The 68175-nt window shown below is 35.8% G+C and overlaps 11 protein-coding genes across 14 annotated transcripts; 5 read left to right on the plus strand and 6 right to left on the minus strand.

Moving 5' to 3' along the window:
• Positions 1-6580: 6580 nt before the first annotated feature.
• Positions 6581-10523, minus strand: LOC106452094 (probable inactive DNA (cytosine-5)-methyltransferase DRM3). The gene is made up of 10 exons (XM_013894114.3): positions 10368-10523; positions 10060-10106; positions 9852-9983; positions 9648-9744; positions 9458-9555; positions 9282-9378; positions 8861-9012; positions 8591-8690; positions 8293-8384; positions 6581-8184 (listed from the first exon to the last, which is right to left on the minus strand). Exons 2-10 carry the CDS (start codon positions 10060-10062, stop codon positions 6847-6849), a joined length of 2109 nt encoding a protein of 702 aa, XP_013749568.2. The 5' UTR covers positions 10063-10106; positions 10368-10523; the 3' UTR covers positions 6581-6846.
• A 265-nt stretch (positions 10524-10788) lies between these two features.
• Positions 10789-11870, minus strand: LOC125606420. The gene is made up of 3 exons (XM_048775490.1): positions 11853-11870; positions 11293-11733; positions 10789-11136 (listed from the first exon to the last, which is right to left on the minus strand). The coding sequence occupies exons 1-3, from the start codon at positions 11868-11870 to the stop codon at positions 10789-10791; spliced, it is 807 nt and encodes a 268-aa protein (XP_048631447.1).
• A 2315-nt stretch (positions 11871-14185) lies between these two features.
• LOC106345332 (non-specific lipid transfer protein GPI-anchored 24) lies at positions 14186-19273 on the minus strand. Its single transcript, XM_013784547.3, has 3 exons — positions 14816-19273; positions 14684-14725; positions 14186-14492 (listed from the first exon to the last, which is right to left on the minus strand). Exons 1-3 carry the CDS (start codon positions 15042-15044, stop codon positions 14398-14400), a joined length of 366 nt encoding a protein of 121 aa, XP_013640001.2. The 5' UTR covers positions 15045-19273; the 3' UTR covers positions 14186-14397.
• Positions 19274-21677: 2404 nt separating this feature from the next.
• On the minus strand, positions 21678-28246 carry LOC106452097 (importin beta-like SAD2 homolog). Its single transcript, XM_013894119.3, has 21 exons — positions 28020-28246; positions 27467-27639; positions 27196-27363; positions 26759-26869; positions 26567-26644; positions 26232-26428; positions 26101-26161; positions 25886-25960; positions 25725-25802; positions 25559-25621; positions 25380-25463; positions 25123-25301; positions 24807-24846; positions 24582-24725; positions 24319-24438; positions 24014-24229; positions 23597-23758; positions 22749-23424; positions 22368-22573; positions 22072-22210; positions 21678-21990 (listed from the first exon to the last, which is right to left on the minus strand). Exons 1-21 carry the CDS (start codon positions 28180-28182, stop codon positions 21848-21850), a joined length of 3276 nt encoding a protein of 1091 aa, XP_013749573.2. The 5' UTR covers positions 28183-28246; the 3' UTR covers positions 21678-21847.
• Positions 28247-28914: 668 nt separating this feature from the next.
• LOC125606421 (uncharacterized protein At1g43920, Chloroplastic-like) lies at positions 28915-29394 on the plus strand. The gene is made up of 2 exons (XM_048775491.1): positions 28915-29040; positions 29119-29394. The coding sequence occupies exons 1-2, from the start codon at positions 28915-28917 to the stop codon at positions 29392-29394; spliced, it is 402 nt and encodes a 133-aa protein (XP_048631448.1).
• A 460-nt stretch (positions 29395-29854) lies between these two features.
• Positions 29855-32465, minus strand: LOC125606422. The gene is made up of 4 exons (XM_048775492.1): positions 32461-32465; positions 31403-32347; positions 30991-31330; positions 29855-30901 (listed from the first exon to the last, which is right to left on the minus strand). The coding sequence occupies exons 1-4, from the start codon at positions 32463-32465 to the stop codon at positions 29855-29857; spliced, it is 2337 nt and encodes a 778-aa protein (XP_048631449.1).
• Positions 32466-35556: 3091 nt separating this feature from the next.
• LOC106345333 lies at positions 35557-37048 on the plus strand. The gene is made up of 3 exons (XM_013784548.3): positions 35557-36202; positions 36380-36694; positions 36870-37048. The coding sequence occupies exons 1-3, from the start codon at positions 35707-35709 to the stop codon at positions 36968-36970; spliced, it is 912 nt and encodes a 303-aa protein (XP_013640002.2). The 5' UTR covers positions 35557-35706; the 3' UTR covers positions 36971-37048.
• A 3574-nt stretch (positions 37049-40622) lies between these two features.
• BNAA05G22790D lies at positions 40623-42041 on the plus strand. Its single transcript, XM_013784549.3, has 3 exons — positions 40623-41216; positions 41393-41680; positions 41858-42041. Exons 1-3 carry the CDS (start codon positions 40718-40720, stop codon positions 41953-41955), a joined length of 885 nt encoding a protein of 294 aa, XP_013640003.2. The 5' UTR covers positions 40623-40717; the 3' UTR covers positions 41956-42041.
• Positions 42042-42557: 516 nt separating this feature from the next.
• On the plus strand, positions 42558-52902 carry LOC125606419 (kinesin-like protein KIN-12C). 3 transcript variants are annotated; one of them, XM_048775488.1, is made up of 34 exons: positions 42558-43181; positions 43262-43417; positions 43571-43654; positions 43741-43860; positions 43937-44050; positions 44150-44242; positions 44323-44483; positions 44555-44629; positions 44918-45005; positions 45082-45140; positions 45234-45297; positions 45379-45444; positions 45526-45654; positions 45724-45828; positions 45952-46187; positions 46268-46337; positions 46410-46454; positions 46551-46609; positions 46942-47008; positions 47091-47147; positions 47276-48653; positions 48769-48845; positions 48974-50197; positions 50285-50392; positions 50489-50640; positions 50732-50804; positions 50917-50991; positions 51251-51493; positions 51568-51666; positions 51733-51807; positions 51896-51954; positions 52111-52222; positions 52304-52399; positions 52508-52902. In XM_048775488.1, exons 1-34 carry the CDS (start codon positions 42708-42710, stop codon positions 52673-52675), a joined length of 6261 nt encoding a protein of 2086 aa, XP_048631445.1. In that variant the 5' UTR covers positions 42558-42707; the 3' UTR covers positions 52676-52902. The 3 variants fall into 3 exon arrangements, with proteins under 3 accessions (XP_048631445.1, XP_048631446.1, XP_048631444.1); XM_048775489.1 differs by having other exon boundaries at positions 42559-43181; positions 45526-45630; positions 46410-46463; XM_048775487.1 differs by having other exon boundaries at positions 42560-43181; positions 46410-46463.
• A 5800-nt stretch (positions 52903-58702) lies between these two features.
• On the plus strand, positions 58703-61612 carry LOC125606414 (receptor-like cytoplasmic kinase 1). Of its 2 annotated transcripts, none has more exons than XM_048775482.1 (8): positions 58703-58975; positions 59404-59509; positions 59592-59842; positions 59921-60047; positions 60138-60411; positions 60634-60766; positions 60912-60998; positions 61238-61612. In XM_048775482.1, exons 2-8 carry the CDS (start codon positions 59428-59430, stop codon positions 61376-61378), a joined length of 1095 nt encoding a protein of 364 aa, XP_048631439.1. In that variant the 5' UTR covers positions 58703-58975; positions 59404-59427; the 3' UTR covers positions 61379-61612. The 2 variants fall into 2 exon arrangements, with proteins under 2 accessions (XP_048631439.1, XP_048631440.1); XM_048775483.1 differs by having other exon boundaries at positions 59424-59509.
• Positions 61613-62007: 395 nt separating this feature from the next.
• LOC125575641 (probable receptor-like protein kinase At3g17420) lies at positions 62008-64997 on the minus strand. The gene is made up of 7 exons (XM_048775481.1): positions 64753-64997; positions 63468-64084; positions 63164-63391; positions 62911-63081; positions 62708-62837; positions 62420-62635; positions 62008-62325 (listed from the first exon to the last, which is right to left on the minus strand). The coding sequence occupies exons 2-7, from the start codon at positions 63998-64000 to the stop codon at positions 62248-62250; spliced, it is 1356 nt and encodes a 451-aa protein (XP_048631438.1). The 5' UTR covers positions 64001-64084; positions 64753-64997; the 3' UTR covers positions 62008-62247.
• Positions 64998-68175: the final 3178 nt, after the last annotated feature.

Here is a 68175-nt window from a genome sequence, read left to right on the forward strand (position 1 = left end):
AATGTTAAAGTGTTCTGCTCATATCTCGTTGGCATCACGTAAACGTGTTTGTCCTAAATTGTAAAGGTTGTTCCAGATGCGACCAGCACGTGAGACTTGCTGGTGGTTCTTTCCTGGAAGTTTCTTCTCATATTCAAAGTCGTCTAATGCAGAGCTCTCATGGCGGCAAAGGTGGTGACACTCACATGCTTATATTCTTGCTCGAGAAGACTAATACACTAAGTCGTTGCATTTACACATGAGCAGAACACGTTTACGTGATAAAACAATATCTTTGAAAAATATTAGGTCCTACTTCTATATAGTGGATACCCAAAAACCGTGGAACCTAACATTTACGTGATAAATCATTAACTTCAAAAAATATTAGCTCATACTCTATAAACTAAAAAATGTACCACCAATATTGTGATCATCATGTAGGTGAAATTATGATATACATACATTTTGCTACACTAGTGATGTAAAACGGTCAGGTTGTTCCGAGCTGCGATATTTTGTGTAACATCTTTGTAAGTTGTTTCACGTTTACGAAAAACTGGCTGACCAATGTTAAAGTGTTCTGCTCATATCTCGTTGGCATCACGTAAACGTGTTCGTCCTAAATTGTAAAGGTTGTTCCAGATGCGACCAGCACGTGAGACTTGCTGGTTGTTCGTTACTGGAAGTTTCTTCTCATCTTCAAGGTCGTCTAATGCAGAACTCTCATGGCGGCGAAGGTGGTGACACCGCATGCTTATATTGCTTGCTCGAGAAGACTAACACACTAAGCCGAGACGATTTACAGTGATTCAATCTCATCGAAACATCACTTCATCGAGCAGTAATAAAACCGAGTACCTCACATTTATCTAGAAATAGATTTTTAACGTCCTCTTTCAGCAATGAGAGGTGGCTCTCAAGAACGTAAGTGATCTTCTAAATGCATGAAGGCAAGTATGGAGAAAAGGGTTATTTCATTAACAATTGGCTTCGTACTAAAGTTTCATCGTTTTGTCGTCTTTACGGATCTGTCGACTTAATGGCAATAGATCAGATGGGTTACCTTTTTTAACAGAAACATATAGAAGAATAATGATGATTTATTGATGCTATGATTATATTGAGAGGATTGAGAAATCTACTAATCGAACTTGAAGATGAAGGTTTATCACGTAAAAGTGTTTGTCGAGAAAAGTTTAGATGATATGAAGTTCTTTAAAAAAAATGTTAGTGTGAACACATTAAATTTACATTTTTGGCGAGAAACGTTCTCTTCGTGACACGGTCAAAATGAGCTACAGCTCATGAGCTGGTTCAGCTCGGCTTGTTTTTTTCATGAGCATGATCTCTATATTTTAAGCTCATTTAATAAATGAGTTAATGTTCGAGCTTAAATTAGATCACGAGTTATATAAACGATCTTTAATGAACACGAGATGGCTCACGAGCTTGTTCATTTTTATACTTACAATTATATAATATATATATATATATTATATTTGGATAACTTCTGTTTTTTATGTAAAAAATATAATTTCTATATTAATCATATTTATCTTCTAAAATTAAAATGTCAAACCAAATCTTCTTAAAAGATAACTTCTATATTAATCATATTTATCTTCTAAAATTAAAACGTAAAACATACATATAAGTAATATGGAAATTAAACTTTTAAAATTTATTTATAATTTTTTCGAAGAAAGAAAAAGAAACTATAATGTTTAGGAATTATAAAAATCTTCTATATAAACCCATATTAACCCTATCATCTCTCTCACAAACTTTGTTGATCCCAAAATTGACATACGTCTCTCTCGCTTTTGCTTATCGCAATTCAGAACTCACGGTAAATTATGATTAATAGTTTTGGATCATTGGTTTTGCTTTAATTTAATTTATATTAGGTGTATTTTTGTCATGTGTTGGTTTTTATTTAGTATTTAATATTTATGTTTTGAATTTTTTAATATTTAAATTTTGAACAATATTATAGAAGTTATTTTATCACTATTTTATTTTATAATTATTTTTATTTAGATCACGAGTTAGCTCATTTAGCTCATGATCTAGATGATCTGAGTTCGAGTTTACATATTGAAGCTCATAAAATAAATGAGCTGAGCTAGCTCATGAAAGAGCCGAGCTCACTATGAGTTGAGCTGAGCGAGTTAACTCATTTTGACACCCCTAGTGGCACCTAATCGTTTTACTAAATATAAGCTTCTCGTGAAACCACGTCACCTTCCTCGCCAATAAAATTTTAAGGTAAATTTTAAAAGTGCTTATCTTTTAATATATAGAAGATAGACTTTATTAATGGATAATAAAATTAAAATATCGAAAATTGAAAAGTAACCTTTTAATTGCTTCAATAATATATCTTGTTATTTCAAAAAGGCTTTATAATTTAGTGTATAAAAGAGCTACAATTTAGTACAAAATATACCAGTTAAGACAAAAAATGAAAAGAGGCTTCATATTAATTTAACAATAAATAACCTTAGAGTACATAAAATGCTTCAGACTAAATAAAATAGATAAACGAAAACACATAAGCAAAATAATATAAAGCCAACACCAACAAAACTTATAAGAATAACAGAAAAAAGCCTATTTTCCTTGTAGACAAGCACCCTATAACTCTTCAGCCACTTTTTTCAGTCTTCACTTTCTTGATCGAATCCGAAGGTCCATGTTTGTTAGCAGTACTCTGATAAAAGGCTGCCTCTAAACTTTCGATTGTGGATCCTTCACGTTTAGCAGGAGTCTTCACATTAGATTCAGAGTCAACAGAAGAACTACCAGTTAGCATCATAGAACCCTGAACAACACGAATTGTTATTTAAAATAAAACACTTTGGCACATTCAAACATAGTTAGTAGAGATCAATCAATATATTACCTCTAGGTCCTCAGACCCATTAGAAAAATCTGGGTAGAACTTGTTTGAATGTCCCTAAACATTTCAAGTTAAAAGTCTTTAAGATATCCAAAAACACTATATAAAGACTCGGGTAGTTTTTCAAAAGACATGTACCTTAGGATAAGGGGACACGTCAAACTCGTTTATCATATATGGGCTGGTGATAATCTTCTGCACCCTGAATGTGTTGTCATCGTACTGATAATTAACCTTATCTATAATGATCTTAAACAAATATGTTTTACCAACTAAATTCTTGAGAGCGGTGCGTAAAACATTGGGTTCCAGGATCTACAAAAAACGACAATCAAGTAGTTGTACGTAAGGTTACAGAGAACATATAAACAAAACAAACATTACAAACCAAATTGAAGTAGAGGCCATACTTCACTTGTGATATGTGTCGTTGGATGAAAGCAAGGTTGATGGAGCAATTGCAGCACAATATTATCTAACACCAACAATTTTGTGTGGCTTGTATTATCTAGTACTACCAAATGCAACTTGTACCTAGCATAAATAAAAATACAATTAAATATATATAACAAAAATACAATTGTTGATATGCAAGAAAAATGAACTGGGTTGTATATTAGTACCTTAGCTTCAGCTTAGGATTGAGCATCTTGCACTTAGTACAATAGAGCATACAACGAACATCCAGTTCATAGGTTCCTCCGGGATGAACGTTATTATGCAACATATCTAGTTTTGTACCACACACTTTGCAACTAATATAGTACCAACCCATATCATTATCAATCGCAGCTATGGTGCACCTTACAAAACACCTCTCAACCTATCAAAATAATCCTCCTATTTATAAAAATAAGAAAACTTAATGTATGCTTAGGTGATGAAATTATTGAAGTTACTGAAACCTTTCTCGTCTCCAAAATATCAGATATTGTTTTCTGTGGCGTTTGAACGAAGTAGTCTTCTTCCTCTGACATCATTGATACCATCGAAAATGGTTTAGACTGCACAATTGCTAAAGATATATTTTCCTTTGGTAACCTAAATATAAAAATAATGAAATTTGTAAAATCAGTACTGATATAAGGTTGAACTAAAATACAACTCGATGATTTTCCAAAAATATACAAACTTACAATTTGGCAAAAGTTTCTACCTCTTGAATATATGGATTAAGGGAGATAGCGGACACATTGTATGCATTGCATACGCTTCGCTCATCTTTTAAGAAGAACATGTTTTCCATGTATAAGAATATCATATTTATAAAGATCACTCAAAATAAGTAACCTCATGAAAATAAAGAAGTTTACCTTTCCATACTTTGATCTTCCCAAACTTCATAACACAAATTAGAGTTCGATCAGAAAGAAGTTGAATTGCATTGCTTAGTTCTAGTGCAACATTTCCCCATACAACCAATGGAAGCCTAACATCTCTGAGGATCAAAATTTAAAAGGATATGGTGGTAAGTATGTGAAAATAAAATATATAATGGTAGATCCTTACAAAATAAAAACGAAACTATATCAAATTGTATAACTCACTCTTCATTTTTTAACTCTAATGAAATCTTTTCTGTGTCCTTCCCATTGAGAGACACGATTTCAAGATGAGTAACCTCTACAATCTGACCAATAATATCTACAAAATAAGATTAAAAAGTCAGTATAATATTTTTGACCACGTTAAACACTCTGTACATATATTTTATTTACACTCACCGATCAAATATTCAGGGCTCAGACTACCATCTAAGATTTCACGAAAATTGACAGGGGTGAACCCAGTCAATCTGTATGGCAAATCGTCACAATATTTAACCCGAGTGGTGGCTTGGAACCAAATTTTGTAAGGATGCTTGGTTAATCGATAGGACCCACATGATTGAGAAAGTGAAAAATTGATGAATATCTTCGAGTCACCTTCTTCGAGGAATGATTCAAAGATCGGAACCACATCCTCATTAACAGTTGCATGAATCGTATCACCCTGCGGCACATATAAGTAAAACCATATAAATACCTATCTATTTGAGTATCAAACGCATAATAACCAGTGTTATAAAATACACTATACACTGGTCGGACGGTGAACTACCGTATAGTGCTTAATTGTATATACGGATGTTTATGCGAGGTATATACGGTCAATATTTTATAAAGAAAAATAGAATTTTTAGTAATTATAGTGATAAATCTAAAATATATATCATAAATTTGTATAGTTCTAAATATTTTCTAATTTAAATAAAGAGTAAAATTTCAAATATATACTAAGATCTTTTATTGTAGAACCTGGATGTAAAACAAAGAATTTCATTATAAAACAAATATTCTGGACAATAAAATACAACATCTAAACTTTTATATTCTGCAATGGTAAAAAGATGGGTGAAAAAAGGAGAGACTTTATACACACGTTCCTACAAAATATGATCACGAACCTAAAGTAAAGTAATTGTCTTAACTGGTCTTTTATTTCAAGTTAAAGCTTCCAAAACATGTCACAACGTCTAAATTAACCGAACTATAAAATTCGGTACGCCAAGGTTACGTATACCGTATAGTCAGTGCATGTATGGCCGTATAACACGTATTTTAGAACAGTGATAATAACAATAATTCGTATTTCAGACCATCATCAGAAAAACAACTTACATTTGAATCAAGGAACACCATCTGAATACTCTCAATGTCGCCTGCGAAGTATTGTTTCCATAGACGAATGATCTTGACCTTAATTTTCCACGTAGTTTTTATAGGATTCAAGTCGATAACGTTGTCAAAAGTTCCAGCCATCTTAATGTGGAGTCTACTCTATGTTTTTGTTTTGGGATGGAGAGTAAGAGAGGCGGCGGTTGATATATATTTGCTATCCTCTTAACATTAGGTTAGAATCTTTCAGCTTTGTAAATTAGGAAGAACCTAGTAATGGTAAGATAAAATATCCTACCATATATTATATAAGATTATCTACATAGAGTTTTGACAGAATTTTAGACAGGATTACTTATTGAAAACTTGGGGGCCAAGAATTATAACCAAGTTTCTACAACCAACGAGTCTGCTAAAAGTCTCGATCTTCACCCACTCCTCATCAGATGGTTTGTCATACTCATCGTAAACCTCATCTTTGGAGAACGCATCCTCAAGTTTCATATCCACGGCTTGTTGCAGATGAGCCAACCAAACATTCCAGTTAGCAAACGAACACTTTCCCCATCCAACCAACATACGCAAATCCTCCAGCAGCGACTCGCTTAACTCGTTGAACATATCATCAACCATTAACCTGAAAAGATCAGCGCAGCAGTAGACAAGAAAAACCGGCGGCGCAATCGAGCTAACTCTCCTCAAACCACCCAACGTCTCTTCATCAAAGCCTTCGTCGTTAGGAAGCAAAAGAGTAGAGACCTTCCCCTCAATATCAAACCCCTGAACAGCCTTCCTAAAAGCGTAATCCACAGTCTTGTTGCAGACTCTCATCGTTATGCTCTCTCTCTCTCTCTCTCTCTCTGGTTTATTGTAAGGCTAATAAAGGTGCTAGTTAGCTTCACTGATTCATAACATTGATGATCTTGGTTTGGAGTCAATCAGACAATGATTTATAACTGAGAGAACAATGCTAATCCAATATCTGAGAATGAATCCAACCAATATTGAGCCAAGAAAATAAATATAGAGCTCACACAAAGGTGCTTAATATGATACATAACTAAAATAAATAAGATACAACAACATTCGGTTTCTTGATTTAGTGCTTACCTTTCCAGGAAACCGCATAGCAAGACGAAGACAAAAAAAAAGCCCACAACAGGTTTATGGAGCATAGAGAGGGATGCAATAAAGCATCAGTTTCAAAACACAGTTGTCTAGATGATACAATACCATGGATACTACTAACTTTGCGATGAGACAAGTCTCAACTCTCCATGTTGTTGAGGACGTAAAGGCACTTGCTCAGCTTGACGCCATGACATGTATGACACGTTTTGTGACTCGAACAAACTCATTAAACAACGAGTAATCAAAATCACGAGCTTCGTTACTCCCGGTTTCTTTCGACAGATCAGGTGGTATTGGTGGGTTCTGACAAATGACAAAGTCGAACCCACCGAATCTCTCCACCAAAGCCTCAAGCTTATTTGTACTTAAGCTCCTAATCGCTTCAATCTGCACAAGCTCTCCGGTTTGTCCTGAACTCTGCCACCATCTTTTCAGTATGTTACGGCTCAGTCCACAGTGCTCAACAGAGACCACGTTTTTGAGATGGATTCCAAGTCGGTTTAACGTGATCTCCGCACCACCTATCCCGCTAAAGAGCGATAAAACTGTTAACCCTTCAGGAAACAAAGACTTGAGGACAGAGAGATGGTAACCTAACGTGTCTGTTTGGAAACAGAACTCGAACAGCTTCAACCTCTCAGCGTATCTCGCACCACCGATCTTGGTGTGGTTTGTTGGATATCCCATGATGCACTCTAGATGCTCAGGCTCCACAGGTGAGAGGATGTTGGGAGCGATCCAGATAAGATTAGAGGTGTGACAATGCCGGAGTATTATAGTCTGGTCTTGTTGAGATGGCTTTCCCTTGCATTCAGCTAGACGACGTCCAAGTCTTTCACAAAGAGTAGTTGCATAATCTATATCAGAACATGCAACGCTACTCAGATGCTTTCTCACATCCCATTGTGGCCACCAACTCTTCATGTGTGGCATTGCGTCCTGTATGGTTAACAGTGGCTTTGGGAGGATGTTGAACCTGTTTTCAACGGGAAGATTGTGCACGTACCCTTCTGTCCTGCGGAGAGCTGAACACAACCGAGTATCTACATGCTCAGGGTGGATTCCGAACAAGTAACCCGAGATCTTAGAACACCACCTTGGAGAGATTTCACTTAAGTTACCATAGAAGAAATAAGGTCGTGTTGCTACATCTGGGCTAAGCGTTTGGGATAAACGTGGCTGCATCGCACTTGAAAATCCATACGTATTATCTTTATCATCTTGCATCCAAGGGGTTTCCATATATTCGGGTCTTGGCCTTTTCCCTCTGTCATCGAAGTCAGAAAATTCGTCTAGAAAGGCATTGTCATCTTCATCTTTTAGTCTTTTACCCCTTGAGGTCTCTCCCACATTGGCAGTGGTGGAGAAAGGAAGAGGGTCAGTACTAGTATCTGGTTTTATATCAGCAGCGCCACTTGAGGAACCTCTACCGCTGTCTACTTTCTCTGCACCAACACCAAGAAATCTCCAACTCTTTGAAAGACATGTAGCTGCAGGAGCCGCTGAAACTTTCTACAGTCAGACCAAATATCATTGCGTGAGAGAAAAGAATGAGATGGTTTTTTATAGTGTGATTCAAGAGAGATACACAATCAGTTTAAAAACATTGAAAGTACACACCTTTTCTATTTCTTCAAGGTCATTAGGAATGAGACGAGGAGCTTCACCAGTAACAATTGTCTCAGCGAGGTCAGAAATCTGACCTTCCGTACCTGAAGAGGTGCAAATAGATTTAAGTATAATATGGGTGGATACAACATAAATTTTAGTTTTTTCATTACACCCTTTGATTATTATGATCATTCCTAACAATATAAACCAGGGCCCTTGTCTATATAGTGGCAGGCAATCATGTCACTGTTTCTCACATACACATTCCAAACACTGGATGAACACGTAAAGAGAATAAGTTACGGACCTATCTTCTCAATTGCTATTGAGATTTCATGGTTAGAGAATCCCATTTCCAGTAGATGCAAAGTTTTGTCCATTGTTTCAAACAATACTTCATTGGGAACCTATATAAAATATAAAACATAGGTTAGAAGGTAGTAATGACGGACATAAGCACATAAAAATATACAAAATGAGCCTAAAAGAAAGGAAGATAGATATAAGAAACAAGTTAAAGTATAGAAGAAAGCCTTAGCAAGAAAATTCAACAACTAATTTCAAAGACATTACAGACCTCAGGTCCTCTGGCAGCAACTGGAATGACATCTTCATCTTCTTCATTGATTTCAGTGTCATCAAGCGATTCATCAGACTCTTCTGCAAACTTTTCCGCTAGTTGAGCAGCAACAATGAAGTCCACCATCACATCAATTTGAGCGTCTTTTCCTAATCACACAGAAAAGAAAATCATGAAGAAAGGAATTGGCTTTCACCCTTAACATTATTTTAAAACAGTTTCTTATATGTTTCTGTTTTTTGCCTACTCAACATGTCATACAATGAAAAAGTTCCAATATCTCACACATGTAATCTATAAGAACACACAATTGTTTTCTTGCAATAGTAAGAAACTTGTACCATTCTGCAATGTACACAAGGTGTAATAAAAAAAAAAAGAATTGAATGGAAAGCGAAAGTCATTGTGGATATAATACCAAGTCTGTCTAGTGCAAAATCAACTAGATTTTCCGGGAACTTCATTCCTAGTAACGCCATCCTTTTACCATCGACTTCATATTCAGTATCAGGCTCCTATCAAAGAAAAGAGAGACTATTAAGAAATAAATCTGAATTAAATACAAGACATGACATCACACGTTACACAATTTACCGGTTTGGGTTCCATAAGCCCATGAAAGCTGGGTTCAGGATGTTCGGTTACAGAACTCTTAGTGAGAATCTCTAATAACAACTCAAGATCATCTTCACCTGGATGTTAGAAAGGAAACGTCAGTAGTATTAACTATTAGCCTTCATAAGATCAAAAAAAAAAAAATTAGTTGTAGGATTTTTCTTAGTACCATTTTCATCAATAGCTTTCTGAACAAGAGTAGGGCAAAACCCCATCTCAATCAGCAAGGACTTCACATTACTTCCAGAAGAGCTAGCAGCATTGTCCTGCACATCAAGTATGGAAACAATAAGAACCTTCCTGAACCGCTACAAGGGATGCTTTAAGGATTCAAGATGGCATATAAACTCTTAAGTTGTTTGTGTCAACATACACCAAACTGCTGAGGATAAGAAGTGTCACAGGGCAAGTCGAAATCTATAGTCTCCGGCTTTGGAAACACCATATGTTCATTCCTTTCATGACCAGAGGAACCTCCACCTCCTTCTCCTCTTCGAAAATTACCCTGCAAGATTCCCAAAACTTATGAAAGAGTGATACATATTCCAAAAGATACATTCCAAAGTTGTCAAATTATATACCATTTAGAGAAAGATCCACAAACTCCACAGCAATATCACATGAAAGCCTGCAAAATGTACCCAAAATTACACATAAAAAGTAATAATAATAAATGGAAAAAAGCTCTAATTGATGATTCTACCATAAACAGCAAAGAATGTATGAATCATTTGATAAGAATCTAAACATCTTGCATCCCCTTAAAGTAGAAATCCTCGAACTAAGAGAAGATTTGCGTCCACGAGTTCAATTCAATTTCACTACAAAATAATCTAGCGATTGCGTTCAAAGGGGAGATTATGTAAAGAGTGTGTGGATGTAACCCTACTTGATCAGGAAGGTGCATGCCTGTTGCGGTGGTCCGAGTCCAGTCCGGCGGAGGGAAAAGCCTAAGAAACTAATCGCACTGTAAAGCGGCGCGTGGTCTTCACTGCCGGCTATTGTAAAAAACTGGAAAAGTTCTTTACTGATTCACTTTTAATGAATGATCGAGCGCGTGAGAAAACGAACGGTACAGATCATTGAGAGTTTTAGGATTTTGATTATATTTTTCTTTTAGATTTAAAAAAAATGAAAAATAACAGTCTTCCAGTAAATATTTTTTTTTTTTTTTTTTTGATAAAATGTGAATATTATACCAAAATTGGAACAAGAGTTGATTTACAAGGGCTTTAACAGCAATAAGTTACATATGGCTCGAAAAAAATAAAAAACCAAGATGGAACTATGAAGCTTATGAATCAGGTGATCTAGGTGAACCTAAACCATTGAGACAGCAATCCTTGGCAACGCTTATGGGGTAAGCGAGCCAGGAGGGTGTCTCTGATGGCCCTGTCGACCTTACTAAACAGGGTAGAGGTCGAATCATGGGGGCCTTGGTGTAGTCTGTTGTTCCTTTCTCTCCACAGGTGGAAGACAACCAGCTGAGCAGTGAGTTTCTTTAATGTTGCTGAGAGGCCTGGAGTAGCCGTGAGCATCCAGGTTATAAGAGAAGGCCAGGTGTCAAGACAGAGGGCCTGTTGTCCAAGGCGAGTCAGAACGATGTCCCAGAGCTGTGTAGCAACACTACATCGCAAGAAAACGTGGTCCCTCGTTTCCTGTCCAAGTCCACACAAACAGAAGGTAGCATAATCACACACACCCCAGGTTACTAACCGTTCTCTTACCGGGAGTCGATTTAAGTTTGCCACCCAAAAGTGAAAAGCGTGTTTGGGAACTGCATGTTTGAACCAAACGGCCTTCTCCCAATATACCTGAGGCGCTGAGAATCTGATAGATTCCCATGTTTTGGTGATAGAGAAGACAGGGGCTCTGTGACCAGATGGTCCCCAACAATAAGAGTCTGCACTATCTTCATTGGTAGGTGGATCGATCTCCAGCAAAGTTGCTCTCAGGGAAGCAAGGGATGGTGTTCTACAACGAGGCGATGGGGTGATCCAAGCCCCGCGTCTAACACCTTCGCTTACCGTGGCTGTGATAGGAATTCCAAGCCGACAGGGGCCAGCCTCACCAACAAGATCAATAAGAGGTCCAGAGGGTAACCAATCATCAAACCAGTAGCTAGCGTTTCTCCCATTCCCAACGTTGCAGCCAATCAAGTGACGAGCTAGAGGGCGGAGGGAGATCAGAGCTTTCCAAATCCAAGAGTGACTTGGTTGAGGTTCTGCGTTCCAGTAAATATTCTCTCCTATTAACTTTTTAAAAGCAATTAAATTTGTTTAAAAAGAAAAGTTTCTTTGGATGTAAAATTTAATAATAGATTTATTTCCATTGTTTAGAAGTTTTTTTCATTCAAAAAATTAATTGATATAACCAAGGTGTTCAAATACATTACAATGCTATAAATTCTAGTGAACCGGCAACCAATAAATTTATCTCGGTAAGTTGCATTTTATAATAAAGACTAAGTGTTTTGCCCATATTTATGGATTTAATAATTTTTACAGAAATTTGTAAATAGATATATTGTCAGTTCAAAAATCATTACAATAAATAATTTTTATGCTTTTGAAATATTTAATAATTAATTAAATATTAATTTAATATACAATAAAGTATTTAATTTTAGTAAAATATCTTTTATTACATAAAATAGACTTGAAAACATTCATATATACATAAAACTGTATACATGGATGTATATTTATTTTAAAAATATTATGATGTAAATATTTTTGGATAACATAATATATAATCTTCTTAGATGATGATTATCAAATTAATGAAATTCTGTTTGAATTTATGGGTAATTATATATTAACAAATCTAATCTAATTATTTATTAAGGATAATAAGAACTTTAAACACTCCAACTTTTAACGTGAGAGCGAAAAATCATTTTGTAAATAATAATATAAATATTTTTGAATTATTTGCCAACTTGTTTAAAAATTATCACAATAAGTGTTTGTGATTGTCATAACAAAATTATCTTAAAAGATAGATGCTTCATTATATCTTGTGTGATATATACATATATTAAAACAGAGTCGGTTTAATATTACTAAACCAAATATAATATAATCATATTAACTATGATATTTTTGTTAAAATTTTTAATTATTCACAAAATAATTATAAATTATCAGCTAAATCACCAGCAAGTTCACTTTATAAATAATAATATAGACTAGGTGTTTTGTCCGCACATGCGGGCATAATTATCTTACGAATACTTATTTTATTTTTTTATTAATCCAAAAATCGGCATAATAAAACTCTAATTGGTGAACATGTTGAGGCATAATTATCTTACAAATACTTATTTTATTTTTTGTTAATCCAAAAATCCGCATAATAAAACTCTAATTGGTGAACATGTTGAAGGAGAAAAATTATGGTGAATTCTTTATTTCTCAAAATTTATATCAGTTATGTTGAAAGTTTAGTCAAATTATTGAAAGATATATCCCACTTTTTTCATCTAAATTTCCCATGGAGGAATGAATTTATAAGCAAGAAATTTCCATATGCAATTTTGATAAGAAACAAATTAAACAAAAAATCATATTTTTTTTTTATTTTTTCAATTCCTCAAATGAAATTTTACTTTTTATTTTTTTCATTTTTCATTCTTCTAGTGGTCAACAACTGAAACCATAGTGTTTCACGGATTAAACTTAAACTGGTTTAGAGTAAAAGCAATAAAATTTGTTTTGAACTCAGTCACAAGTTAAGTTAAGTTATTCTTTATGATTTTAAATAGTTAAATCAAACATTAAATTATTTATATATGTAAAAAACGTTCATCAAACTATGTACTTATTATTTTGTTAAAAGTTTTAAAACATTCATATATTAAAAATAGTTTAGAAAATATCTTTATATAAATATTTTTGTTTGACTAATATTTAATTATAATTTTTTTTATATCTTAATTTTTAACTTTATAATAAAAATATTGTTTTCAGATAGCAACATAATGTATATAAGAGTTCTCTTAATTTTTAAATATATTTTAACAATTTTATTATATTAGTTTATAATTAATTATTTAATATAACATATAAATTTTATTATTAAAATAAAATTCGTGTTTATTATATATAAAATTCATTACAGATTTTGTGAAAATTAATAAATACTCAGTTAAAAACTAATAATAAATCAATGACCTATATAAAATCTTAAAACCTAATAAAATATGACAAATAAGAAAATAAGAATTTTAATATAACATATAGATTTAAATATTATTTAATCAAAATCGTGTTTAATTATATATAAAATTCATTACAGATATTTTTAAAATTAATAAATTAGTGATTCATCTAAAAATTATTAATACATCATTGACTAAACTAAAACCTAATAAAAACATGACAAATAAACAAAATTGACTAAAATCATGGAAAACATGACAAATAAGCAAAATCAGAATAAAGAAATCTAATTACATATTTTATAGTTATATTATTTAAATTAATAAATTATGGACTCAACTAAAAACTATAAATAAATTAATGACTCAGCTTAAACCTAAGTAAGACATGACAAATAAGCAAAATTACCTAAAATCATGGAAATCATGACAAATAAGCTAAATCACTTCATAAATAATATAGTATAGATAGATAGATTCTATGTATATTGGGTTTTTTATTTAATTAATTCGATCAAGGTTAACAGTAAAATGAAAATGTAGGCTAGTAAATATATTTTTAAAATTATGAATTGGAAACAAAATACATCAAAGGTTTGACAACAGCGACAATATCGAATCCCGGCACACAATTTCAAAATCCGATTGAGAAAAAAATATAAGAAGATTACATACAAGGGGCATCAAGTAGAAGTTTCATTGTAGAACCAAACAACTTCTTACATAGATATAAAATAATCAGATAAAAATATCATTATCAATAAAACATCATAGAGATCGTTATTAAGGCGATCCCGACCAATCCAGTTCCCGCGAGATTGCTTGCCGCATCCTTCTCACCTTTAGGCGGTCCTACAAGTTTAAATCTCATTTAACTAACAATAAACTGATAAAGAAAAGTTTCGGATGTTCAAAAAAAAAGTTTCGATCTAATCCAATTTTATTTGATCAAAACTTTGGCTAACATTCCCCTAAAGTTATGTACTTTATTTCACATTAACGATTTTGTTGTAGCCCAAGAGGAAAAAAGAATTTGTTTTCACCTGGCACCGGTGGAACCCCATGCGGCAACGGAGCTTTAGCGGCTATAAGAAAAAAAGAGGATAAATATCAAATAATCCATATATTTGTAATTACTGTATCTAAAATTTCCAAAAATATATAAAATAAGTTACCAGAACACATAGAAGGTCCAGCATCGATGCCACAACTCTTAGGAATGAGAAGAGCATTTTCCACGGTGAGATTGAAGCCGGCCAATACCTGCGGGTTTGTGAGGATGGCGCAGAGGCACTTCAACTGCGTCTTCACTGCCTTGTCTAGGCTCGTGCAGCATTCTTCTGATGATTTTGCTCCTACTTTAAGTGCCGCTGCACATAGACCTAAGTTAGCCTCACAAACCATACCTGCGTTTGGAGGAGGGGCCTTCGCTCCTTGCCCATTAACTACTGTCGCTGCAATTAGCAATGCAGATAGGAGGAGAAGGGTCGTGGTTGTTGTTGTTTGTGTAACACCCCAAAACTCAAGCCCAAAAAGTTTTTGTGTTTTAAAAGGGAAGGCCCGTTCTGCAGCCCATTAGGATTAAAACCCTAGGGTTTCCTTGCCTTTTCCTATAAATACAAGCCTCTATCTCCCTTGTCTCTCATCAGAAATTCCAGAGCGAAGCTCTGCAGAAAAATCCCGGAGACAGGAAGCCCTAGCCGTCGACGATCTCTCTCTCTCTCCCCGCGCTGCCTCTCCCTCTTTTCTCTCTCCTCACCGCATCTCTCTCCCCTCTCTCTCTCCTCGCCGTGAGCAGCCGCGAGTGGTGGTGGTGGCCGCTTGGTGTTGTAGATCTCAGATCCCGTTTCTCTCACCTCTTATTTTTAGATCCAGATCCAGATCTAGGCTAAGGTGAGGTGTTCTATTCCAGATCTTGTTCATGTTCTTTTATACCGTTGAATGAGGAATTAGGATGGTTTAGATCCTGTTTGATGTTAGGTTGATAGATCATACTGCATAAGAACGCTCGTACTGATTAAGGACAGTAAATGGATTGTTTGTGTCGATTGAATGATGAATGAGTGATTGGTTGATGAACTATTCTTGATTGTGTTTGAAAGCTAGGGTGCTTAGAAGGAATTAAAAGTAGGTTAATAGTAAACGCTAACCGGTTGATTTAGATGAATGATAGGACATCCGTGAAATGGTTGTTTATTGAGTTGAATGTGACACCGAGAACGGGTGGCGTCTAGAAATGAAAGAAAGGAAAGAGTCTAAAGAAAAAGGAAATGAATAAAGAAAAAGGAAATGATAAGAAAAAGGAAAGAAAATGAATGATTAGAAAAGTACCCGGGAAGGGTGGAATAAGTTATCCAAGAAGGGTGGATTAAAGTACCCGGAGAAGGGTGGAAAGAAATGAAACGCGGCGGCCGTAGCGTTCAAAAACGGCGGAGATGCGGGGCCATAGCATCGGATAAAAATGGCAGGGTAAGAATAGAGGCGCCGGTAAGATTGAGTCACGCCGAGTCTTGGCGGGAAGGGGTCGTAATACACTGCAAAGGTGGTCCGAACCCGAGGAACTGGGCGGCGGGCCTACCAGGGCAGGCGACTTCACAGGAAGCAGCAAGAAAAGGGGAGGAATGGTCCGCTTGAGCTGTGTAGGTCCTAAAGTCCTAGGATGATGGGAGGTCTTAAATAATAAACCGTATTCTATGATTGAGTGATGACTGAGTTCATTACAGTGCTTGATTGTGAAATGAAACTTAATAACTAGCTGATAGGTTGCATCGACTGAGTGTAGTGACTAGACGGTTCTCGTTTCGCATTGAGCCGTATAGAGGCTCATGGGGGAGACTGGTCTAGAATCGCCTCACTGAGTATTAGTACTCACCCCTCCTTTCCCTCTCCCTTTTTGCAGAACTATAAGTGGAAATGTCAACGGTAAGGAAGGAAATGCAACTGAAACTCATGGGACCAGAAACGGGACACACGGAGATGTCGGGAAAATAGACATGTGTGTCCTAAACCCCGCGCCCTGGAACCCCGGATGGAAATGAGGAGGGGCGGGTGTTTCAATTGGTATCAGAGCCAGGTTAAGGTCCCTTAATACTAACTTAAGGGATCAGCGTTTCCGCCATTGTTCATTTTTCCTTTATGGTTCTGTTGGACCCGTTGTAGTCAGTGTTGAAAGAGAATTCGAACAGCTCAGAGTCTTCGTCCGAGATCAGAACAACAAAAATTCCTCGAACCGCGGTGTGGAAGAGTTTTAGAGGCCCAGGAAGGGATTAACAAGGAATTCTAGGACAAGTGCATAGAGGGGTCAGTTGCCTAGCACGACATGCTAAGGAGGAACGGAAGATCGGACATACTAGCTTGAGATGATACGTCTAGCCGACATCACCACCCACGCCGGCCCGGGAAGGTTAGGGGACGAGGATCAGACACAAGGTCGAGGTGTGCGCCGCTTCACGGAAGAGACATCTCTACAGGAAATAGCGATGCATCGCTCTGACATTACAGTCAAGCTCGTTTCCTATATATAAAAAAAATGGAAAAAGGCGCCAAGTACTGAGCAAGGGAGAAATGCTAGTGTGGACTCTTCCAACATCAGCAAGGTCAAAACTGAAGGCGGCATGGAGGCTGGGAAAAAGGAGCGGGCACGACATGGAGTAGCACTCCGATTTGGGAAGATGACCCTAGAGTAATTGGCTAAGCAGATGAAAACTATAAGGGAAAACAAAGGGTCTCAACTCTAATGTCAAGGATTCAAGTCCTTAAAGATAGGCATGGTGAGAGCTTTATTGGTAATAAACTACACAATGACTAAGGATGAAGTAGCTAGAGGAAGGAGCTTCTCGAAGTCGCAACGAGGAGGACCAACTCCGGTTTACAGGGAGTAAACTAAGTATCATCTTACGGTAAAATGGTTGATGGTAATAAGGATCATTGTGGGGTAAGAAGGATCGTCTTGGGGTAAAAAGGATGATGGAGTATCACCATGTAACAAAAAAGTTAATGCTAACAAGGACTAGGAGGGAATGAAGTTCGTGGAGCAGCCGAACGTCCACATCCGGAGACAACCGTGAGTCGTCAAGTGCTGATGCCCCAGTTCCAGAGATCAGCAGAGTGTAGGCGGATGTACCAAGGCCATGTGATCTTCCAGTTCACGCCTGAAGTCGAAATGACGCTGCCCAAGATGGGCTGTTGGCACCCAAGGAAGTCAGGATTGATCGGGAAGGTCTTGGACCGTTTAGGATGGAAGACAGTGTGCCAACGAGGAAACGTGCACGTCCGAGGAAGATTCCTAGTATTGAAGCAGACCGCCTAAGGAGCGTAATCGGGGTATGTCGGTGTGAAAAACTGATGCAGGCTAATCAAGGAACACACTCAGTTTGGGAGTACATCGAGGAATTCTTGGAGACAACCAAAAGATGCAAGCCAAAGTCAGCGGAGGATTGGTGCCGAGGGATTAAGGCAGGGCTCCGCGAGGAAATTCAGGGCAAGCTGCTTGGTGTGTTGGAACCATGGGAATTCGTTCTGATGAACTAGATAGCCGGTCAGGCAGTGGAGGCAGAAAGGGCACTTACCATTAGGGTCGTCGCCATCTCGAGCTCTAAGGAAGAAGTGGAAGTGGAAGAGGATCTGCGGAAGAGATTGATTATGGATGAAAGAACCTCGGGAGAATGTACCGAGCCGTGCAAGTGTGAGATCCTTGTTCAGATAGTGCATAAGCCTCGCCTGGTCCAAAAGTACACTAAGGAGTTCTTAGACATGGCCGAGAAATGCAAGTCGAAGCCTGCGGAGGGGTAGTGCCGGGTTATAAGGCGAGACTCCGTAGGAACATTCGAGGAGAGCTGAATGGAGCCATGAAATCTATGGAATTTGCCTTAGTGGTGAGGATGATAGGGAAGGCGATGGCAGCAAAGGTGTGGTTGTTAAACATGTTATTTATGTCACAAGTGCTGAACCGAAAGAGGATCCATCGGAAGATTAACAATAGGGGGATTATCTGGAACCGTCAGCTAGAGGTGTCCAAGTGTTTGGTTATGATTCAAGGCAGAAACGCACTTCTTCACTTTGTAGAGACTAGATAAGATTTTGGAAACATCCCGTATGAGTAGGAATTATGTTCTTCCTTATTTATTTGGGAGATTTCGAAAGAAGATCCTTAAGAAAATATTGTGTGCCTCCCTTGAATGTGTTTGAACTCACCTCGGGTTTTGGGATGTTAGTGTTCAAAGCCTGAAGATTGGAATTCGGGGCGAATTCCGATTAACAGGGGGAGAATTGTAACACCCCAAAACTCAAGCCCAAAAAGTTTTTGTGTTTTAAAAGGGAAGGCCCGTTCTGCAGCCCATTAGGATTAAAACCCTAGGGTTTCCTTGCCTTTTCCTATAAATACAAGCCTCTACCTCCCTTGTCTCTCATCAGAAATTCCAGAGCGAAGCTCTGCAGAAAAATCCCGGAGACAGGAAGCCCTAGCCGTCGACGATCTCTCTCTCTCTCCCCGCGCTGCCTCTCCCTCTTTTCTCTCTCCTCACCGCATCTCTCTCCCCTCTCTCTCTCCTCGCCGTGAGCAGCCGCGAGTGGTGGTGGTGGCCGCTTGGTGTTGTAGATCTCAGATCTCGTTTCTCTCACCTCTTATTTTTAGATCCAGATCCAGATCTAGGCTAAGGTGAGGTGTTCTATTCCAGATCTTGTTCATGTTCTTTTATACCGTTGAATGAGGAATTAGGATGGTTTAGATCCTGTTGATGTTAGGTTGATAGATCATACTGCATAAGAACGCTCGTACTGATTAAGGACAGTAAATGGATTGTTTGTGTCGATTGAATGATGAATGAGTGATTGGTTGATGAACTATTCTTGATTGTGTTTGAAAGCTAGGGTGCTTAGAAGGAATTAAAAGTAGGTTAATAGTAAACGCTAACCGGTTGATTTAGATGAATGATAGGACATCCGTGAAATGGTTGTTTATTGAATTGAATGTGACACCGAGAACGGGTGGCGTCTAGAAATGAAAGAAAGGAAAGAGTCTAAAGAAAAAGGAAATGAATAAAGAAAAAGAAAATGATAAGAAAAAGGAAAGAAAATGAATGATTAGAAAAGTACCCGGGAAGGGTGGAATAAGTTACCCAAGAAGGGTGGATTAAAGTACCCGGAGAAGGGTGGAAAGAAATGAAACGCGGCGGCCGTAGCGTTCAAAAACGGCGGAGATGCGGGGCCATAGCATCGGATAAAAATGGCAGGGTAAGAATAGAGGCGCCGGTAAGATTGAGTCACGCCGAGTCTTGGCGGGAAGGGGTCGTAATACACTGCAAAGGCGGTCCGAACCCGAGGAACTGGGCGGCGGGCCTACCAGGGCAGGCGACTTCACAGGAAGCAGCAAGAAAAGGGAGGAATGGTCCGCTTGAGCTGTGTAGGTCCTAAAGTCCTAGGATGATGGGAGGTCTTAAATAATAAACCGTATTCTATGATTGAGTGATGACTGAGTTCATTACAGTGCTTGATTGTGAAATGAAACTTAATAACTAGCTGATAGGTTGCATCGACTGAGTGTAGTGACTAGACGGTTCTCGTTTCGCATTGAGCCGTATAGAGGCTCATGGGGGAGACTGGTCTAGAATCGCCTCACTGAGTATTAGTACTCACCCCTCCTTTCCCTCTCCCTTTTTGCAGAACTATAAGTGGAAATGTCAACGGTAAGGAAGGAAATGCAACTGAAACTCATGGGACCAGAAACGGGACACACGGAGATGTCGGGAAAATAGACATGTGTGTCCTAAACCCCGCGCCCTGGAACCCCGGATGGAAATGGGGAGGGGCGGGTGTTTCAGTTTGGGACATTGTTAATGTCAGGGGATATAACTTTACAAAAAGAAAATTGACAGTATAGGATATTTTCAATCTTTTTGGCTTTTTGTTCGGTGTCCCCTTTGTATTTATAGAAAACTATGTGAATTTTTAATTAAAATTTTGTTGCAGAATATATATATATATATATGGTATATTTGGAAAACTCGGAATAATAAATTCTTTAGAGGAATTGACAGAAATCTTTTGTAGTTAGTCCGATATGTAGAAATTGAATGTCAAACCTGATTTAACGCAAATGAGATGTTCATTCCCGGAGCATAGTAGCGAGGAAGTCCATGACATAAGCATGAATAACATATGTATGGTCGATGGATTATGGACTGTCACATCACAGTTCAATGGTTGTGTCTGGATCCTGGAAGGATAGCCTTGGAAAGATTCAGCTCATTAGAACGCGAAACTTAAATAAGCGAGAGACTGCTTTATATTTGGAATTAGAAACATTGTGATGAACAATGGAGAATATGCTAATATTCGTCATGTCAGCACTTTGGAACAAACTGCAAGGATTTGATCACCATGATAAAAAAAAAAGCTTCACGCTTGGCCAAGTTTTGCAACAAAATTAGAGGCTATTTAGACGTTGCAGATATGTTTTCTAGACTTCAAGATATTTCATATCCCAACGATACAAAACAAAATTTCAGATCCTTTAGCTAAGTCTGCGAGACTTTTTTATAGGACTCTTTGTTACATTGGTTATTTTATTCTGGTTTCATTACCTAGACCATTTCAAATTTAAATAATAAAATAATTATTTGTTGCAAAATATATATATTGTATGTGCGCGCAGGCATGTGTGATTTGTACAGCTTTTAGTTAATTTAAAATCGGTTTATTAGTGTTGACAGAAACAAATGAAAATACTTAAATGCATTTCTCGCAAAATCTGAAAATTGTCCAGCAAGAATCGCACTGGCATGAGAAGTAGTCACTAATCATTAATCAACTATTTTCCCTCTGTGCTGCGTTTGTATTTTGTAAATGCTGTGCACAAATCTTATCTACAATTTTATCCCCCAAAAAAACTATTTTAGCAACTTTATTTAAACTTTTGATCAAAAAAAAAAAAGCAACTTTATTTAAACCAACACATATTTAATTTGAAGATTATATATACTTATTACCTGGCTACAACTGTAACAACTCTAAAGCCAAGGAATGGTTATAGGTAAAGAATACTTCAAATATTTTATTTTTGTTAATTATATCATATTTAAACGAAAATCCAGATCAAGATTTCTGAAACACACGATTACAATTTTAAATTAAACGTTGGTTCAGAAATCACAAAACACAAAACCACATCAACACAAGAGAGAAAAGTGCAGTTTAATGTTCAGTGTCACTCAAGTGAAGAAACCGGTATATGCAGGAAAAGCATTTAGAAAGGTCGAGATCACTTCAGAGGGTACGAGTTTGACTACTTTCTGGTGATGCCTCTCCATTAACGATAAAACCAGTTTCTGCGTATCGATTTCATCCAGATGACCTGCAAAATCAGTACATCACGAAAAAAAATTAGAAGTCTCGTAGGTGGTTGTTTCTTATCTTGTCGTGAAGTGCAACTTACCCAAATCAATCTCACGCTCATTATCTTCTTCATCTGCTTCTTCAATAACTTCACTATCTTCCAATTCTGCTGCAGCTTTAGCATACCTCTCTAGAAATTCTTCCTCTGTTTCTTCACATTCATCATCACTCTCAGAATCCTGTTCAGATACACAAACATGGATTAGCTTATTTGGAAAAAAAGAAACAAGTCACTAGAAGACCAATGTTGTTTCTTGAAAACAGCAAATTGTTTCATCATCTGAGGCTTTAGTTTTTAATGTAACTTAATAAAGATTATTGGCAATCAAATCAAACCTCGTCATTTGAATCATTATCATCAGATTCTTCCTCTTCTTCTTCAGGTTCTCCATCATCTTCATCATCGTCTGTTTCTTCAGCTATTTCCTCTAGCCTCCGAGAAGCCTCCATCAATGAAACAAAGCACTTCCTTACCAAATCATCAGTTGCGTTCCCTTGCCTTACATCTAAAAGCAGCTCAATCACCTTTACTAACGTCAACACTGAAAAGCAGCATTATATTAGTCTTGTCCATGCATTTATGACTACCAATAGCTAGTATATACAAACAAAACCTTTAAAGATAATGTTCACCAGTTTGCTTAAAGCAGTGGTGAACCATGAGTTTGTTACTTTCTGAATCATTAGCATATAAATGAAAGATTATCTTCAACTCACCATATAGTTTTACTTCGGACGCTATTGATGGAGGACTGGCATCAAGCGTAAGCGAATATGAAAAGGCCAATGAGGATACCCATAACTCGAAACCTCCAGAAACCACTTTCTCTAAAACGCATTCCACAACATCAGGATGGGAGATATAGCAAGATGATATCGCCAGCAAAAGAGGCCTCCACAACGAACAAGGTTTCTCACGCAACTGTAGGAAATGAGAAAAGGCTGCTTCACTGAAGACCACCGCCAACGATTTCCTTACCCCTTCGATGTCAGACGAGTAGTCTGGTACATGTAATAACGTGTGGACACAAGAACAAGCCCTCCTTGTGGCGGACGGATACTCAAGTATGGCTTTACTGACAAACGAACCAATGGATTCCACAACAGATCGTGGACGGACTGGCATGGCTGGAGGGGAAGGCATATCTCTGTAAAGGAAACTTCTAAAGCCATATTTGGTGCTTATACTCACAACTTCTTCTATGCAGTCAAAAACGGACAAATCCTCCGACTCTTCCCAACCATCCCAGCTAGCAAGAAGATCAGCCCAAACAACGAGCAAATCAGCTAATCTGAGCTCCACAGCTACATTGCAATTAGTAGAAGCAAGCGCAATGAACCACAACATCTTCGAGAAATGGTCTATGCAAGAAGTAGGAGGCACATCTGTTGCCTGAACAATGCAAAGATAAAAGACAGAGCAGTAGTGCGCATTAGAACAGGAATCCATTGTTCCATTCAGGCGCACATGCTTGGTTTTAGTTTCTACAATTCCATGTACAAAAAAAAGCAGTGGTGTTTGAAGATTTCTAAAAGAAATAAAGAGTAAGAAATAATTTAACTACCAGCCATGCGTGCTGTAAAAGTGCTGACAAAGCTTTGCTGATGGTACCTTGACCGGTTAGCCATATTTCAGTGGCTTCATTTTCCTCCTCATCCGTTTCAGGCTTAGAGATTTCATAAGTCTGAGACATTGCTGCTAGTGTCTCAAGGCCACCCACAGTAGCCTTATTTGAGAAAAAAAAAATAAGAAACAAACAATTGAACGGTGACTTGCTGTATCCACTAAAAAATAGTCCAAATTCAACAAGAACTCCACAAATATCTGGGCTTGCGTCCAGGATTTCATGTGCATGTGATGTAAGCTTTTGCAGTAATTTAACTTAAATCAATAGAAATATATTCCTGTACTTTCGTTATGTTTTAAACCTTTAAATTTTTCAGCTAAAATGTTAAGAAAACAGGAATTGAATTAAACATACCTGAGACCACTGATCTTCACTAGGGTCGATAAAATTCAGCATATTACTAACAAGAGAAGATACAATGTACGGAATATGCATAGCGATATCTTGACTTCCTGACTCGACCACAGATTTTAGAAGCTGAAACAAAATGCTATCTTCTTCGTCTTCTTTGCCAATCCTACCAATAATAATCTGAAGAAGCGGCAACCATTCAGGTGGTGTGTACTCATTCTGAATTGATCAAACATTTTCTTTGAGTTAGATTTGACAAGTCATCAGTTAAGCTATGAGCGCAATTGTTAATATAAGTGCTGAGTTACTTCGAGTAGTGAACATATTCCCCCAGCAGCTGAAACACGCGCTGGGTAACAAGAGATCTCTTCCTGATCTGGCATTGCTAATGCCTTCAGCAGGGACGAAAAAACATCCACATTCATATCCTGAGAGCATAAAGCAACTAATCAATTATGAGATCACTATAAATGACATGTTGCAAATTTTAGAAAGTGCATACAGAGAATATTAGATTCAGGCAAATGGTTTTACTCAAAGAAATATAAAGAAGAAAGAATATAATTAACACCTCAGGTAGGCAGGACGCAAGCTCTCCAAGTACCCAATTCGCAGATGCAACCAAGTAAGGTGAGCAATCAGATGTAGAATAAATCGGTAGCACGCGGGTACGGACTAAAGATGTCACATACTCAGGATTTTGTTCTTGGATAAACTGTAAAAAGCGAAGCATCATAATTCTGTACAATATCTGCGAATGCAAAGCTTCAAAACAAAGAGAACCAATTTTTCTCACCTCTTGCAGGCCACCATATGCCATTAGAACACCAAAATAGCTGACATGTCGAAAGTAGCAACAAAGTCAGCTAAATCACAAAGTGAAAGGCAATGAAACAGGAAAGTATTAAAGTGGAAGAGGAAAGTCTGAGAAGTTTAGCACAGAACATAAGAGAATATTAATATATTTTCAATATACTGAACAAATATCTACGACATGTTGATCTTGAGCTTGAGAAACATGGCATGGAACACTAACTTGCAAAACGTGATCTCTTAAATTTCTACTAGAAGAACATATATCTAAGAAGTCATGAAAATGTATAGGAACTCACGCTGCTGAAGTACTAGCATCCAGTATGTTGCTCTTTGAAGGCACAGAAAACTTTGACAAAAATGGAAGCACCAGTAGATCTCCCATGGAACGTCTTTGGTTATTTATTCTGTTCTTTTCACCTTTCTTCCGCTTACTTGCAGCTGAGGAAGTTTTATTTGTAGTAGATACTGGTGGTCCCTATGATAATGGCATCAAATTCTGTAAGAAGATATGAACAAATAGCTGAAAATAGGTTATTGACTAACCATTCTTCACCTTTGACATGGCAATAACACCAAGCAAGTTCATAGCACTTTTCCTGGCTGTAAACAAGTCCTCCCTCCACCCAGAAATTTCTTCCTGCCAAACGACAGTGATATTATTCTAATCATATAAAAGTATCCATAAACATAAAAGTATTCCATGTAGAGAGAAAGAGAGATAAGTTGACATACTAGTTCAGAAGGAAGGTTCTTCCTTATGAATTCATCTGCATCTTCTTCCCACTCAGATATGTCCTATGTGTAAAAACATCCCAGAAAGAAGAGTTAAGTTTCTGAATTAAGAGCCCTGGTAGTGACCAATGCTTGCAACACATATTACAACTTGAAAAAAGCGTACCCTTTCATTTAGCGCCAGGGCTGGAAAAATTGCGGAGTCCAACAAAAGAGAAAAATGGGGTGATAGTAATCTCCATCCCTGTTTTCAAGGTACCAAATATTTGCTGTCAAGGACATTTGATAACTTTATTAAGATTGGCAGTAAACATTCTAACAACTTACAGGGCCAATTTCCATGACGCGTGAAATTACATCGAAGGCAAGTGATATGATTCTCTCAGCTAGGCTTCCGAGCTTCTGCACATGATGGTAGAAACTCAGAGCATTAGATTGAGAAAATAGTAACTTTTAGGTGAGAAGTAACAATTTTGATGGAAACTTCTCAGGCACCAAAAACCCAATTTTGAAGAGCTCAAAAAATTATATCTACTACATACACTGATGTTTGAGCTATGTTTGACAATCTTCATTGAGCACTTTACTATCTCCGGCACCAACCTGCATAATAAAGATATATTAGGCGTGGGACGTAAGCACTGGCTAAGAGGTTTTTAAGGTGTTTGCTTACTTGTCAGAGTATTTTCTATGTCTGCTGACAAGTGTGCCAAAGAGGAGCAAACTTCTCTTTCCAGTTTTCAACCTTAGCAAGTATCCATCAGAAGGAGTAACACTCCAGTCAAAACTCAAGGAGTCCAGAATTCTGATCATATCTCCACAGAAGGAACCGAGCAGATGTGACAAAGTAGACGGCATATGGGACTTCACCTACAATACAAATTACCCTTAACAAAACAACCACGGTGGATAGTACGATATGAACAATGACAAGGTGATATGACAAGTTTTAATCCATGAAAATTTTCAATCTCCCAGAATGCAATACAAACTGAATATGTGACTTACTGAAAAGTAAAGGCATTTGCTAATGATGTGGAGTGTCTTTTCCATTTCCAGTTCACCCCATTCATGTGTAGTCAAAGCCTGCTTCAGAATCATACAAATTATGAATGCTCACTGAGATCCAAAGTAAAATATATCTTACATAAAGATGTGAGCAGATGAAGAACATGAAAACACAAAGGGAAAAGAAAGAACCTTGTCAACGAGACGGTGGAATACTGCCACCAATGGCACAAGAACTTCGTTTGAGATACTCTCCAGCTGTTGTGGCACTGGTTCCTTAACAAGTTTTGGCTGCAAGAAGTACTGCAAGCAAACACACAGAAATATACCACGTTTATTTAAAACACCAGGATCACTGGAACCAGGTTCACACTACAAGACTACCACTTCAAATACAAACATTTTCAGATTTGTTTGAATTGGTTATAATACTACTAGAATATATTCAGCCGGAAGTAACAAAAGTTCACAACCACAATAATGAACAACCAACCATAATATGATGGCGAAGAGATAAGCTAGAGGAGAGCTTATGGGGAGAGAGAGAATAGGACATGCAAGTTTAAAGCTGCGGCTTCGTTAATATATTATTTAAAAAAAATTCAAACTAAACTGAATGCAACAAATACCTGAAAAGGTTTTACAACAGTGAGCAACACCATCAGAGCATTCACAGTACTCCAGCTAGACTCTGAACAGCTTATTAAACTACTCTTCTCGATAGCAGAACGCAGCTCCAGCACAAGTTCAGGCCACGCATCTTTCTTCACAAATTCTGACACAACAACAATGTGGAACTGGCCACAAACAAAGTAAAATAAAAATGTGCACAAATGAAGAAAGAAGCGAAAACAATATTAGCAACATCTAGACGAAGACAAGCTAGTTGAATTTGCCTACCAGTTCAAGTAAAACTTTGAGAAGTGCAGGCTCAGCATGAAGCAAAGCTCGAAGGAGCTGATCCTTAAACTCCTTGCTGACTTCTGAGATGATCCCTTCACTCCCAGTGTTCCTTCTGGTGAAATTCTTCAGATATGTTGCAGCAGCAACTCTCTGACTCGGATTTTCACCTCCTGAGAATCGAAAAAAAACATGCACTAGCACACATTTAACTGCTGTGGATACTTAAAAGCTGGCTATAACCAAAAGACTCAGCTGAATTAACATAGTGTTTAAGGATTCAATTATATTGTAGAAACTAGCATTGGGCATATTATCTGTTAAATTCGATTCAGTTCGTTGTTATTTGTTTCTATTCAATCCGAAAATTTGGCAAATAGTATTCTGAAAAGGCCAATATTGATTCGATCCATATATTTATAGAGATATTGTTTGCATCTCGTAAATAGATCTACCAAATAAGGATTTGGTGAAGTCGCAAGTCAAACAACGTAACACTAATTGTTTCCATCGATTCGAGTAAATCAAAATTCTAACCAACAGAAGAAGTTACCGGAAGCGATGGAGAGAAGGCGATAAGGGAAGTGAGGGAGCTCCGTAGAGAGTCGATCCAGAGCCTTCGTCGCCTCGTGGACGGAAAAGCCATCTATGGAACTAAGCGTCTGGTCAAGAAGCCGAACAATCTGAACTGAGTCGTCGTCGTCGGCGACTAACATTTTTTTTTTTTGCCCTTTTTTTTCCCTGTCAAGTGAAACCCGCCATAGCTTTTTTATTTTATTATTCACTGATAAGATTTAATTGGGAAAACACACGAGAAGCGGGAAGTAATTTAGGTATCAGCTAGTGGCGGGAAATAATTTAGAAATCAGCTTGAAAGCAGAAGAAGAGAAGATTAGAATTTAAATTACAGAATTACCATCGTTTGTTTCTCCTATTCAGGGCATCTCCAACCCTACTCCATTTTTTAGGGAAAAGTGCCTATTCCAACCTGAACAATATGGATCGTGCCGAATACCACCCAGACAATAGCATAGTGCCGAATACGACCCAAACATGACCAAAACTCAAAAAACCCACCCGAACTCATAAACGTTACTCAATAAAGGACCTTGACTAACACACGGTTAGTCAACCGTGAAATATATAGCTTAACCGTTACGGTGACATACAAAGGTTTCGATGGAGTTAACTTAACGACGTCGTTTTGCTTATTAACACAAAACTTTGTCGTTTTGGCTCAGGCTCTGACTCACAACATCTCTCTTCTTCCCCAATTCTCTCGACAGAAAACAAAGAACCCTAAAACTCAACAGACACGAAGAACTCACGAGTGTGCGAAGGTAAGTTATAATCTGGTGAATTTCTGCTTATAATTGGTTGATTTTATGTTATTTTGCATTGATGAGCTCGAATGTTCTCTGGGTATGTAGTAATTTTCGATTGGAGAAATGGGAGATCGAGGAAGAGGTATTCCTAAGATATGTAGATGTGGAGAAGCTGTGGTAATGAGGACAGCAAATACTGCTAGAAATCCTGGACGATTGTTTCATTCTTGTCCTCATGGGAGAGAAGGGGTGAGTTACAAAAATAAAGGTCATAGATTGTTTATATTTGGTTCAGTACTTAGCTAGGTTTATTTTGCAATTTGACAGGACTGGTTTCACACGTTTAAATGGACTGATGTTAGTGTTTATGAGGAGATGGAAGATATGATTGAAAAAGTGGAAACCATTGAAGGTGATTCAATGATGTTTCAAAAGAGACTTAATAAATGTGAAAACGAGATTGAGAATCTGGAAATGGATACCCGTGTGTGCGAAGCTGTGGTTGAGAAGGAGATCCAAGAATGCAAAATGCAGCTCCGGAGCTTGAAGAACATTCTCAGATTTGTGTTAGTGATCATTCTGTTTTTCAAGTTTATCTTTTAAGTATGAGTATTGTGTTGTGTTTGTAGTTGTAGTAAGACTTATTGGTGTGTCTCAATGGTGTTTGTAAGTGTAGTAAAACTAATGATGTATTTGTAGTTTTCTTGTAAAACTGATGATTCTCGTGTTCCCTTTTAATGGTGTTTATGCTTGAACCTAAGAAACTTTTAATTATATCACAACTCTGATACGAAGTCGAAAACCAAGCATTTGGATTATAAATTTGTCATTACAATATTCATAAAAAACAACAAATGACAACGACCTATGGCTAATGCTTCACTCCACCACAGAAACAACTAAACGAAGCTGCCAAAACCCAAGTTCAAAAAGCTCCATGCCTCCGTCACAAACCAAAAGTTGAGCTTCATGACTCCACCACAAACCACCTAAATATTTTTTTTTAAGTAAATACAAAAAATCAAGTTGCAGAATTAAATCGAGAGTCAATACCTGACACTACCTAGTCTTGTGTTGCTTGACTTGGCCCCTCTCCAAAATCCAAATTTCTTGTATCTTGCGCATCTTCGCTTGTCCTTGTTGCTCTCTTCCTTGGTGGCCTATGCATTGGCACACCTATGTTTGAACACTTTGTGACATTGTGGCCAGCAACCCCACATCTACCACAATGCATAGTCCTTTTCTCTCTACTAACCTTCCTTTTCTTAGTTGGTGATTCATTCTTTCCCTTCTTCCTCTTTGGTTTTGGCTTTCTCCCCTTTCTGCTCTCAGTTTGATCCACCAAGCTTGGGGGTGGAATAACCAAATGACCATTTTTGTTCCAGAAACACATGCCATTAACCGGTCTTATTGAGTCACTATAAATCTGTTGTTGCCTAGAGTTGAGGAACCAAGCTGAGATGTAGTCTTCGTAGTTGAGCTTCTTCTCTGCGATGATGCGTAAGGCATGGCGGCAAGGTATTCCACTCAAATCCCATCTGCGACATGCGCAAGTCCTTAACCTCAGATTGACACTATGTGACACACTAGACTCACGGACCTCCCATCGCCCATCACCACCTGGAATAATCTTACAGAACTTTAGTTTCTCCTGCTCATACTTGATTACCTCCATTACTCGAGAAGGATAACGACTTGTAGTATTTGCTGCTATCTTATTTCTCAGGTCAATGCGTATCATTGATGATCTTCTTATAGTCTCCAACATCTCCACCATAGGCATATATCTTGCTGGATCAATAGCGTTGTTGAATGACTCAGATATATTGTTGTGCACATCCACACATGATGATTTTGGAGAGCAGAAGGCAAGGCTACAGTTCTTCGGATTTTTTTCCATGATGGCCGCGAATAGACGCATATCATAGCGTTGAACAGCTTCAAGACTAGCTTCATACTGGCGAGTAGTGCAGCTCTCAGCTACTGCCCAAAACAGATTCTTCATCTCATGTTGACTTGGAAAGGCCTTCTTCAAGTTTCCATATATATGGCGCGCGCACATCCTATGTTCTACATGAGGTAATATCCTTTCAACCGCATTCAACAACCCCTGAATATTGATTCAAAATCCATACCAATTAGAAATCAAACTAAATTATTATACTTAAGAAACCAGCAACATTAAAATTATGCACATACCTTTTGTCTATCAGATATGACAGTATAACCTTGGCCCGCTTGTAGATTAAAATCTTGTTGCAGCTTTGATATAAACCATATCCAGTTGTCCTCATTCTCCACATCAACAACAGCCCAAGCAATAGGATACATACCATTATTGGCGTCTCTTCCCACCGCAGCCAACAACTGTCCTTTCAGTGTGGATTTCATAAAACACCCATCAAGTCCGAAGATAGGACGACACCACATTGACCATAAGGTTCGGATGGTAGCAAAACACACGTAGAACCTTTGGAAGACTTCTGATCCTTCATCATTTATCACAGTGTCTAGCTCCACAGTTGATCCAGGGTTACTTCTGCAATATTAGCAAAGATTAGTCAAAAAAAAAAACTCTAGAAAATCCAATATTCAACAATGATTCACTTACTCAAGGATTGCTAACCGATAATCTTTCAGCCTTGAGAACTGTTCTTCATAGTCACGGTTTATTATATCAATGGCTTTTGCCTTGGCCTTTTTACACTTGTCGATTGTTGTAATTAAATTGAACCTCTGCTCAATTTGTCGTTGTATAGCCATTGGTTTCATGTCTGGATCAGTCCTAATATCATCCAAGAACAGCTTCGTGATCACGGGAGCTTTTAGAATCCTGCTATGTCCATCCTTCTGACAGCTATGTTCTTCAAAATATGTCTTCACCATCCACTTTCCAAGTCGCTCTTCATAAGAACAATATATCCTCCATGGACAGCCCCCTTCAGTCGCACACACAGCTGAAGACTTGAGTTTCTCCCATTTGTTAAGTTTGATATTCCGTCCTTCCTTGAGCGCATACTCTACCAATGCATCTTTGAACTCCTCTACAGTGTCAAAAAGTTGTCTTAGCTCCAGATGACCGCTACCTCTTCTGAATCTCACAAAGCTCTCCTCTTCTTCTTCTTCACCATCAGAGTTCGGTGGCGTGTTATGGTAGTCAAAATCTTCTTCTTCATCAACAAAACCAGCCACATTCCTTTCAACCCGAATATCTTCATCAAATGCAACTTCTTGCTCCTCATCACGCGGATGCTCTATTGTGTTCACTAGAAACACATTCACAACGCCTGTCCATCTGCCTGCAGCACACATCCTTCTAAAACTAGGATCCTCATTACCCAGTATCTTTCGATCTTTATGATCTTCAAATGGTAGCTTATACCATAAACTTTGTCCATACAATCCATGCCTAAACTCAGTTCCAAGCATAACATAAAGATCCTCTGGTTTTCCTTCGAGAGTTTTAACCTCGCCACCAATATAACCAACATCTCCTGCCAGATTCTTAACCCAGTACCCACCATATTTCACATTGAATGTGACAATCTCCCACTCACTGCAAACACAATTATTAAGTTTTAGCTCTTTCAGTCATTTTAACGAACAGTTGGTGTGCAATAAAATCAAGATTTATATTCATCATAATCAAGTTCATATACATGAAAATACCTCATTATTGCCTCTGCTACTGTCTCACGATTGATGAGTGATTTCGATTTGAAGTTTCTAACACTCGTTTCTCTTACAATCACTCTAACCAATAGACACTCATGAGTTCTTCGTGTATGTTGAATTTTAGGGTTCTTCGTTTTCTGTCTAGAGAATTGGGGAAGAAGAGAGACGTTGTGAATCACAACCTGAGCTAAAACGACATATTTTGTGTTAATAAGCAAAACGACGTCGTTAAGTTAAACCCATGGAAACTTTTGTATGTCACCGTAACGGTTAAGGTATATATTTCACGGTTAACTAACCGTGTGTTAGTCAAGGTCCTTTATTGAGTAACGTTTATGAGTTCGGGTGGGTTTTTTGAGTTTTGGTTATGTTTGGGTCGTATTCGGCACTATTCTATTGTCCGGGTGGTATTCGGCACGATCCATATTGTTCAGGTTGGAATAGGCACTTTTCCCCCATTTTTTACTCTAAACTTAATTATAGAGTAAAATCTTCTCCAACCTCACTCTATATTTAACTCCAAAATAGAGTAATAGCTAGGGTTACTCCGTTTATGGATAATCTTACCCATTACTCCATTTTGGAGTTAAACTTTTTATATTTATGAAATGATCCTTTTAATTTTTAATATTTTTATTTCATACTTAAAATAACATAATTTTATAAAAAAATATAATACTCCACAAAAGATTACTACTTTATAGTTTATAGAAAATATGCATAAACTCATAAAAGTCAAAACTAAGAATAAAAAATATAAAATAAATATAATATAATATAAATAAGTAATTTAATAATTAATTCGGTAAATTGTTTTCGAAACTACCAAAAACGGTGAAGTATTATTGAAACGGAATAGATCAGTTTTTTTAATTTTGTGGGTCAAAATTTTGATTGATAACATTTGTACTTGTTGAACTTGATATATGCACAAACAAACAATTGGACCCAATACATAATTCAAATTACAAAAAAACTTTATTTTTTCTTTATGTTCTTTTAATGCATAAAAATATTTTTGAATTAGAAAAGTTGCATATGATAAAATTTGCACGAATTGAAATTGGAAGATAATCTCTAGTTGTATTTTTAATGATAAATATTTAATTTAAATAAAATGTATTATTATAGAAATTTTGTAAACATAAAATAGTTGGGTTAATTGTTAATTTTTTTATAAGTTGAAGGTACTCATAACAATTATTTACTAAATGAAAAAAGAATCATTTTGTTTGGAGTAAAAAATGGAGTAATACATTGGAATAAAATCTAACTTCATTTTGGAGTTACATCATTTTGGAGTAAAATTTGAAATAATACATTGGAGATGCTCTTAAACCCTCGTCTTTGGTTAGCCTTTACCACTGTAACTAGTGTGGCTATTGTACATTTGAGCAGGGCAGTAGAAATGAAAAGGTCATCACTCATCAGCTCTTGTGCCTTGAGGTGATTTTTTTGGATTTCTGTTGGTCAAAAATTTAGTAAAATGCCGTCCAAACACCAATAAATTTGGGTTGATCAAATTTATATTTAAAAAAGCTAAGGCAAGACTTTTTCATTTACTTCCTCAAACTGCAGTTAGTTGTGTTAGGGTATTTCCAGCTAGGACACTAAATTTATTGTTGAAATTACGTTAAATTTGGTGTTTTAGTGTCATATTTTTTTTGTCATTTTCAACCATGACAACAAATATTACACCAAAGTAATATTATATATATTATTTGACATTTTCTGTTTTATTAGTTTTAATATTTTTTTATTTGTAATTGATAAATAATTGTTTTACAACACTTAGATATTATGTTTGTTAATTTTTTTGCAATTTCCTGTTTATAAAATAATTTACATTTATATTTTCAATTTAACAATATTATACTTTTATTTATTTATTTTATATAAAATATGACATTAAAATTTACTGACTATTAAGTATAAAAAACACATAAGAGTGTTACATCAAATTTAGTAAGAAATATATTTTTAAAAATACTAATTAAAATTTTATATTATTAAAAATAAAATATAAAAGTTCTATAATATTTTTTGACAATATAAAATATCATTTAGTATTTCTTACTTTAAAAGAAAATAAAAATATTTTAAATATAAAAAGAAATTCAAAAATACTAATTATACAATATATTTTTGTTTAGTTACCAATTTGAACTACTTAATAATAATAATTGAATTATATTATTAAATCAAACACATAAATATATATAAATATATGTATTAAATATTTGGTGTGATGAATAAAGTGTTACACCAAATATTTATGTCATCACATAGCTTTTACATTTTCTCACGACGTGAGATAAGTTACTTAAGGTTCCGATGGTAATTTTTCTGAGGCCTTTACTAAGGGGGTGACTGGTTTTCCCGCTACCACCCGCAAACGCAGCTTTTGCGGTTGGTAGCGGTTGTCGGCGGTTTGCAACAATCACTCAAATCGCTCTAAACCGCTTCAAACCGCTTCGAATCTCATAAATTCAAAAGCTGGCTCCAGCTAGCGTTTGCGGTTGCGGGCGGTTGCGGGAGGGTAAAAAAAAAAATTTTTTTTTAAAGCAATATATATACAAAAGTAAAAATATTTAATAAAAATTTTAAAATTGAAATTATGAAAATATTAAAATATATCTATTATATTTTAATTAATATTATAAAATTATATAATAAAAACAATTTCAATAAATTTTCAAAAATTAAAATTATAACTTTCTAAATATAAATTTTATATTTATTATAATTTTATGATTTTTGATATTTTTATAATTATATTAAATGTAAATATTGTTAATTTATTATTTGACTGTTACCGCATTTGGTAGTTAACCAGTCATAAGTCACCCGCAAACGCAACAATTTTTAACCGCAGTACCAGTCGTACAAATCTCTTAAAACCGCTAGAAACCGCAACCGCCCGCATCCACAAACTCCCGCAACCGCAACCGCAACCGCATCCAACTTTATCTTCTACAGTCCAATTTTATCTTCCGGTGCTGTAGATAGTTTCCTAGTTAACATGTTTTCTATGGTTTTTAATCCAATTCACTAAAACAAAACAGAAAGTCAAACTTATGGATTTCATACTATATATTAGATAGGACACTAAAATTACAAATATACCCATATGCGGTGTTTAGTTCAGGAGAAAGAAAGAAAGCTTTCCCCAAACCCCTTGTGAGAAAAAAAGGAAAAGAAAGTTTACAGCCAGAGAGAAGAAAGAAGTCAAGAAACTAAATGATGTCGAGGCTCTTATTCTTCTTTGTCTTCCTCTACACAGTAACAACTGTGACATCAACAACCTCAGGAGCAACATCTTGCCGAACATCATGCGGCAACATCCAAATAAACTACCCGTTCGGCATCGACAAAGGTTGTGGAGCTTCACAGTTCCAAGGAATGCTCAACTGCACCTCCACTGATCTGGATTTCTTCACTCCTTCCGGAGCATACCGGGTACGGTCAATCGATTACGACGAGAACACGATGGTTGTCTTCGATCCGCTCATGTCCACTTGCTCCACCCTCCAGCCTCACCACGATTTCAAACTCTCGGATATCCAGAACGCTATTATAAGACCCTCGTACGACACCGTTTTCGCTCTCTTCAACTGCTCAAATGACTCTCCGGTTAAGAATCGGTTCAAGAGTCTCTGCTTCGAAGCCGCGGGCCACTCCTGCGACGACCTTTATAGCGCATGTCCTTCCCTTACCATCTTCAATACTCTTCCTGGTGTGAAATCGAGATTTGGATTATTTTCTTCTTAATTAATCAATTAATTCTTGTTAAGACATCATAATTGAATTTTGTTTCTTTAGGTAATAGAAACAGAAAAATTTCAGACAATGAATCAAATTTTTGTTGTAATGTCACTGTAACAGCCATTTGATAATTTTTTCTTCGGCTTAGGTAACATTACGGCGTCGCTAGGTAACAGTACGGTGCGTGCGACGCCGTATTGTTGTTTCACGAGCTACGATACGGTTCGTGTGATGAATATGAACATCTTGGACTGTTCACATTACACGACGGTGATTGACGATGGAAAAATGAGAGGCGTGACGCCTGTGGATTGGTCGTATGGAATCGAGCTTTCGTACTCGGTGCCGGAGATTGGTTGCGACCGTTGCCAGAAGTCAGGCGGCACGTGTGGTTTCGACGCCGAGACGAATATCTTTCTTTGCCAGTGTCCCGTTTCCAACGACGTTTCTCCAAGAGACTGTGGTAATTGCTTTACTTGATCCCTATGCTTTTTAGTTATTTCCAAATAGGATGGGAAACTTTTGTTTTTTTGTTAATTTAATCCACAACAGCGTAGCAACACAGTTATCGTTTGTCAGTAAACTTATTTTAAGTTAGAAACGTTGTATGTATTTTTTTTTTGTTTTGTCAATCGCAGGTGGAGGTGTGAGTGATAAAGGAGGCTGCAACTCTTCAAAAGCTAATTATGCTACTCTTCTCTTGGCGATGCTCGTGTCATTTATTTGTGCGATCTTATGATCTATTCCTGTGTCAGTTTCGAAGAAATTAAAATATTATTAGTTTATGAATTATGATAAAAAAAAGAGAAAAAGACTATTATAGCACCAAACCAAGTTTTTGTTCCCAAAGTAGCACTCAAGGCTCAGAGTCACAAAAATAGGTTTCATTAAAGAGGTAAATATACACTTATACCCCTTGGGTTAATTAATCCAAACCTTAGGGTTTAGAGTTAAGGGGTGGAGTTTTGGAATTAGGATTTAAAATTTTATAAAAAATAAATACTAAAATAAAAAATAAAAATTTTAAAAACAGTTTCAAAAAGTATTTTTAAATTATAAAAAGAAAATTTGAAAAAAAAAAAAAAAAAAAAATTCAAAAAAAAAATTCAAAAAAAAAAATTATAAAAATTTTGAATCTGAAAACATATAATCTGAAACTATAAAATTTTTTTTTTTTTTTTTTTTTTTTTTTTTTTTTTTTTTTTTTTTTTTTTATTTATTTAATTTTAAACCAAGGGTATTAGGGATATTTTACCCTTTAATGAATTTTATTTTTGTGACTTTCTCGTTCTAGTGCTATTTTTGAGACATAAACTTCAAAAGGTGCTATTATTGACAATTGCCCTAAAAAAAATTCATCTGTGATTTCGCATTCAGCTGAAAAGAAGTATATTAATCTCTATGTTGACGACTGACTGATCGCATGTGGCCAAAATAAAAGATCTTTACGAACATGTTTTATTACGAACATGTGACTTTCAAACGTCGGATTAACGGCTATTAAAGTAAAGGTATACTTTTTATGTATTTATTTCATATAATAAAGTATATAAATTAAAAATTATGAAAACCAAATAACAAAATAATATATTTATTTTATATTTTGAGTGTTTATTTCAAATTTAATATGCATTTCTATCTTATCAAGTTTATATTATTAATTTCTATATTTTATTAAATACTAATTTTTATATTACTAAAAATAAAATGGAAAAACTCTATGATATTTTTTACGATATAAAGTAAATGATAATAGTTATTTGGTGATTACACACTTGAAAATTAAATAAAAATGTTTTAATTATGTGAAAATAGTTTAAGATACAAATAATACACTATATTTATGTCTATTTACAAATTTGAACTAATTAATAATGATAATTAAACTATATTATTAAATGAAACATAATAAAATATGTATATTAAATATTTGGTGTGATAAATAATGTTACATCAAATTTGGTGTAATAGTATTCACTCTATGCCAAATTTGGTGGGATAGTGTAATTTTTATTATCCTATTGAAAATGAAATTACATCAAATTTGGCATTTTGGTGTTTCATTGGAGTTGATCTACCACTAATAAAATGCCATATACAAAAAATTAATCAATATTAAAAACCAAGGCAAAATCTCCCATTAACTTTTTCCAATTGAAGTTAAGACATTTTGTGCACTATGATTCATGAAACATGTCAGCAACTTGGAGCATGATCTCGAACATATCTTCACCAAAATGTCCACACAATCCCATCCATAAGCAATGGGTACGTTTCCGCGTACGTCAAGCTTCACCAATCCACAACTCTTTCGTCCATGACATTTTTCACCAATCCACAATTTTCGTTAACAACAGTTTCACCAATCCACAACTCTTTCATCCACAACATTTTCAAGACTTCAGATCTTTCGGATAAAATTTTAGGTATTTTCCAAGTTTTTTTATTTTTTCAGGTATTTTTGAGTTTAGGGTATTTTCGGTTCTTCAGATCTAAATTGGGTACTTCAGGTCCTAAATACTCCAACCCAGTCCGCTACAGACCCAAAAATGACGAGTAGTTTACTTATCTGTTAATAATAGGTTTAAAACCGACAGGAACCCGATAAGAACCGATCTGAAACCAAACATAAGATTTTAAGTACTTAGTTGGGTCTTAATATCTAAGATTCGTATGACCCATACCCAAAAAAGAACCGATTCAAATCCAACATAGAGAACTGCATGAACACCCAAACCTATTTCTTAATAATTTTTTTATCCATGTTCTATTTTTTTTGTCACTACTATCCATATTCTCTATATTCTCATTTCTCCTACTTACGTTCTCCATATCTACGCCTCATCCGTCCGCATTTTCCTCCATCCAAAGAAAACTCAGATGGATGGTCTGACTTCATTCACCTTGTTTTTCTTGTTCAGCGTTGACGATTGATCAAATGAATGCAGTCTAGTCAACTAGGATCTGTCTCTAATTTAATCTTGTACACAATTCTCATAAAAAAAAATTCTACTCAACAAAGCCCATCCACATTTTTATGCTCATAAAACATTTTTCTTAAATTTAAATTAATTATTTTTTATAAAATATCAAAGTATATATATCTGTGGATATTAAAATAAAGAGAAAAATGTTAAGTTTTTATTTCAAATATTTACATATTAGATAACAAAATAATAAAGAATAAAATATGATGGAGTAAACAAATAATTTTAAAAGTAAACAGTACATCTTTTTTTTTGAACAACTAAAGCAAATAAATAGTACATCTAATGCAAGTTTTTGGATCTATTTACCCTACAAATAAAAGCTTAGCTTTCCTAATTACACTTACTAGTCAAAAACATCTTAACTAATTCTTAACTTAACAAAAATAAACTGAAACATCCATATGTACCTAATATATACTAGAAGTTTCAGGTTTTCGGATACCTCACTCGGATCTTGAGTTCGGGTCGGGTCGGATCCAAAACCCCAGGTCCTTCACAACAAAACCCAATAGGGTAAAAGGATCGGATCGGTTTTAGATCGGGTCAGGCTTTTTTTGGTCTGTTTCGGATCCTGGTAAAATGCCCAGACCTAAAGCTAACACAGCTGCTAGAAGAAGGGGCATTTGGGTCAACAAACGAAATTGCATTCTGTGAATGTGACCCTCGTTCACACTGTGATTCTACATGAAAAGAATGATAGAAAGGTGAATAAGAGCATGTTTATAGGCGTATGTTACTAGGTCTCTTAAGTTTAATGAGGTATTAAAAAAATGAAAAAAGACAATTAATCTAAGCTACGTAGCTTATTTAGACGACAGAAGATACGTCTCTTGATTGCCACGCGTCGTCTTTGTAGCTTTTGGGAGGAGAAAACGAGGGGAGCTCTACTCGTTGACGAAGTGAAGCAAAATTGGTTTTCCTCTCCTCCTCTACGACGAATCAAATCGACGTCTGCTCTCCTCCTCGAATGAAATCGACGGCTGTTCTCCTCCTCGACGACGAAGAATGAAATCGGTTTCTGGACTGCTGCTGAACTCAAGCTTCTTCTCAATCGGACTGCTCATCATCTTCGGACTCTTTCTCTTGTTTGACTGCAACATAAGAACATCTCTAGGTTAGATAAAAAAATCTGTGTTGCTTCTCTTGAAGGCGTTGAAGCCAAGCTATGGCAGGTGAGACCATTGCCATTTCCAAGTTTCTTGACTTTTTGATTTGTTGAAAAGTCTTTCTAACATCATCTTCAAGCATTGTTAAGACACTACCAATAAACCATTAAAATTAAAGATCTCTTAACCAAAACCCTTAACTTTAATTTAATATTTAAAAAATCACTAAGACCCTCTAGGTGAGTTTTACCAATAAACATGCTCTAAGTCACTCTACAAATATATATACCCATACCGTGTCTTTTTTCCGTTCATTTTACTTTCCACAAAACCTTTCTAAATTTCTGATAGATTACACAACTGGTGAAAAGGAAGAAGCCGAAGACAAAAATGACGTCAAGGCTCCCCTTCTTCATCTTTGTCTTCCTCTACACAATAACAACTCTAACATCAAAAGCCTCAGGAGCAACATCTTGCCGAACATCCTGCGGCAGCATCCAAATAAACTACCCGTTCGGCATCGACAAAGGTTGTGGATCTCCACAGTTCCAAGGAATGCTCAACTGCACCTCCACCGATCTGGATTTCTTCACTCCTTCCGGAGCATACAGGGTACGGTCAATCGATTACGACGAGAACACGATGGTTGTCTTCGATCCGTTCATGTCCACTTGCTCCATCCTCCAGCCTCACCACGATTTCAAACTCTCGGATATCCAGAACGCTATTATAAGACCCTCGTACGACACCGTTTTCGCTCTCTTCAACTGCTCCAGTGACTCTCCGGTGCAGAATCGGTACAAGAGTCTCTGCTTCGAAGCCGCCGGCCACTCCTGCGACGAGCTTTATAGCGCATGTACTTCCTTTGGCATCTTCAACACTACTTCTGGTATGAAATCGAGATTTTGGATTATTTTTTTCTTAATTAATCGATTAATTCTTGTTAAGACATCATAATTGAATTTTGCTTCTTTAGGTAATAGAAACAGAAATTTCAGACAATGAATCAAATTTTTGTTGTAATGTCATTGTAACAGCCATTTGATTTTTTTTTCTTCGGCTTAGGTAACAGTACGGTGCGTGCGACGCCGTATTGTTGTTTCACGAGCTACGATACGGTTCGTGTGATGAGTATGAGCATCTTGGACTGTTCACATTACACGACCGTGATTGACGATGGAAAAATGAGAGGCGTGGCGCCTGTGGATTGGTCGTATGGAATCGAGCTTTCGTACTCGGTCCCGGAGATTGGTTGCGACCTTTGCCGGAAGTCAGGCGGCACGTGTGGTTTCGACGCCGACACGGAGATCTTTCTTTGCCAGTGTTCCGACAACACTTCTCCAAGAGATTGTGGTAATTACAATACTAATCCCTATGCTTTTTAGTTATTTCCAAATAGGATGGGAAACGTTTGTTCTTTGTCAGTTTAATCCAAGATCGCGTAGCAATACTGTTATCGTTTGTCACTGGTAATTATATTTAGAGATACTGTATGTTAATCTCGAAACGTTTTTGATTTGTCTATCGTAGGTGGTGTGAGTGATAAAGGAGGTTGCAACTCTAGAAGCACTAATTATGCTATGCTTTTGTTGGGGATGCTCGTGTCTTTTATTTGCGCAATCTCATGATCTATTCCAGTGTCTGTTTCTGATCAACATTCGTATGTCATTTCACTTTTAAACAAGTAAAACGAGATGAAAAGATAGTAAATTAATCTCCCTGTTGAATACTGATTCATCCCACGTGGTCCAAATAAAATATATGCATAAACTTATTTTATTAATTAAATTCAAAATTCTACTTTGGAAAACGCCAAACAAGTTCAGAACATTCAAACAGTCAGATTAACGGCTAACGAATTTTGAACATTACACTTTTCAGTAGATTTCTTTATTTATCTGAATCGCATGAATAAAGAGATCAAATACATTAGTTATAGTTTGTATTATTGCTACCACCACTACTTTTTTTTATATTGTGGGGTCATTACTCGTTAATCTCCCTTGAATCCAACAAACTTTCATTATAACCACCACTTGTATCCTCACCATATTACATTTAAGCCCTTTGAAACTACAGTAATTATGACACACTAATCATGGTTTTAAAACTCATGGGTAAGCAAGTTTATTTATCTTTTTTTACAATAGGGCATCATTCGTAATAATGAAGAAGCCAAAGGGCTTATCGTTAGAAAAATAAACTTGCTGATTTTGAAAATCCACTCCCCCCAAATTCAAATCTGAGCTTTGAAGGCTACTTCAAAAAGCATTTTAATTTCATCCTCAAGCTTCCTTATTGTTCCATTATGAGCAAACTGAGCATTTGAAGATCCGCGCATGTCCACCTTGAAAGATAACAACAGTACAAGCTAATCCTCATGCCCCGTAACGCTCCGAGAATCGAGATGCCGGAATCCGAAGAGAACGAGTTCGCGAGCTTCTCTCTGTTCTCCCCCTCACGAGCTCCTCTGAATTCGATACCAGATCCAAGTCAATTGCAGAAGACGACTCGTCTCTCCGATTTCGATTTGGCTCAGAAACTGGAACTCGCGAGAACGCAGGGTCCGGAGAGGAGATTCGAAGGTAGAGCTGGTGCGCACGACTCGAACCCTAGGATTGTAACTCGTAATGCGAGATCTAGGTCGGAGCCAAACTCCGCGCAGAGTACGCCGACTAGGAGCGGCGCTAGGGTTTCTCTAGGCGGCGGTTGTGTTACCGGCGCGAGAGTTGCTCAGTCCTTCGTTGGAAGAGGAAGGATCCCAAGAGGGATTTCTATGGCTGATTATGCGGAAACAGCTCCACATTTTGAGATGAATGAAGATCATTCGTTTTGGAAAGAGCACAATGTGCAGGTTTGTTGATTTTGTTTAGGAGATTCGATGGTTGTTTGAAAACTTACTAAGTTAGGGATTCTCTTTTTTTTGTGGTGTAGGTTTTGATAAGGATGAGGCCATTAAGTACAATGGAAAGAGCTAATCAAGGACATGGTAGGTGTTTAAAGCAGGAGAGTCCACAGACATTGGTTTGGTTAGGCCATCCAGAGACTAGATTCACCTTTGACCATGTTGCCAGTGAGACTATCTCTCAGGTAAAATAAAGGCTTTGTTTCAAAGGTTTATTTTGGGGCTATGCATTGAAGATAATTTATAGTCTACCACATTGCTACACTTAGCTTCTTTCCTTTTTTAACAGATGTTACTATGTGATGTAGTTACTGAATGCACCTTATTGTTGTGTACAGGAGAAACTATTTCGTGTTGCTGGGCTGCCTATGGTGGAGAATTGTTTGTCTGGTTACAACAGCTGTGTGTTCGCCTACGGTCAGGTGAGATCATGAATGATGATATGTATCTGCTTGTTAGAATTTTTTATATGGTTCAAAATGTAGAACTTAAACATCGTCTCATATAGACTGGTAGTGGCAAGACCTATACTATGATGGGAGAGATATCCGAGGCAGAGGGAAGCCTCGGTCAGGACTGTGGAGTTACTGCTCGTATTTTTGAGTATCTCTTCTCAAGAATCAAAATGGTAACTACCTAAATTCCGCATGACGAAAAATTGCAAGAAAATGTATTTTAGTACTTAAAAAGTCTTCTGTAAACAGGAAGAAGAGGGAAGGAGAGAGGAAAAACTTAGATTCAGTTGCAAATGTTCTTTTCTTGAGATATACAACGAGCAGATTACCGACCTCTTGGAGCCATCCTCGACCAATTTGCAAGTAAACCAGTTTCTTTTTCTTCCATCACTTGACTATTATTTAATTATTATGTTACTTTTTGTTTTGAGATAGGTCGTAACCTTGTATTCCATGTTTTAGATCAGAGAAGACTTAGGAAAAGGGGTTTACGTGGAAAATCTTGTAGAACTTAATGTGAGAACTGTTAATGACGTTCTAAAGCTTCTGTTACAGGCAAGACTTCCCTACCTAAAGATTAGCTTAAGAGTTTAGTTGTTCAAGTATATAAGTTTAAATGTTTTTCTTATGCTCAGGGAGCTGCAAACCGGAAGATTGCAGCAACTCATATGAATAGTGAAAGCAGCAGATCCCACAGCGTTTTCACGTGTACAATCGAGAGCATCTGGGAGGGAGATTCCCTAACCCATTCAAGATTTGCCAGGCTAAATTTGGTCGATTTGGCTGGTTCTGAAAGGTAGCCAGTATATTTGCCTGTGGTTAGTTTTGCATCTTTGACTGATGAAATTATCCTTGTTACATATACAGGCAGAAAAGCTCAGGTGCGGAAGGGGATCGCCTAAAAGAAGCAGCAAACATTAACAAATCCTTATCCACTCTGGGGTAATCTTATTAGACATCTATTTAAGTGTCAGATTGTCTGCCCTCTGCTTTTTTCATGAACTATTTTCGATTGTGCATTGGCAAGCGTTTCATAGCAAAAGTAGATGGCACGACTTTAATAGCTTGAGGTGTTTGACAACTTAAAATGATTATTGCCGTAACTGTAAGATAAATAATCTTTGAACAAGATGACTACTGTCTTACACCTTCTACTATGCTCTATTTTCTTTAATTTTGTAACAAATTCTTAGTAGTTACTAACACTATCCCATTTATCTGTCAATTTAGCTTAGTGATAATGTCTCTGGTGGATTTGGCACATGGCAAACATAGACATGTTCCGTATCGAGATTCACGACTTACCTTTCTACTGCAGGTATGACCTATTAGAGCACTTCAGCCTTCATTTTCTCTTGCAACTGCATTGAGACTAACATCAGATATGGTTTCAGGATTCTCTTGGGGGTAATTCTAAAACAATGATAATAGCCAATGTCAGCCCATCTCTTTGGTTTGTACCAATATCCATTCTTGTTTAATGGGTTTTCCGTTTACCTAATATGTTCCGTCTTGTATATTTCTGATTATTATTGATTTATTTCAGCTCTACAAACGAGACCCTCAGCACACTGAAATTCGCACAACGAGCCAAACTTATCCAGAATAACGTAGTTTGTGATTATTCAAGTATTACAACTTCGTCTATGAAGTTAGACTTGACGTAAGTTTGCTTCATTTTCATGTTCCAGGCTAAAGTCAACGAAGATGCCTCTGGGGATGTCACAGCACTCCAGCAGGAAATAAGAAAGTTAAAGGTACTGACATAATACGACTTTCCTTATCTCCTGCATACGCATGTGACAGTTCTATCAAAGCCTTTTCGTATATTGAAACAGGTCCAACTGTCCTCTCTCATGAAGAACCATAACTCTTGTGGGGCTCTTTCAGACTGCATATGTGAAGTAGCAAGAAAAACACAACAAGACAAGTGTCACTGTCAGGTGAACAACTCACTGAGAATGAAGGTATTTTACAACAAATTCGTGGATGCCTTTCGACTATAATACTGAATTGGCTTCATAACTGTACAACAGGTGAAAAATACGAAAGATATTTTGATTGGTGCTCTCAGAAGAGAAAATATTGCTGAAACTGCCCTTCAGAAGTCTGAGGCTGAGATTGAGCGTATAGACAGCTTGGTTAGTCTTGCTATAAGGACGGTTCCAAATTCATATTTCGAGAGGATGTAGCCTTGACAGATTCCGCTCATGATGCGAACAAAATAGATTCTGTTTCGGTTATCTTACACTTTGATACTGCAGGTTAGAGACATGGAAGAGGATGCTAAATGCATTAAAAGAATGCTTAATCTTCAGCAAGAAAAAGTTGGAGAGACGGAATTCTCTACGTCTGATTCTTTGATGACAAATGAGTGTCTCATTGAAGAAAATAAATCTCTGAAAGGAGAGATCAATCTTCTTCGTGAAATCATGGACAAGAACCCAGAGTTGAAACGTTCGACCTTGGAGAACACCAAACTCCGGGAGCAGCTACTACGGTAAATCACCTGTTAAATGCTTTCGAAGAGTCTTCTTTTTTTGGTTATCGTCTATGCTCTGAGCTTGTCTTCATTTTCAGATATCAGAAGTTTTATGACCATGGGGAGCGAGAGGCATTGCTGTCTGAAATGACAGGACTTCGCGACCAGGTTTGAAAATACCTTCACCAAATGGAGTTTCAGCCCATAATTTAAAACTTTTTTTTTCCATATATCATGCAGCTTCTTGATGTTCTTGAAGCAAAAGATGAGTCCTTTTCAAATCATGTAATAAAGGTTTGGGAAAAATGCTATTTGATGTTCTTAATATCGTAGATAGTGCTGTAGCTGGTTTCTTACGCGTGAACTTTGATAACGCTATAGGAGAACGAAGTGGAAAAGGAATTGGAAGACTGCAGAAAGATGAACTCTAGCTTCGTCAGGTACTATATGAAATTTATGATAACCAATATCTTTTGTGAGCTTTGATATTGTATGAAAATCATTTACATTGTTGCATTTTTTAGTTTGTGATATGCGAATGGAAAATTTTCTGAGTTCTCTGTTGCATTTAATCTAAAAAACTGTCGTCCTATTCTTAGAGTTTGTCGTCCTACGTTTACTACACTGTTCTACTACAGTTCTGATATGAATTTGTGTTAGTTGATATATAACCTGAAACTTTTCATTTTCTTCATTAAATAATTTGACTATATGGAAAAGAAGCCTGATTTGGTATTGTCTTTTTATGATTTGGTGTTGCTTTTCAATGCAGAGAACTAGATGAGATACAAGCAAGAGTTGGAAGATATATGAAATTCGACCAAACACAATCCGACTTTGTAAGATATCAGACTGACAGAGGAGTGTGGTTGTTATAAAATTTGCTTCGCCGGTGATTTATGTTTGTTGTACCTTTTGCAGGTTGCATCTACCATCAGTGGAGCTGAGCAGGTTAATCAAGCACATAAGCATTCAACGGTTAGTTGAGTTATTACTTGTTATAAGAATCAGTCTGATATATATTGTTTTAATTAGAAAACTTGCTTAGGAAACTGTATAAATATAAATGAAAAGCTCGTCTAACGCACTTTTTTCTGTTGAAACAGGTAGAAACAATGTCTGCTATCGGTGAAAACAAAGAGGAAGTGGCCTTTTCAGAGAGTAAAAACTCAAGTAATATCTATGGTGAATCAGACAATCCTGATGGCATTAGGGTTTGGGTAATAAATGAATCACAGGATGTGCTAGAGGAGAACGATAGATCCATCAAACTGCTGAACAACAAAAGTAGTATGGAAAGAGATGCTGTTCCTAGGATAGAAGGTCAAGACTTGGAGTTAAGCGGCATGGTCAATAACACAGATGCTGTAATGAAGGCTGATGAGGGGACAGACAGGTCAGTCCTGCAGTTCAAGTTAAGCAAAGTAATTAAGGACCGCGAGGAGGCCAAAAATCTCAATAGTCAGTATGAAAAAGAGCAGAAGTTACTTTTATCTCAGCAACAAGATATTGAAGTGGTCCGCGAGCAAGTCGAGACAGAAACTGCTAGAACAATTCTTGAGCTGCAGGAAGAGGTGATTGCTCTCCAGTCTGAATTTGAAGGAAGAATCTGTAAATTGACCGAAGAAAATCAATCGATGAAAGATGCTATAACTGCTAGAGAGGCAGAAATAAGAGCACTTCACCAAGACTGGGAAAAGGCCACCTTGGAACTAACAAATTTCATTGTGGATGGGTCTAAATCCATCACAGATGCCTCCACACAGATTGAAAGTATTGTATGTTCGTTTCCACATGTGAATTCATGGATAGGAGATTATGTTGAAAAGGCTGCAAAAGATTGCATAAGAAAGGAAGAAACAATTTTACTTCTTCACAAAAGCTTGGAGGATGCAAGGATATTGTTAGCAGAGATGGATTTGAAGCTGAATTGCTTAAAGGGTGCAACAATTGCTCTCAACGAATTTCAACTGGATGGCAATGCTGCAACCACCGAAGAGAGTTTCCGCGTGAGCACTGGATTAGACAGGATTAGCAACGAGATAGACACGCTTGAGAATGACTTAAATGCAAAGCAGTGTTCTATTCTAGAGGCAGAGCGACATGCTGAGGCTGCAATTTCTGTTAAAAAATGGCTTTCTGACTCTAGAAATCAACACCAAGTGCCGGAAAAAGTAGAAAATCAATCGGTCAAAGAAAGCGGCCCCTCAAGTTCAGTCTCGGCTTCTCCTAGTGCGGAAGGGAATGCTGATATTAATTTTTCAATGGATGGATATATAAGTGAAGCAACATATACGAAGGGTGATGAGCTTTCAACATCAAGCTCTGACTTTTCAAACTGCAGATTGCAACATGATTGTGCATTGAAGGCAGAGGGCCAAGGAGGTTCAGCTTCTGAATCTGACGCCCAGGAAATTCATAACAGGACCACATCAGCAGCTTTGTTGGTCAAGAGTGGTTCTGAAGATTGTGTTTACTGCGGAGGTATACTTTTGCTTGTTTTTTTAATCACCCACCCTATACTGAAGATATATAATCAGTAATCTTGAATGACTAACCTTTATGCATAGAGAGAAGCTTAAGTGTTTGTTTTATGCAGAGGGAAGGCAGACTCTACAGAGGCCATTAACGATAACGATGGGTAGATCAGAAACGGAACGCAAATGCAGTAACCCAGTAAGTCTTTACTACCATCCGTTCCTCTTTTCAAGATATATAAGAAACTGGTTACATCTCAGTGAAAAAGTAAACCACTGAGTTTGCATCTACGCAGCTTTTTTGAGATATATTTGGGTCTTATGCAGAGGGTGGATCCTGTGAGAAGCTTCTTCGATCGATTTGAGGCAGTTAGTGCTACCATGAAAGAAGTTGATCTCACACTATGTGAATTAGTAAAGGCCAACGAAAAATCAAAATTTGTAACTGGAATGTGCCTTCAAACGCATGAAGAGCAAATGGTTAAGGAGAAAAGTCTGTTGGATGATTTTGAACAGGTGAAGTCTACGCTATTGGCAAAAGAACAGGAAAGTCAAATCCTGCTAAATCAAACACAATCGACTTTGGCTGACATGGAAAAGTCAGTGTCTTTGCTTGAAGAATGTCTTCTGGAAACGAAAAGAGAAGTAGGAGAAACAGTAGAGGCTTTAGTTTCCGATGTTGAACAAATTGTATCTGAAAACATGGAGAGAGAGTTCACCATGTATGCAACATATCAGTGCCACATTGGGAAACTGATGGATCAAATTTTGGACCACAGAAAACAGGTTATCACTCCCCACGTTGCGGGGCAAGAAAACCAACAGTCAATGGAAACGAAGGCCATTGGGTACAGTGCTGAAGATGGAGTTACGGGAAAGCTAAATAGAGTTCACAAAGCTGATGTGGTCACAGGTTTCGAAGGTGAAGAAGTTGTTCAAACACATGAAGGCCTGTTAAATGAGAACTTTTATCTGAAAAAGGAGCTGGAGAGAAAAGAAGCTTTGTTTGAAGGTTTGCTTTTTGATTTTCGGCTACTCCAGGAATCGGCATCAAATAAAAGAGATATCAAAGATGAAATGGATGAGCTGTTTGACGCGTTATGCAAAGTTCAGAAAGATTTGGAGGTGAAAGCGAATCAAGTTCAAGCTCTTTTTGTTCATAATGAGAATCTTGAAAATTGCTGCATTGACTTGAAAAAAGCTCTTCTTACGTCGAAGGCAGATCTAGAGCAGGCCAACGATAGCATACAAGTTCTTGAGGAGCAGAATGATGAGTTAAACGTCCTCGTCAGAGACCTCTCTATGGAAAAGGTTGCAGCTGAAGAGGGATTGGAAGAACAAAAAGAGCTTGTCCAAAGGTTAGAAAACGAAATCCTTCACTTGACTACTACAGCAGAAAAGCAGTTGGTCAAATCCATCGAAGAAAACTTGAGGAAAACCAGCAATGAGAAAGATCAACTTGTTGAGGAAATATGTTCATTGAATGATAAGCTCAAGTTGGCGTATGCTATAGCTGATGAAAAAGAAGCAATTGCGGTAGAGGCTCGCCAGGTATGTAACTTGTAGCCTCATCTTTCTAAATGAATCATTTGATCCTTCGCAATACTGAAGAATGACAGGAGTCTTTGTCTCATGTAGGAATCTGAAGCGAGTAAAATATATGCGGAACAAAAGCAAGAAGAGGTCAAGATTCTAGAAATTTCTGTTGAGGAACTTGAGCGTACTGTAAATATATTAGAACGACGGGTTAGTTTGCTTTGTTTGTCATTCTCAATATACAACATTTTGTTCAGTCCGTTGTATTAATTCCTATACTTATTTGTGACCTATCTTGGCTTCCAGGTGTATGATATGGATGAGGAAGTTAAAAGGCATCGCACATTAGAGACAGAGCTCCAAGCTCTCAGGCAGAGATTGTTTAGATTTGAGGACCTCACTGGCACTGTGGTCACAACCACTGAAGGCAGAGATGAATATGAGAGTCAACTATCCACGTCAGCCATCCTAATTCTACTCAAGATTTAAGTTTCTCTTGTGGATCTTTCTAGGTGAATACTGATATTGGTAAAGATAAATGTACTACAGGTCAAAAGAGCTGCAAGGTGCGCATGGTCAGATACAAGTCCTCCAGAAAGAAGTAGCAGAACAAACCAAAGAGGTGTGTTATATTATTGGATTTCTCGGCTCAGTTTTCCCATGAAATTCCTTAAAAGTTTGTGCACATGATAACTTTTCCCTTTACTTCTACTTTCGTCTTCCTCGGCTTACAGATTAAACAGCTAAAAGAGTACATCTCCGAAATTTTACTGCATTCGGAGGCCCAAGCATCTAATTACCAGGAGAAGGTATTGAATTTGTAGACTTTAGCAGTTCTCAGCTCTAAGTTAGCTTGCTGAATCAGTTAGGTGCAGCAGATAACTAGTTTCTGTACTTCATTCTTGCTAGTATCTCCTTGTCACGAATTAGAATGATTTATGATATTTATTATGCTGCATCTGAAGGAGGCAGGATTTGATAACAATGGTATTGATTTCTATTAGCACCTGGAAGTGTTATTTTCCTTAATTTGTACTCATATAATTTCATTGGGTCTAATCTTAACAGTATAAGACTCTGGAGGTCATGATTCGAGACTTCAAATTAGAGGACTCGAATTCGTCAGCTGCAGAGACCGCCATATCACATAAAACTGACAAAAGCTCAACAAGGAGCAGAGGTTCAAGTTCACCCTTTAGATGTATAGTTGGGTTGGTACAACAGATGAAGTTGGAGAAGGATCAGGAATTGACCATGGCAAGAGTTCGTGTTGAAGAATTGGAGTCACTGCTAGCTGCTAAACAGAAAGAGGTCCAGCCTACTAGATTTTTTTTTCTTCTGAAGTGACTTATAGAATCCCACTTACAAATTTCATGGTGGAACAGGTTTGCACATTGAACACGAGGATAGCTGCAGCTGATAGCATGACTCATGATGTTATTCGAGATTTACTTGGTGTGAAAATGGATATAACTAGCTATGCTGTAAGTATATCACATCTTCTAGAGAGTTAAAAAAAGGCAGTTTCCTAAACGCATGGGATGTTTCAGGAGTTGATTGACCAGCACCAGATCCAAAGAGTGGTTGAAGAGGCTAAGCAACATGCTGAAGAGATCATGTCCAAGGTGATGATGCTATATACTTATTGCATCCACTTTCTTTAGTTAATCATCAGCTTTGTTATTGATGTCCCTTTTTCTCAATCGATTTTAGGACCAAGAAATCATCAACCTGAAGAGACATATAGATGCTCTTGTTAAGGAAAGAGAGAGGTTAGCGCTGTTCTACTTCTACCATAACTGTTCTATCACTAGCCAATTTGCTTATTTCTCTCTCTTGAAGTACTCCAAAGAAAAAAGTAATTTAGCATTTCAAACAAAAGAGATTCTTACCAAGTTTTGCTCTCGTGGGATGTTCCTACTGGACAGTTGCATGTCAGAGTTGAACAAGAAGGATACAGATGTTCTTGCGACACAGATATCTTTGGACCAACTACAAGAGCGAGCTCAGTTGCTTTCTATGCAAAACGAAATGTTGAAGGTAATTAGGAGCGTGTTCCACTTTTAGTAGTCTCACCACCATTGTTACGTGTTTTTCACTAATTCTATCTTCCATTTTCAGAATGACAAGAGCAATTTGCTGAGGAAGTTAGCTGAACTTGAACGAACTGTCCGCGAGGCAGGAGCCAGTAACCAACGTGTTCCACAGACAAAAAGGGTATGCATAATATACTTACAAGCAGCGCTGCATTCTCCACTGTGTGCGCCTTAAAACTCAATGATTGATTGATTCTAAGATTTTGAATTTCCTTATTTCATCAAACAGGATACAGTGTCATTTAAACTTGCTGATACTGATTATACCAAGAGACTGGAAAACGCTCAGAAGCTTCTTTCTCATGCTAACAATGAATTGGCAAAGTATCGCAAAACCAGCAATAATATTCCATCTACAAGAACTCAAGGACAGAGCTCTGGTACAAGATATCGGTAAGAGATTTTCTTACCAAGCTGTAAGTCCCACGTCCAATTCTAATTGCTTTAATACTTTGGGATGTTGTCTTCTTAATCTTTTGGATTGATTGTGTATAAGAATGCATATACCATGTTGTTTGTATTGGTATGTTTATATTTGTATGAAAGAAGAGAACAAACTTGTAACCAAAAGATTAGGGGTTGTTAGAAGCAATGTGCCAAAAAAGACAAAAAGATTCTCATGTCTTCGACGATTGATCTTGAGACGGGACAATTTTCAATTGAACAAAGACGCAGGTGAAACTCATAACGAGTTTTAAGATGAGGTCTTGCATGATCTGTGTGTGGGCTAATCCCCCTATACATTAAAAGAGAAGTCACTTTAGTGATTTCTGTTAAGGTGGCACTCATATAGAGCTTCACAGGAAAAACATTATAATTCTATTGGCTGGTTTTTTTGAATTTTTCTTTTTTATTTATTTTAATCAATCACTTATGTAGACAACCCAAAACTATTGTCGATTTCGTTAAACCCATATATAGCTTGAGGATAATAATTATCGATTTAGTTTAGCCTTGGGTACCCGTTCGGGTTCGGGTCGGGTATTTCGGATTTTCGGGTATTTCGGTATAGAGGTGTAGAACCCGTTCGGGTATTTCTGTACTTCGGGACGGGTTCGGGTATTTTTAGTTCGGATTCGGTTATTTCGGATCTGGTTTGGATATTTAGATTTTTTTTTTTAAATAAAATTTTCATTTCTCAAGTTTCTTATATTTAAAAATATAACTTTCAGTTAACTAATTTTTTTATTTTTAATAGATTGAATAGTTAATAGATTTGGACATAACATTTTTAAACTAAAAAAGCATTAATTTAGTTATTTTTTTTTAAATTTCGGATGTAACTTTTGGTTAATTTTTTAAATAAAAAACTTGACATGCATTTTAAGTGAGTAGCAAATCATTTTTCGTAATTGTATGTATATCATATGAACTTAAAGTATGTGTAGTATCAATATAAATATTTTATATAAAATGAGAGATGTAAACTAAAAATATAAGGTTAATTATACATATGTTCGGTTATCTTCGGATATCCATTCGGGTTCGGGTATTATCCGTTCGGATTCGGGTATCCAATCTCTCCTTATTCAATACCCGTTCGGGTATTTTGCTACTTCGGTTCGGAATTTAGTTCGGATTTTTCAGATCGGTTTCGGGTGCCACTTCGGATATCGGGTAAAGTGTCCACCCCTACTAATTAGGTTGTTTGTTTTGAATAACTTTCATTTCTAATATGGATTACTTGCGCAAGTTGAAATCATTAAATATGAAAATAACTCATTGACAAAATTTGTTTTTAATAACTTACCTTTCTAATATAGATTACTTGCACAAGTTGAAATCATTAAATATGCAAATTATTTATTCACAATATGGATTACTTGCACAAGTTGAAATCATTAAATTTTATCGATTTAGTTTACCATTGGGCAAGATTTAGAATTAAGACAAATATTAAAAACTTTCCTTATTATTCAAACGGTAAACTTGCGCATGTTGATATCATATTTATTATATTGCTTACAAAATATTTTAATGTTTCTAATTAGGTTGTTTGTTTTTAATAACTTACCTTTCTAATATGGATTACTTGCGCAAGTTAAAATCATATCATATGCAAATCATTTTTTGACAATACACATTTAATATCAACTCTTTAGTACTTTCTCTCTCTTTGTTGAATATTGTTCGGGAAAGTATTATATAGTATCATTTAGTAATACTATCTTATATCATTTTTTTGTTGAATATACTATCTTATAAGTAAGCTAGCATTATACATTTTTTATTTAATTCATGAGGTCATTTTCTCACAGCAGAGAACCTTTTTGAATGGCGCAGGGAGGAAATTTCTCAGGGATATACATGAAAGTTCAACTGAAGCCGCTGAAGTGGGATGATGAAGGCGAAGAATAAAGACCTGTAGAGGCTCTTATGATTCTTAAATACAGCAGTGTTCTAACTCACGCTAGTAGAAAACAGGTGTTTACATACTCTACCATTTAATTTGTCATTGTTATTAGGCCTAATTGTTATATATATATATATATATATATATATATATATATATGTTTTCCAAATATGGAAGAATTGTTTAACTTATTGACGTTTAACATCACTTGCCATATAATCTAACGAATATTACAAATAACAATTTATGGAAACTATTCTCGAAATTATTGAAAGACTAATAATTTTTTATTTATTACTTTTAATATTTATACCTATAAAATAAAATGAACAAAATTTTAGATAAGATAATTATAATAGTTTTATCCTCTACTTGATAAACTGTGTTCGAATATAATTATATAATAACTATTTTAAATATTACAAAATCCAAAAATGTTTATTAATATTATTTTTAAATTATTTATCGTTGTTTAAAGAATAAATTTATCATAATTTTAAAATAATTTATAAAATGTTTACAAAATGCAAGGCAAAGTTGCACTTTCAAGAGTTAAGTCGAGATCTGGATTAAAAATCCTAATAACTGGTAAAGAAGGGAAGCCGAAGACAAAAACATTGAATGTTGTCTACAAACAAATTTTTCAGAATATTCCGTAGTCACAGTACGTAATTTTAATCTACTTTTTTTCAGATACAAATGTTAAAATATATAAACTGTTACAATTATTTATTTTTTGTATTTGCCAGATGGGTTGTGATGAGTTAGAAGACCGATGACGGTATGTCAATTTAATATTATTTCATGTTCAATAAAATTTAGAAATTTATAAATTTATCAAATAATGTTAACCCGTCAGATTGCTTACAAAATTTATTTAATTTTTTGCACGTTTCTAATTGAATTTTCTTTCTTTATCGAGAAATGTACTTCATAATTTATATTATTTATGGATAATATTTTGATTTTTATTATATTTTCTTTTAATATGTCTACATAAATATTTGTTTATTATTTATGGAAAAATAATATTATTCACCTAAAATAAAGAATTACGAAACATATACAATACAATTCTAATTAATGATAATATAAAATCTGTTACTTCTAAAACTATACACTATTTATTCCATTTTTTGAATGAAAGTATCTTCGTGAACACACAAAATATTTTGTGACGTTCCAATTATACATACACACAATATCTGCTTCTTCATACTGACGTTACTGTGTTCCTTCGCGTGAGGTACGGGCCAAGAAAAAACATAGGGTGCGGACCGATCATTTTCTTATGCCCGCACAGGGTGCGGACCGGTCACCTAGTCATGAGATAAAGCCAGATGCAAATGTTTAAAACATAGAAAACGATTTTTTAAAGCACAGCCACAACGTATTTACATTTTAATATAACCTAGAAAATAGATACACTTAATCACATAAAGCAAGTGTTTAACTTTAATCCAAAGGCTAATGTCCAATCAAAACTTAGGAGATATAAATGAATCTATACTATTAAATTAGAATTCCTATTAAGATTTTATTCTTGGATTTTCAACTTACTTACAAACCTCTATCATTGCTTTTTCATTTTTTTAAAAATAATTTTTGATTTCGTTAATATGTCCTATCCATAAGTAGAAGCATTTAAACCCAAACAAATTAATGCCAGTTTCAAGTAATTTAAAGCCAATCCGAATAAGTTCATTTCGTCGATTTAAAGATCCAATAAAAATTATGGATGTTTAACTCATCGAAATTATCTTAATAATCAAACTCTATACTCTAAAATAAAAAGGTTTCAGGGTTTAAACTCTAAAGTCTAAACAAACCCTATTCCGTATCACAATAATTCTGAACTATAAAAACCACTTTCCACTGAAATATAAAGTATACTTTACAAATATTTAAATAAATGTTCAACCTATATCTATACTATTAAATTATAATCCCTTTTAAGATTTTATCCTTGGATTTTTAAGTTATTTACAAGCTTCTGCCATTGATTTTTTATTTTTTAAAAATAGTTTTCGACTCTTTTAATTCGATAGTTATCCATAAGCAGAAGCATTTAAATCCAAACAAACTAAGCCCGGTTTCGAGTAATTTAAAGCCAATCCGAGCAAACCCATTTCGTTGACGTAAAGATCCAATAAAAATTATGGATGTTCAACTCATCGAATCATCTTAATAATCAAACACTATACCCTGAAATACAAAGGTTTCAAGGTTCAAACTCTAAAGTCTAAACAAACCTTATTCCATATCACAATAATTCTAAACTATAGAACCAATATCCAGTGAAATATAATGTATACTTCAAAGAAATTTAAATCAATGTTCAACTTATATTTGAGTTCATTCTACCTACCTATGTCTTATTTCAAATTTTGCTTATGAAAATGCAATATATATTTTCGAATTGTATTGACACTTTAATCAACACAAAAATATGAAAATCGATTTTAAACCAAAGGTATTACAATATATTCTCAATTTATCAATTAGTGTAATTATAAATAAATTTCTATAAAATATTTTTTTTAAATTGTATTCATCTTTTAAAAAATCACTAATTTATATATCGCTTGGATACCAAATCTATTCCAAGTCTATTCTTTAACTCATTCCGTGATTTCCGTATTCAATTTTAAAAATCGCAAAACTAGATTATAGCGAATATTCATAATTTTAACAAGATGAGAATCACTATTTGATACCTATAATAAATGTAAAACAAAATAAGTAGTAAATGTTAGATATGTAGCATAAGTATATGACATTTGATATTAGCATGATCCATCAATAATTTACAAAAACAGATAAAATAGATTGAGTTACTTGGCTCAAAATAACGATATAATTGGTCAATGTTAGGATCCTAAATCAGTGACATACTGTATATGCCTAATTAGGTTAAAGTTGCTACTTGGTAGCTTCTGGGCTTAGTCAAATAAAATCTGAAATAAAGGGTTGTATTAATCGACATTTTGAAACATTTTTACTGCTTTAAGGCCCTATTGGTAACTTGTAAACAAACAAAGCTCAAGTAATCCAGAGTTCTTGCTGCTTATGTTTGGTTTTAAAGTTTTGTTTAAATGGTTGAAGATCCCAATTATATTTGTAAATCTTAAACACCAGTGAAGAAAAAATAAGATATGTTTCATATGGTAAACACGTTTACATTTGAAAAAATCACATAAATACATACAAGCCGCGTGCATATATAAGATTTTGCACTTTTGTTTTGGTACTTTGAAGAAAGTATCAATAATACCAAAAAAAGAAGAGGAAAAGATGGTGGAAATTGAGGTAAGACAGACGCGAAAACTTCAAGGTGGTTGTTGACTTTGTAGACCGTCGACCGTCTAGCACAAAGAACACGCTCTCTCACCTTTGGTGATGAAAAGATACTCGCTTTACATCTTGTTTACTAGTATAATAATCTTCACATTTAATAAAGCTGTCTATTTTTTTTCCTCACACAGATTCATCCACCAGGTTAGAAACTGTATATTTCTTTAGTACCAAGTGAAAATTACTGAGTGTACAAAGAAAAATATACCAGAAGATTGTAAAATTACTGAATGTACAAGGGATGCAAGTGCAACTGGATTATCAATATTTGGAATGGAATGATATGAAATTATTTATTTCATCAATTCTAAATTTTTTTATCATTTATCTTGAATGAATTTATTCAATTTTTTTTCTCTACATTCCATTTATGATATTCCATTAATTTCTATTACATCAAATTATAAATATGTTTACTAGTTACATACAACCAAAGAAAAGTGGACAAAAAAAAATACAACCAAAGAAAAATATACCAGAAGGTTGTGATTTGGTCCATTATATAAAAATTACGAAATGAATTTCTTTATCCTTTTATCTCAAATTTTATTGAAGACTTTTGTAGGATTATAGTTGACTTTATGCTCACATATATATACACTGATCAAAACTTTTTAAAAACATAAAGAAATTGTGAAACAATAAAAATAAAATGAAATGAGTAATTAATGAGTAGATTAAGACATTGGACCCTCCACAGGCGATAAAGTAAAATAATCAGAAGTTGCAGGAGGCAAAGGAGGACTACTACTAATACTTGGAACTTGGAAGTAGCTATCGTGCGCATCTGCCTCCAAGTCCAACACCTTATAACAAATTTCCGCCGGGAAGAAAGAAAAGTCTCTCTGCCCTCTCTTCTTTAGCCTCCAGCTTCTGCAAACCATACGTACAAACAAGATAGACACAATCCTCCCTACCTCCTTCTTCTATCTTCATCGAAAGATTCAACCACCACTCAAGTCTTCTCTCTCTTTTTTGGAAAGAAAAAAGGTAAAAGCTTTCTTCTTTCTGAGCAAACTCCCATGAATTTCCCTTTTGGGGGTTTAGGGTCTTTCCTTTTATGTTCCTACTTCGGTATAATTCGATTTCATGCGAACTTAGATTATAAAAATTTGATCTTTTTTTTGTGGGGTTTGAAATTGAAATCCATTTTAGGGGTTACCATCGTTGACCAAATGTCTCGACTTTGTTCGAATCATGATGTTACTTAATCATGGAGGAGAAGAAGGATTTTTATAACCATGTCTCTGTTGCTTGCTGCTTAAACCCTATATAATTGGAAACTTTTTGTTTTAGTCTGTGTCTGAAAGTTTCTATATTCGTATTGTCTATTTTGTAAAGACTAAAACAAAAATGCCTATTTTTAGTTTGTTCTTGTTCCGCAACACCGTTACTGAACTCTTCGTTCACTTAAACAGTTTGTGTGTGTGAGAAACAGCGTAATGAGCTGCTTTGGTTGTTGTGGTGGTGACGATTTTCGTCGAGTTGCTGAAACTGGACCCAAGCCAGTGTACGGCGCAGGAGGTACTTTAAGCTTATAACCCTTTGTCTATCCTTTGGCTAGCGGCTAATGTTGATGAACTTTTTTATTCAACCGTTGGCTAAGGTCACGGTGGAGGTCACCATGTAAGGACAGACCCACCCAAGAACACACCAGTCATTCAGATGCAGCCTATCTCCGTGCCGGCTATTCCAGCTGATGAGTTGAAGGATATAACTGATAACTATGGTTCCAAGTCCTTGATTGGTGAGGGCTCTTATGGAAGAGTGTTTTACGGTGTTCTTAGAAGCGGCAAGGCAGCTGCCATTAAGAAGCTGGATTCTAGTAAGCAGCCTGATCAAGAGTTTCTCGCACAGGTACAAATGCTACTTAAGTAAATCAAACCGTTAAAGTTGAGTTGCTGCTTAGTTACTGATGTAAATAATGTTAATTAGGTATCAATGGTTTCGAGATTGAGACAAGACAATGTTGTTGCACTTCTGGGATATTGCGTTGATGGCCCACTCCGTGTTCTTGCTTATGAGTTTGCTCCTAATGGATCTCTTCATGATATTCTTCATGGTAAGTTATTAAGTCTAAAACATTGATTCGGTACGACTTGTAGATGTGAAGCTATTAACTAATGAAATGTGGTGAGTTTGTTGGGTGTAGGTAGGAAAGGAGTGAAAGGAGCACAGCCAGGACCTGTTCTGTCGTGGAACCAGAGAGTTAAAATTGCTGTTGGTGCGGCTAGGGGACTCGAGTACTTGCATGAGAAGGCGAACCCTCATGTTGTCCACCGAGACATCAAATCCAGCAATGTGCTTTTGTTTGACGATGATGTTGCCAAGATTGCTGACTTCGATCTGTCTAACCAAGCCCCTGACATGGCTGCTCGCCTTCACTCAACTCGTGTGCTGGGAACCTTTGGTTATCACGCTCCAGAGTAAGCCCTTTACTTGTTTATTTGAATTGTTTTTGTTCAGACTAATCAATGTGGTTACATTCAACTTGTGCTCAAAGACTTTTGGTTATTATTATCTTATGTTTTGAGGCACTAAGTCCTTCCTTGGAATAATCTTTGACATTATTTTGGATTGCATCTCTTCTAATTGACCATACTAGAGTCTTAAACACAAACATTTTTGTTTTGGTTCTGCATTTTCAGGTATGCAATGACAGGGACATTGAGCACAAAGAGTGATGTCTATAGTTTTGGAGTTGTTCTGCTAGAGCTCCTCACAGGTCGTAAGCCAGTTGATCATACCTTACCACGAGGACAGCAGAGTCTCGTTACATGGGTAATGCTTAGTGCAGCTCTGCTTCTTTTTTCTGGTTTACTCATATTGATAAGAAAAGGGAATGTGTCTGCACAATCATGTTGATTTTGTGAGAGATTAGATAAACTCATTATTAAATGAAAACGCGTTTGTGTGTGTGTATCAGGCAACTCCTAAACTGAGTGAAGACAAGGTGAAGCAATGCGTTGATGCAAGACTAAACGGAGAATATCCTCCCAAAGCTGTTGCCAAGGTAACCTTTTGTCATAGTGTCGTTGTGTCAGTAGAGAAGGTTTACCTTAGGACACGACTTAGAAACTGCTTCTCCATCACTTCCATCGTTTTCGGTTCCTTCTTAATGTATCCCTGTTGTAGGCCTAGATTGAAATACAAGTCTCTTCTAAGGACAATAGAACCTAAGCATTGATGTATGATTTTTTTGGGAGTCTGATTTTGGTTTTTTCTCTCTTATATGACTCCGGTAATGATCAGCTGGCTGCTGTAGCTGCGCTATGTGTGCAATACGAAGCAGACTTCAGGCCAAACATGAGCATAGTGGTGAAGGCTCTTCAGCCTCTCCTCAATCCTCCTCGCTCTGCTCCTCAAACTCCTCACAGGAACAATCCTTATTGATGTCCTCCAATCTGATGCCACGCTTCTTCATCATATCACTTATTTCATTTGTTTTTGTTTGAATCCGGTTTGTGTAAATTCGTGAAAATAGGCTTTTTATTTCTCACAATAGACATGAAAGTCTCACTTCCAAACCTGAATGGTGTTGCTCTATTTGTTTATGTTATTTCATGCCTGCGATTGTAAGTTTCTACTAATTATACAATATATGCGAGGAATGGATTATTCATAATATACTCATTGTGTTTGTGCCATTTTGTATAACTTAGAAGATGGATTATTGCTGCATAGGTGGTGAAGTGAACATTCTCTCCATCTGTTCAACTGAAGATCTTGTGTTGCTTTCACTTAGATACTCGATCCTCTGACAAGGTTACAGCATTTGGTGTAAAGTCCATGGCCATGCCACTACTCTGGAGCTTGATGTCTATGTGTTATTGTGAGTATATAAGTTTCTACATAAGGAGTTTTATGATCAACAGGACATAAGTAATATATACATAAACTGTGTTAATTCACTTTATCGCCAATTGATTTTAAGTTGGAACTTTATGGAAACTCAACATGATACCGGAACCTAAACACAGGCTGCCCAACCGAATATTGAAATCAATCCGACCCGACGAAAGTGGCTTGAAACTTAACAGTTATGTTGAAAGTATGAAGGTAATAAAAAAGGTACAACAAAGCTATACAAAAGATCTCTCCTCCTCTAGACAAGAGAAACAAATCTTGATGTTCTCGCTATACATATCACATAATAAACTCATATAAACAGTAAAGATTCTAAACAATCTCCAAAGAATCTATATGTTTCCCTCTTTTAAACCCCAAAGTCATTAAAAGGGTTTGATGTTTTAGTCTGTTACTTAAATCTTTGCATCTGCTATGGTATCATCCTTATTCGTATCTGTGCTTTCTCTTGGCTGCTTCCTTCTCCTTCGTTCCTAATAAAACATTCATCAAACAGATTATTAACACTCCAGTTTTGTTTCTTTCCTGTCTGAACTCTGAACTTTGAAATGTTTTCATTCTACATACCTCTCTAGGCATCACAGGGTACTCATCAGATTCAAGCATCCGAGCAACTTGACTCATCTTCGGCCTCTTGTCTGCATCAGGATCAACACATCTCAAAGCCGTCAAAAGCGCTCTTTTAAGTTCGCTTGTCGTTGGTTTGATCTCAAGCTCTTTATCCACCACTTGTTCAAACTGTTTCTGCTGTACCATTAGCTTCAACCACTCCACCATATGCACCTATAACAAAAACAAATCAACTTTCAATCTCTTAATCTTCATTGTGTCAAGCATATAAATCTCTTTCTTTACCTCTTCTTTAGGCCGTTCATAATCCACTGGATACCTCCCAGTAATAGCTTCCAATAGAACAACACCAAAACTATACACGTCACTCTTCTCGTTTAGGAGACCAGAGTTAGCATATTCAGGTGCAACATACCTAAACATGAAGAGAGAAAATTATTAAAAGTAACCAATGGAGATTATGAAAATGTAAAGTTTGTATAACTCACCCGAATGTACCCATGACTCTAGTACTCACATAACTTTTATCAGCTCCAAGCAGCTTAGCAAGACCAAAGTCAGATAACTTAGCATCAAAGCTGTCATTCATCAGTATATTACTTGACTTTATGTCTCTATGCACTACTTTAGGCTCAATAGCTTCATGAAGGTAAGCCAAACTGTGCATCACAACAACACATTCTCATGAGCTTACAAGAACCAACAAGTGTGTTTTAAAAAAAAAAAAAAAAGGAAGCTTACGCTTTAGCAGTGCCAACAAGAACTTTGATTCTAGCCTCCCAAGTAAGATGTCCTTGGTGACTCATGTCTCCATGAAGCCACTGCTCTAAGTTCCCATTGTTCATGTACTCATAAACAAGCATCCTATGCGTCCCTTCAACGCAGTATCCAAGAAGCCGAACTAAGTTCTTGTGCCTGACGTGTCCTATTGCTTCCACTTCAACTCTGAAGTCTTTATCAACTTGTCCTCTAATTGTTAAAAAAAAAACAATCATATCAAACTCAAAGATCATATGAGCATTTGAAGAGATAAAAAGAAACTTACGGATTGTTGAGCAGCTTCTTGACAGCCACAGGGGTCTTGTTAGTTAAAGTTCCATGGTAGACAACTCCATAGCCACCGTCACCGATGATATTCTCTTTTGAGAAGTGGTTAGTCGCCAGCTGAAGGTCGCGGAGAGTGAACCAGTGACCCCAACCAATGTGAGAGCCTTCTTGAAGACCAGAGAGATGAGGAGAATGAGTTGTTTCTGAAGTAGGAACATGTTTCTCATAGTTATTATTATCACCATTTTCAATGTTTCTCTCGCTGAACTTCTCATCTAGAGGTGTGCCATTGTTGTTGTGTGATGAGACGTGATCAACGCTTATGTCTTTGATTTCATCTTGATGGCGAGGGGTTTCGGTTATGGGGAGGAGTTGGATGAAGTGGGATCTTTTGGATTTTTTACGGAAGCTGAGCCATACTGAGACGGCGAGGATTAGTATGAAGGCTGCGAAGAGAGCAATGACTATGATCTCCCATAGCTCAAGTGCACCGTATCTCTTTGTTAGAGTTTGTTTCAGCTCAGACGCCATTGTAGTTCACAGATACTTGTATGATGTATGTGTATATAATTTTTTTTTTTTTTTTTTTTGTAACTGATGTATGTGTATGTGTACCTGCATAATTTAAAATGGAGCATTAATGTAATCAAATTTGAATGTCAAGGGAACAATAAATCAAGAACTAGAACCTAACGGATGAAATTGAATTCTCAGATCATTATGTAATAATTTAGAGTTATAAAAAAATATAGAGTTATATATATATAAAATAAAAAATTAAAAAATATATATATAGAGTTATAAGCATTTGAAAGTTGTGATGGTAATGAAGAAGATTAACAAGAGGGTTGTGCTAAATCATAATCTAATAACATCAACTTTGTCTCAAAACTCAGGAGAACAAAACAGAGTACAATAAAGCAAGAACAAGAACCTAGCAGATAAAGAAGATACTGAAGCTAATGAGGAAAGTCAATTCTCGGATCTTTCTGTAATAATATTGATGGTAATGAAGAATATCAACAAGAGGATAAAGCTGAATTATAGTCTAATAATAACATCAACTTTGTCACAAAAGGACATAAACGCAAGAGACTCAAACAGAGGAGAGAAAAGACAGAGTATATAAGAAACTAAAAGTCTAAAACTTTATCCTGAGAAATCAAGAAACAATATAAATCTGATACCCAGAGACTTGAGATAAAATAATGAATTGAGACCTTGGAAACTCCACAAAACCAAAATAAAACACTAAACTCATTTAGTTCTGAGTAAACCAATACCTGCTTTTCAGAAAATTTTCTCTCTACTTTCGGTGGAGACTAGAGCTCGAGTTAATAAAGGGAGGACATAAACGAAGAGAGGAAACGAATTATTGTCTCCATTTTAAGAAATCTTTAGAGAGATCTTTGTAGGGTTTACATTGGTTGTGGGGGAGAAGAAGGAGGGAAACAGAGAAGAGAAGGAGGTTTGAAGCTTTCTTTGATGTTTCTTCTTCTGGAATATTTTAATGCTTGTGGTGCTGTCTTTGCTTTTTTATTTTCTTCTTTTTCTGTTTAATTTGTTTTTTTTTTATCTTTCTAAATTGCATTTAGTGATTTCTTCTTTTACATCTTTCGGCAATTTAATTATTCATTTAGTTTCTGTTTCTCTTTATTTTTATAAGTTTCTTTGTGAAAAAGATCATAGAGGCGACTTTTTTCTCTATTAGCAAGTTTTTGTCGTTGTTAAGTATTTATATTATTAAAACTGAAGTACAAATTAGGTTTGTTTGGAAACATGACTTGTAGTTTAAAAAGATGGTTTGTTTGGAAACATGGATGACAATGTTATATGAGAATTGTTTGGAAACTTAGATAGCAGTATATGTATTTTCTTTTATTTACATATTTAGTCATTGCATTTATAATAAATTAGGTATTTCTTTTTATTTACAGATTCTATCACTACATTTAAAATCAATTTAAATTAATTAATTACAATTCCAAAACTTATCTAAACAAATCGATATTCATATATTGATCATTATTAATATTGTACAAATATTACTAAATAAAAAAATTTCTATTTCATTTAATTTAGCCAAACACATTAAAATAAATTTTTTATTTGTTTACGGAATCAGTTAGGCATAGACATTCGGGTGTACCCATTTAAGTACGAGTTGTTTCTTTCGGGTAAAGATTTTTTGGGGTTTGAAATATCTTTTTAGGTACTTCCTTTTTGTATTTCTTTTTATTTATGGATTCTACCACTGCATTTAAATTTAATTTAAATTAACTAATTACAATTCCAAAACTTATCTAAACAAATCGATATTCATATATTGATTATTATTAATATTTTAAAAATATTACTAAATAAATTTTTTTCTATTTCACTTAATTTAGCCAAACACATAAATATATATCTATACATATATTTATTTGTTTACGGAATCTGTTAGGCATAGACATTTGGGTACCCATTTCGGTACGGATCATTTTTAGGGTATAGATTTTTTGAGTTTTGAAATTAGGCCATGTTTGGATATAAATTTATGTGTGAGTTTCAAGTTGGATCTCCCGGGTCTGTATGAATTTGGTTATGATGTACAGAAAAGTAAAAATATTCAAATAACGAATATATTTGAAAATGATTTGGATATTTGAACCAAAAATAATCATATTATCCGATTCGATCTGGATCTTTTGAATACAATTAGTTATATGGAGACATATCTAAAATATATTGCACTAATCATTAAAAACAAATATCAATGTATAAATACGTAAAAACTAATACCTGCGCGGGCGCGCGGGTTAAGCTCTAGTATACTATTAAGTGATTAGTCTTTATCAAAATAATAAGTAGAACTTTATTCTTTATAAAATCAAATAAAATTTTATAAGCATGTACATAAGGTAAATTGATTGAAATTTCACTAGATAAACTTTTTTTTTGCTTAAACTATTTAATTATGTGAAGTAATAATGTTTATATCAGATTTCTTTTGGTGTAAATTTTATCTCAGATTTCTTTTCAAGTATATAGACTTTATTTATTTTCACAAATGTATATGCACTTTATTTAAAGTTTGCATATGAACATTGTACACTTTAGTTGTTGAGAAAACAAAACAGAAAACACAAGAACAAAAAATAAAGAGATGATGATAGGAAGTTGACGAAGCTATATGCCGTGATTGGCGACGACAGTTTTCAAAGGAAATGTTTAACCGTTTAGTATTTAACTAAGCAAGTATTGTAAAATGCGTTACTAACATTAACCAATATGCCATTTTGGTCAACATTATTAAATTAGACGTCGCACCTAACCCTTTAAGGTAATACTATTGTCATCACCTTCCCATTTATTGTACTCCACTATACAATCTTTTATATCTTAAGGAAGTACATTATTTTTTTTTGAAGGGTTAAATAAAAGGAAACGAGCGGCTGCAAAATCAGAATCGTGGATTTTTGGTTCTTTGAATTGTCATAAAAAAAAGAAGAAGAGAAGAAGACGACATGATAAATCATTTGAAAATAGTTAAAAGATTAGAAGGTGCGTACGTGGGTACATGTCTTTTGTTATTTTCGTGTAGAATTAATTAATTAATCATGCAATGAACATAACAAAACTGACATGCAAATGTACTAACATAACTTTTTGACGACGTCTAACAAACAATGATTTAGGGCTGGAAAGTTGTGTCGTGTTATCATGAAGTCATTACTTAATCATATACCTGTTGGAACTTGGAAGATAGAAATACATGTGTATGTCACTTCTCGTACTTTCATTTCGCTTTATGCATGGTGGATTAAAATTTGTTGACAAAAGAAAAAATAGTTACCTTATACATTTATCAAAAATAATATGAAATCTTCTTCCGGAATGTCAGCTAAAATTGTGTTTTGACAAATAATCTGATCAATTCGTTTTGTATAAAGCCTGCGCTAGGTAATTATCAGATTTCAGTGAGATCAGAAAATATTATATTCTATGAAATAAGTTTTATATTTATAAAACTATTACATTTTGGTTATATAAAATTTGTAATGTTTTGTTTTTACTTTAAGGAATCACATTAGAATACGCTGTGACACGCTGTGAGGCACTAATGCATGATTATTGGAACTTTAAATATACAAATTATAAAAACCAGAGAAAGCAAAGCAGTAATAATGTTGCCTTAGCGTGTGCTTGACAAAAGTCAACCTGAGAGTGGCCCTTTGTCTTGCTGCGTGGAATACAAGAGACATACCTTCTTCATCAATATCATCATACTCCAGCTGGACAAATGATTCTCTATCTCTTTATCTTCATTTTATTATCTTCTCTATAACCATTATTATTTTGTTTGCTTCACACTATCTTTTTACGTCTCCCTCAGACGATCAAATATACAACTGCATGAAACTACTGATTTTTTTTCAAATAGTTTTTATGCACAAAAAATTGTATAACAAATACAATTTCTTATGTAAACCATTCACGATGGCAGATGATAATTTCGAATTATTGTATTTTAATTTCAGAAAAATAAATTAAACAATTTTATACCAAAAAGAAAGAAATTAAGCTGATTGGTTGTAGAAGTAGAACAATAATTCAGAATACAGGTAACAAACAATTGCATGATTAGTGTCCGCCTCCACAAGCTAACCAACAATGGTTTAGGGTATGACTGGTTTTCCCGCTACCACCCGCAAACGCAGCTT

This window comes from Brassica napus, unplaced genomic scaffold (assembly GCF_020379485.1).
Source record: "Brassica napus cultivar Da-Ae unplaced genomic scaffold, Da-Ae ScsIHWf_883;HRSCAF=1252, whole genome shotgun sequence".
Classification (NCBI taxonomy): Eukaryota; Viridiplantae; Streptophyta; class Magnoliopsida; order Brassicales; family Brassicaceae; genus Brassica; species Brassica napus.

Excerpts from the sequence above, each read along its gene's own strand:
- LOC106452097 (XM_013894119.3), bottom strand. The coding sequence starts at position 28,182 with ATGTTAGTCGCCGACGACGACGACTCAGTTCAGATTGTTCGGCTTCTT. Across the intron at positions 26,429-26,566 it reads GCAAATGCCTTTACTTTTCA|GTGAAGTCCCATATGCCGTC; the intron begins GTAAGTCACATA and ends TTTGTATTGTAG. Across the intron at positions 24,230-24,318 it reads GAATATGTTCACTACTCGAA|AATGAGTACACACCACCTGA; the intron begins GTAACTCAGCAC and ends TGATCAATTCAG.
- LOC125606414 (XM_048775482.1), top strand. The coding sequence starts at position 59,428 with ATGAGCTGCTTTGGTTGTTGTGGTGGTGACGATTTTCGTCGAGTTGCT. Across the intron at positions 60,048-60,137 it reads TCTTCATGATATTCTTCATG|GTAGGAAAGGAGTGAAAGGA; the intron begins GTAAGTTATTAA and ends TGTTGGGTGTAG. Across the intron at positions 60,412-60,633 it reads TTTGGTTATCACGCTCCAGA|GTATGCAATGACAGGGACAT; the intron begins GTAAGCCCTTTA and ends CTGCATTTTCAG.
- LOC125606420 (XM_048775490.1), bottom strand. Across the intron at positions 11,137-11,292 it reads TCAGATTCTCAGCGCCTCAG|GAAACGAGGGACCACGTTTT; the intron begins GTATATTGGGAG and ends GGACTTGGACAG.
- LOC106452094 (XM_013894114.3), bottom strand. Across the intron at positions 8,385-8,590 it reads AATAGCAATTGAGAAGATAG|GTACGGAAGGTCAGATTTCT; the intron begins GTCCGTAACTTA and ends GCACCTCTTCAG. Across the intron at positions 8,185-8,292 it reads ACCTTGAAGAAATAGAAAAG|AAAGTTTCAGCGGCTCCTGC; the intron begins GTGTGTACTTTC and ends GTCTGACTGTAG.
- LOC125606422 (XM_048775492.1), bottom strand. Across the intron at positions 31,331-31,402 it reads TATCGGTTAGCAATCCTTGA|AAGTAACCCTGGATCAACTG; the intron begins GTAAGTGAATCA and ends CTAATATTGCAG. Across the intron at positions 30,902-30,990 it reads TCATATCTGATAGACAAAAG|GGGTTGTTGAATGCGGTTGA; the intron begins GTATGTGCATAA and ends ATCAATATTCAG.
- LOC125606421 (XM_048775491.1), top strand. The coding sequence starts at position 28,915 with ATGGGAGATCGAGGAAGAGGTATTCCTAAGATATGTAGATGTGGAGAA. Across the intron at positions 29,041-29,118 it reads GTCCTCATGGGAGAGAAGGG|GACTGGTTTCACACGTTTAA; the intron begins GTGAGTTACAAA and ends GCAATTTGACAG.
- LOC125575641 (XM_048775481.1), bottom strand. The coding sequence starts at position 64,000 with ATGGCGTCTGAGCTGAAACAAACTCTAACAAAGAGATACGGTGCACTT. Across the intron at positions 62,838-62,910 it reads AGAGTCATGGGTACATTCGG|GTATGTTGCACCTGAATATG; the intron begins GTGAGTTATACA and ends CTTCATGTTTAG. Across the intron at positions 62,636-62,707 it reads ATGAACGGCCTAAAGAAGAG|GTGCATATGGTGGAGTGGTT; the intron begins GTAAAGAAAGAG and ends TTTTTGTTATAG.
- LOC106345333 (XM_013784548.3), top strand. The coding sequence starts at position 35,707 with ATGATGTCGAGGCTCTTATTCTTCTTTGTCTTCCTCTACACAGTAACA. Across the intron at positions 36,203-36,379 it reads CATCTTCAATACTCTTCCTG|GTAACATTACGGCGTCGCTA; the intron begins GTGTGAAATCGA and ends TCTTCGGCTTAG. Across the intron at positions 36,695-36,869 it reads CGTTTCTCCAAGAGACTGTG|GTGGAGGTGTGAGTGATAAA; the intron begins GTAATTGCTTTA and ends TGTCAATCGCAG.
- LOC106345332 (XM_013784547.3), bottom strand. The coding sequence starts at position 15,044 with ATGGTTTGTGAGGCTAACTTAGGTCTATGTGCAGCGGCACTTAAAGTA. Across the intron at positions 14,726-14,815 it reads TGGACCTTCTATGTGTTCTG|CCGCTAAAGCTCCGTTGCCG; the intron begins GTAACTTATTTT and ends TTTTTCTTATAG. Across the intron at positions 14,493-14,683 it reads TGGGGTTCCACCGGTGCCAG|GACCGCCTAAAGGTGAGAAG; the intron begins GTGAAAACAAAT and ends TTAAACTTGTAG.
- BNAA05G22790D (XM_013784549.3), top strand. The coding sequence starts at position 40,718 with ATGACGTCAAGGCTCCCCTTCTTCATCTTTGTCTTCCTCTACACAATA. Across the intron at positions 41,217-41,392 it reads CATCTTCAACACTACTTCTG|GTAACAGTACGGTGCGTGCG; the intron begins GTATGAAATCGA and ends TCTTCGGCTTAG. Across the intron at positions 41,681-41,857 it reads CACTTCTCCAAGAGATTGTG|GTGGTGTGAGTGATAAAGGA; the intron begins GTAATTACAATA and ends TGTCTATCGTAG.
- LOC125606419 (XM_048775487.1), top strand. The coding sequence starts at position 42,708 with ATGCCCCGTAACGCTCCGAGAATCGAGATGCCGGAATCCGAAGAGAAC. Across the intron at positions 44,243-44,322 it reads TTCTAAAGCTTCTGTTACAG|GGAGCTGCAAACCGGAAGAT; the intron begins GCAAGACTTCCC and ends TCTTATGCTCAG. Across the intron at positions 46,338-46,409 it reads TGACAGGACTTCGCGACCAG|CTTCTTGATGTTCTTGAAGC; the intron begins GTTTGAAAATAC and ends TATATCATGCAG.